This window comes from Podarcis melisellensis, assembly GCF_964234715.1.
Source record: "Podarcis melisellensis genome assembly, chromosome: 16".
In the NCBI taxonomy this organism is placed as follows: domain Eukaryota; kingdom Metazoa; phylum Chordata; class Lepidosauria; order Squamata; family Lacertidae; genus Podarcis; species Podarcis melisellensis.
In genome coordinates, this window is record NC_138533.1 from 28,796,014 (window position 1) to 28,867,327 (window position 71,314).

Here is a 71,314-nt window from a genome sequence, read left to right on the forward strand (position 1 = left end):
GCCTCTCCCTTTCAGGTACCTGATGTGCTCATCAGACCACACCTCTCCAGGCCACACCCCTCTTCCCAGGCCACACCCCTCACCAGATCTATTTTGGATCCTCCTTTGGTGGTTTGGCTGGTAGGAGTGGGTCCTTGATCTCTGCTCATTAGTCTCACTTATCAGGATGGAGGACTGAGAGGGGCGTGTCTGTGTGTTTGTAGAAACCAGCCCACTGTAGAAAGGTAAGATTGGCATTCATTGCTCCGCCCCCACCTTTTGCCTCCGGCCACGCCCACCCCTCACACCTGGCCCTCTGGGCATTGCCTAGAAGGGAATGTGGCCCCTGATCTGCAAAGGGCTCCCCACCTTTGCATGAGCTGAACTCGCGCTTTGAGAGCTGGGCTTTGCGATAGGAATGTTCTATGCAAATGAATGGAATCGCACGGGCAAACAGACAGGATCCATTACCTAACAATGACAGAGCAAGGTTCTCTGAGAGGCATAAGCAGTTCTTTGGCTTCCGTGTGAACATTTGAGGCAAGAGACTTCCTCACGTTGGCAAAACCCCTCGATGCTAGGTAGCCCGCTGGGCAGGATCCTCAACGAGGAATTTGGAGAGGTAAAGAAACCCCAGGCTCACTTCTTATAATCTGGGATTTTTCACCCTTAATGAACACTATTGTGAGTAGCAGTTTGTTTTTTTCAAAAAAGGCTGGCAGATCGAGTATGGGACGCACTCGGATATGGAAGGGTTTGGTTGTCATACATGCATTAGAACCGGGATTTTCCTATTCTGATTGCCTCAACTTTCAGAGTTTCTAGCCCTCATGAAACCAAGTGCAGTGGCACCAATCTGGAATACTGCTGCTACTGATATCTGACAATTTCGATATTTCACCTCCTGCTTAAAACTATTTGGTTCCACTGAGTGTTTTTATAGAATTGATTGAGCGTAGCTCAATTCGTTCTGTTTTTATGGCTATGTAATTTTACAACGTTTTAACGGTTTTGCTGCATGGCGTCGTGATGTTTTGAAAGTGCGGGCGGTTTATAAGTATTATATATTTATATCGAAATTAAACCCTCTGTCCCTTGCCAGATCCACATCTTCGCTCTTTTGCTACCAAACTCCGATATCATTCACACACCAAATATTTCCCCTCTATGAAAATGTTGATGAGCACTTTCCTTCCTAGACCTTTCATCAGGAATTCACTTTTGAATTCACTTTGTAAAATAATAGTAAAGGTAAAGGTAAAGGGACCCCTGACCGTTAGGTCCAGTCGTGACTCTGGGGTTGCGGCGCTCATCTCGCTTTATTGGCCAAGGGAGCCAGCGTACAGCTTCCGGGTCATGTGGCCAGCATGACTAAGCTGCTTCTGGTGAACCAGAGCAGCGCACGGAAACGCCATTTACCTTCCCGCTGGAGTGGTACCTATTTATCTACTTGCACTTTGACATGCTTTCGAACTGCTAAGTTGGCAGGAGCTGGGATAGAGCAATGGGAGCTCGCCCCGTTGCGGGGATTTGAACTGCCAACCTTCTGATCGGCAAGTCCTAGGCTCTGTGGTTTAACCCGCGTCCCGTAAAATAATAACAACACTCCTATTTTTGTGTGTCTGTTTGCGCAGGAAGAGGAGACAGAAGGTGTGAAAAGAAAGGAGAGGACAGCTGCTGTCCTTTCAGCACCATGGTGAGTCGTAGATATTCCGGCTATCTGGCAGATGATGAGAGCCTCAGGGGACCTCAGGTAAGGCCCAAAGAGAGACAGAAATGGGTTGCCCTTGGCCATCCCATTCGAGGAAGGGGAGTCACCCAAGCTGAGTCAGTGTAGTGGTTAGAGTGTTGGACTGTGACCTGGGAGACCAGGGTTCGAATCCCTACTCAGCCATAAAGCTGACCTAGGGCCAGTCACTGACTCTCAGCCTAACCTACCTCACAGGGTTGTTTTAGGGGTTAAATGAGGAAGGGGAGAACCGAATATGCCAGGCGCAATTAGCTTCATGGAGTAAAAAGTGGCATAATAAACGCAACAAGAAAAGTGCCCTCTGGTGCTGCCCTACTTTGACATTGGACTTGTCAGTCTTAGATGGCAGGAGGGGGTGGCAGCATTCAAAGTAGTGGGCAGCAGCAGAGCCAGCTGCCGTCCAGGATACCTCAAGGACTGCCTGATCCCTTATATTCCTGCCAAATCGTAGAGTTCTTCAGGGGAGTCACTGTTAGTGGTTCCCCATGGCTCTGATGCATGGCTCATAACCACTAGAAGCCACGAGTTGAGTATTGTGGGCCCGGTTTTAAGGAACCCGGTTTTATCTGAACATACCTGAATTTTGGGGACATGGGTGGCGCTGTGGGTTAAACCACAGAGCCTAGGACTTGCCGATCAGAATGTCGGCAGTTTGAATCCCCGCGACGGGGTGAGCTCCTGTTGCTGAGTCCCTGTTCCTGCCAACCTAGCAGTTCGAAAGCATGCCAAAGTGCAAGTAGATAAATAGGTACCGCTCCGGCAGGAAGGTAAACAGCGTTTCCGTGCACTGCTCTAGTTCACTGCTCTTAGTCATGCTGGCCACATGACCCGGAAGCTGTACGCTGGCTCCCTCGGCCAGTAAAGCGAGATGAGTGCCACAACCCCAGAGTCGGCCACAACTGGACCTAATGGTCAGGGGTCCCTTTACCCTTTACCTTTACCTGAATTTTGCAATGTGGTTCTCCAAAGAATATGCATCTATGAACGAGAAAACATGCACAGAATGCACACATTAGTGAAAATAACAGATGCATTAGATTTTAAGGAAATTGCTTACAAAAACATGTATATTAGTCAAAACTGAATGCAAGCCTGTGTTCATCAGGAGAAATTTGCACTCTGCTGATATATTTTCATGGGTTTTTTTAAAAAGGCAAATTGCTGCAGAAATGTGGAGAGCTGAAATTAAGATTGAAAAATGAGAAAACTAGGGAACCAAAATCGACAGATTTGTTGACCTCTTACTGGGGCTGAGCACCACTCAACTGTCAGTAGTGCTTGCTTCTGATGGCATTGGTTCAACTTGTAAATCCCATTGAGCTTCAACAAAAGGTCTTCAGCCAGCTGAAATGTAAACATTGGCTTGCAATTAAAAATTCAAATAATTGTAAAAGGAAGTGTTACCATTTAAATTGCTAGCATGAAGCAGGGACCCCCAGCAAAGGAAAGGAAAGCAGTGACTAGCCTCTACCTGCTTATTTCCTCACACTCTGACTAATCTGCCACAAATAAACTTGAAAGCCTTATTATCACCTCCTCCACTCACCAGAGCAGCCAATTACTCAGGCCAAACCTGTCATAATTCCTGCTCTGAAAAAAGTCCCAGAACTACACACCCCTGTGTTTTCCCCTCCACTATATCACTGCCTACATTGCTGGCGTTACGTGCATTTTTGATACAGTCCCAGTAACTTCAGACCCCTTTTCACCCTGGTTTTTCCTTGTCTACAGCTGAGACAAGGAGATCCCTCTGCCTGGAGGAACATCCTGAGGCCACCCTCCCGCTGTCAGTTCCGGGACCAGTTCACCGCCACCACAACTTCTGAGTTCAGAGCTTTCAGCCCAGACAAAGGGAAACGAAAGCAGCGCTCCAGCAGTCACGGCGAAAGCAGCCACCTTGCCAACGAATTCTCAGAGTTTGTGGATTTCTTAGCTGACGAGGAGGTCCTGGAAAGCCTTCAGAACATCGTCGAGGATGCCGTGCGGAAGCTGCGGCGAGTGACGACCGAGGATGGAGACCCGATATTTGATATCGAAGAAGAATCTGGCTCCAGCATGGACAGCAGGTCGTGGTCCTTCTCCTGCAGCTCGCAGTCTAGGTACCACACCACCTCGGCCACTTCCAGCTCTGAAGACGACTGGGAAGCATGTCTCACAAGCAGAAGGGAGCCTGGGCTCGAAGGAAAAATGTCCCTCCTGGATAAATATGCCGCCAGGCTCCCGAGGCTAGATGAGAGGCCCAGGGAGGGAGTTTCCGGAGGATTCCACGCAGAGGTATTTGGAGGACTTTCTTGACGGATCGGACCTCCCGCACCGCGCTGAGAGTTCCCCGCTCTGATCCAGCCAATGTAATCCATGCACGGAAATAAACTTCTGCACAAAATGTCTGGATCCGCTACAGAAAAGCCTGCTATGTGTGTGGGGGGAGGTGTTTATGGGTGTGGAAGTAGTTTACTATATCCAGCAATTCCATAATGCATGGAATAGTTAGGATGCATTGTTGCATCGCAGGACCCAGCAGTAGAAAGGGAGCCTTCTCTTTGCAGTTCTTTTCCAGCCACATGCCTAGTGGCCAACTCCATCCTCCTCCTCCTGGAGCCATGGCTTTGAGCCTTTTTCAGATCCCTGAACGCTCCTTTCATTTACTGAGTCAGGTTGCAGACAATATCCTGCACAGACGCTTCTGTTTTTCCCTTTGCAATCTCCTACTGTTCTCATAGCGGTGCAGGTTCTTAGCCTTCAAGGCACTGTGTGTTGTTCCTGGGGTGTGTGTGTGTGATGTGATTCTTTCAAAGCTAGTGACGGCATGGCAATTGGAAAGGTTCTCTATAAAACTTGAGTGTCGCAGGATCCTACTGGACAGTGCCTGTGACGCAGCTAATGACAGATAAAAATCGCAGTTGCACTCCAGGCTTGAATTATGTTGTGACCCTAATGCAGGGGTGGGGAACCTCTGGCCTGTGGGCCATACCTGGCCCATCAAATTGCCCAATTTTGCCTGTCAAGTTTTCTCCAAATCATGCTCACCTACCCATCAGCTGACATCACCGTTATTTAATCTTACATTGGCTGCACAATCAGGGACGAACAGGATCACGCAGCCTAGCTAGCAGGATTTACCGTATTTTTTGCTCTATAAGACTCACTTTTTTCCCTCCTAAAAAGTCAGGGGAAATGTGTCTGCGTCTTATGGAGTGAATGCAGGCTGCACAGCTATCCCAGAAGCCAGAACAGCAAGACGGATCGCTGCTTTCACTGTGCAGCGATCCCTCTTACTGTTCTGGCTTCTGAGATTCAGAATATTTTTTTTCTTGTTTCCCTCCTCCAAAAACTAGATGCGTCTTATGGCCTGGTGTGTCTTATAGAGCGAAAAATACAGTAATCCCCATTCATCAACTGATGAATGAAGATTAAAACCATTGAGTGTGTGGTGGGGTTGCAGTGGAGAGAAGCCACTTAAAAGAGAAGCCGCTTTAAGACATTCCCTGCACTTCCAACAGGAGCGCCTTAAAGCAGTTACCTTTGCAAGTGTCCCCATGTTCCCCATTTAAAGCACCAACGATAAGGGTTTAAAAGGAGAAGCATGGGCAAAGCCACGCGGGGGGGGGGGGTTAATTGGTGGATATCCCCCCTCCCAAAAAATAACTGTCAAGTCTGGCCCATGAGGCCAATCCTGATAATAATCTGTCCTGTGGACCCTAAAATGCCCCTCCCCGCTGCTCTAATGCTATAGAGCTCATCCTTCAGCAATGAATGAACAATGCCCACATCTGTGTTAAGGAATCCTTCCTCCTGCGGGAAGGTTCCTCGATTCTAATTCCATTGTGCAGGGACAGCGTATCAGGCATCCACAACTGGATGCATGGACTGAAAGAGGGGTACAGGCTCCTCCAGACGGGTGTTTTACTGTGAGTGTATTCTGCAACATATAACAATAACAGTGAATTAGTGGCATATTGATTCTGCTTCAGTTTGTTCCGCGATGTTTCCCAATGCCACTAGATCGTTGCTGTCCGGACGGGCTATAGCACAAGAAAAGTAGGACAAAAATAAACCAGAACATTTGTGCTATAAAACATTCCGGGATTTCAGCAGGGAGTTATGGGATGTGCACTGATTGAAAAGGGAGCAGTGTGACTCTCCCAAAACTTTTTGCAGGGGTGAATATGACCGAAAGCGGGAACACGTGTGAGATCCCTGATAATTCCGTGTGCACAAATCATCATGAATGCACAATAAAAAATGACATCTGGAGGGGCCCATGGAAGGGGAGGGTGAACAATAGTCATTCCACGGTGAGAATCACACTTTTCCAGAATGGTACCTATTGTGTGATCACTTATTAATGTCAGTGGCATAGCGTGGGGGGTGCAGGGGGGGGGCCGGCCGCACCGGGCGCAACATCTGGGGGTAACGGTTAGGGGGTGCAAATCCATGGGTTAGGGGGCGCAAATTACTTGCCTTGCCCCGGGTGCTGACAACCCACGCTACGCCACTGATTAATGTGCAGCAATTATCACAGGTCTCCTATAACAACCTTTCTTTACTTTCTTTCTTTTTACTATTCTGCTGTTTGTGGGAATGGTTTGATGTGATAAAAAAGGAAAATGAAAGAGTCAGGAAATAGCTCAGAGTACCCAAAGACACAGGAGAATGTAGAAATTGTTCAGAGAGTCATTCTGATTGATTGATTGATTGATTGATTGATTGATTGAACTGGGTTGCTAAATCTTTTGGTTTGTAGGGGTAGACCAGGGGTAGACAACCTGAGACCCTCCAGATGTTGCTGGACTCCCATCCGTCCCAGCCAGCATGGTCCATGGTCACGGATGATGGGAGTTGTAGTCCAGCAGCATTTGGCGGGCAAGAGGTTGCCTACCCTTGATTCAGGGACAAAAGTCTCCACTTAGGATGCAAATCCTAAGCGAGATGGGAACACTGGCCGTGCCTTTGGTAGCTCTGTGAAAGAGCACCTGCTTTCTATGCAGGAAGGTTCAACCCCTGCTGGGCAAGAACCCTGTCTGTAACCTGGAGAGCTGCTGCCAGCCAGTGTTTACAATAATGAGTTAAACAGGTCTGACTTTGCATGAAGCAGCTAAGAGAGAGGAAGAGCAAGTGTGCATTTGGGCATTGGTTGTCCAAAACCCCAGGGAGCTTCTGCCAGTCACTACTATACACCAGTGCTTTTCCATCTTGGGCCTTGAGATATTGTTGGACTAAAACACCCACCATCCCCAACCAGCTTAGGCAATGGGTAACAATTTAGTACAACAACATCTGGGAGCCTAAGGCTGGAGAGTGTTGGTGTGGATGCTAGATGCACCAATCGTTTGGTTCAGCGTAAGGTGGTTTTTTTACGTTCCTCCGTTGTCTGATCTGGGAGTTATGAAATGGTCTGTTCCCAGCTTCCACCTAGAATATCCAAACCGAACACATCCCCTTATTACTTGTTTTGATGCTGTTATAATATACTTTCTTTTCTCTTCCTTTACTTTCTCCTTTACTCGCTTGCAGACATTTTCAGAACGATCAGGCGACAGTTATTATTTCCGGCAAGAACACTTCCACATTTGGGCCAAACTGGCAGAGTCTTTCACTAGGCTACACCCACCGCACAGAGATTATTTTGCAAAGTTCAGGAAACAGATCCCAAAGCAGACGATGTCCGTAGAGTCCCTGCACAAGGAGATCACCAGTGTTCTGAAACGGCCCACGCCCAGCAGCATTCCCTTGTACTATCCAGGAAACGAACCTTTCTCAGCCTTAGATTTCTTGGAAGAAAACAAAATCCTCGCGGCTCTTCAATGCATAATAAACCAAGCGGTCCTCAAAGTCCTGGAGGTGACAATGGCGGATGGATTCTCCTTTGTGGGCACTTACGACGATCAAGGCCACCCTCTGCTGCCGTGGGGCTCTTCAATGGAGGAGAGCGAGGAAGGCGAGGGCGAAGAGGAGCTGAGGAGCGGCTCAGCCGACTCCGAGAGCGGAGAGGACACGTCAGAAGAGGGTGACTCCAAATCCGAAGAGGGGAAGGAGGGAGAGGGGGGAAAGAAGAAGAAGAAAAAGAAGAAGGGGAAGAAGAAGAAAGACAAGGGGAAGGAGAAGGAAAAGGAGAAGGAGAAGGACAAGGAGAGGGAGAAGAGGAAGAAAGCAAAGGGGGAATCCGTAACCCCATCCCCGGAAGAGAAGGGCAAGCCAAAATATACACCACCAGTCCTTCCAAAATCTAAGCGGAAATCTATGGGGCCTGAGGAAGCTCAGCGCAAACCCAAATACGTGCCGCCTCCGCTGCCAAAAACGAAGCCAAGGCCACCGCCAGAGGAGCCCCCACCCAAACCGAAATACGTTCCGCCCCCGCTTCCGAAACCAAGACAGAAAAAAGACTCTACTCAAGGAGTTGTTGAGTCCAAACAGGTACGTAAATTTCTAAAGAAAGGGAGGCTGCGGCCTACCTGGGGTGTATGAAAAGGGTCCTGCAGGCCTTACCCACTTATAGAGATGGGGGGAGGGAGAAGGTTTGAATCCGTCCACACTTAAATTTGCTTAATTTGCGCTTTCCAAAACAATATGTGAACTAAAACACAGCCATCCTTTGAAATTTGCACTTCTTCTGAATTTTGCAGTGCTGTTTTCCAGCCGAGCGATGTATTGAAAAATAAAGTGTGAATGAAAATGCAGGTGTTAGCAACAAGAATAATCAAAATGCTTTGGCAAAAATAACAGTATAGTACCTGTTTTTGCTAATAGATAGTTAAATCCAACCTGCTGGGGTGATTTGCTGATGGCTCGCTACTGTCAGTAGAGTAACTAATGTTAATTTACTCAACCATCCCTCTCTAGCATCTTTCCAGACAAGCAAGAAGCATTATCAGAGTTCAGGGATAATAACAATAACAATAACAGTAATGACAACAACAACAACAACACATGCAAATAATTTCTCTGTATGCCACTCATCTGACTGAGTTGCTTCGAACAATTAAAACATCAAACACAGTAAAGCATCATTATAAACTTTCCTATACAGGGCTGATTTCCAGTGTCTTCTAAAAGTTGTATAGTTATTTATCTCCTTGACTTCTGATGGGACGGTGTTCCACAGGGCAGGCGCCACTACCGAGAAGGCCCTCTGCCTGGTTCCCTGTAACCTCACTTCTCGCAATGAGGGAACCACCAGAAGGCCCTCGGTGCTGGACCTCAGGGCAGAATGATGGGGGTGGAGATGCTTCTTCAGGTATACTGGGCCAAGGTCGTTTAGGGCTTTAAAGGTCAGCACCAACACTTTGAATTGTGCTCAGAAATGTACTGGAATACATACTAGCCAGGAAAAAATGACCAAGAAGGGTGTAAAGCAGGGGTGGCCTAGGGCGACAGCCTAAGGGCCCCATCCAGTCCCTGGGCCCCATCCCTACAGTAAAATATGAGCCAAGCCTTACTTTATTATCCTTTTAAAAATTCTAAGCCTTATATCATATGGCAGAGGTTTTCGACCTTTTTGGTCCACGGCTCCCTTGACCAACTACATTTTTTCTGCAGCACCCCTGTGGGGCTGAGGAGCCCAGTTATGTCACCCCTCGACTGCAGAGCTGAGAGCCTCTCACCCTTTTTCGAACACCCTCCCTTGTGGAGTGTTCCCTCAGTCTCCTCTCTTCTCCCCTCACCTTGGGAATCCTCTGGGCTGCCGCCCCTGATCTCTGAGCTGCCCCCCTGCCCCAGAGAGAGATGCCCCCTCACACTGCCCCACAGGGGCCTGAGAGGCACCATTCACCTGGGGAGTTTGTAGCCAGGGCTGCGGCAACGAACAGCTGTGCAAACCTTTGGGTGGCAGAGATGTGAGAGGGCATCAGAGGTGAGGGAGGAAAGAGGGAAAGAGGCTATTATTACCAGTGGCACCCCTGACCATCATTCAGGGCACCCCAGGGTGCCACGGCACACTGGTTGAAAACCACTGTCCTATGGCATTGTTAGGGACCCGGGTGGCTCTGTGGGTTAAACCACAGAGCCTAGGACTTGCCGATCAGAAGGTTGGTGGTTCGAATCCCCATGACGGGGTGAGCTCCCGTTGCTCGGTCCCTGCTCCTGCCAACCGAGCAGTTCAAAAGCTCGTCAAAGTGCAAGTAGATAAATAGGTACCACTCCGGTGGGAAGGTAAACGGTGCTTCCGTGCGCTGCTCTGGTTCGCCAGAAGCGGCTTAGTCATGCTGGCCACATGACCCGGAAGCTGTACGCTGGCTCCCTCAGCCAATAAAGCGAGATGAGCGCTGCAACCCCAGAGTCGGCCACGACTGGACCTAATGGTCAGGGGTCCCTTTACCTTTATGGCATTGTTAAGTAACTCTTTCAACACTTTCTGTCTTCCCTTTCCACTGTTCCAAGCCTGTTGTCTCAAGGCGTATCATCAGCCCCAGTGACATCAAGCGTGCCCGCCTGCAAGGCAAGCCCCTCCCGAAGCAAGCCATCATTGATTTCCTGATTGAAAACGCAGCCAAGCTCATCTTGTACAAGTACAACTACGAAACCCTTCTTTCCGAGAAGCTGGGCTTCATCTCGGTTCCCGTAACCAAGGTCCTGCTGGAGATCATGTTCGGCTACAAGAGAGTGAAGGGCAGTGGGATACGGCTGTCGTCTCAAATCGACTGGTCAAAAGTCCACGACGAGATCTACGCACCGCGCAAACCGAGGCCCAAGACCCCGAAACAGAAAGACAAGAAGAAAGGTAAGAAAAAGAGGGTCCTGTGGGACCTGCAGAAAAAATCGGTGGAGAAGAAGAGCGTCCTGTTCAAATCTGACATGCCCACTGGCAAAGTCGTGGTGATGAAAAGCGCCGTGGAGAAGGAAGTGAAGTCCGGCATACTGCAAAAAATAGAGTCCAGTAGCCATCAAGAGGGTAGCCAAGAAACAGATATTTTTGATATAGTTGCTTTCGGAGAGGGCGAATCTGAGGAGTTATCTGTAGAGGGCGAAGGACTTCCAGACCAATTCGTATCAAGGAGATCTATCACTTCTGAAGACAGCAAAACCTTGCTTGAAGCTCCAGATTCTGAAGACCAGTCGCCACTCGATGTGACGCCAAAGGCATCGTCTTCTCAAAAATTAAACATAGACCCTGACGGGGCCAGAGGGTCAGGGACTGTTCTGCCTGAAGTAGGAGCTCCGAGTCAGAACTCTGGAGAACATTTGAAGAAACACTCGTCGTCTCGGAGGTCTAGCCTCAGCGAGGAAGGTAGCAAAACTCATCTGCCTAAAATCTAAAACTGGTATAATAGCAATAAAGCATATAGGTTTGTATACCCTCGTGGTTTTGTAATTTATATGTACTGTATATGCCCAACTACCGAATCTGTGGAAGGTCTCAGACAAGAAGTCAATTAGCTGATGAGAGAGAATAATATTTGCAGACTGTTATTTTACAACCTCTTTCAGCTTCCATTGTGGCGCATGATGGAAGTTATGCCCTACTGACATTTCAGAGCAGTTCAGAACCTAAAGCAGGGGAGGTTGACCCATTAAGGCAAATGAGACACTGCCCCATTTACCTCTGCCCTCATCCAAGCCCTAGCTGCCTGCCCTCTTACTTACAAGTAGTCCACTGGCCATGAGCTTCCTCCTCCTCAGTTTCAGTTTTGACCTTGTAGAACTCGGTAGGGAAGAGGATGGGGGTAAAACTAGAATGAGTTGGCCATGCTCCACCTGCTACTGGTCTGCCTGCTTTCTACTCTCTGCCAGTCCACCACCAAGCTGGAGATCAACAGATGCCAAATATTTTATACTTGCTTTAGGTAGAAATTCCATAAATGTCTGTAATTTATGTGCCTAAGGTTGAATCCAGCTCAGTGAGGCCTTACTGAAATAATGGACTCAAGTTGGTACTCAGCATGGGTTTCTTCCATATGTTGTTGGGCTATAACTCCCATAATTCCTAACCATTCATCATGCTGGCCGGGGCTGATGGGGTTTGTAGTCCAACAACATCTAGAGGGGACCACACTGGCTTCTCTGCTATAAAATGACCAAATGCAAAACCAAAGCAGACCCAACGTAGATAAAGCTGGCTTGGTTTTCAATTGCTTCGCTATGTTTTATGGGATAAAGTTGCTATTTAGGACATGGCTGAAATAGCACAATACCTTTATAGGGGACAGATTTAGTCCCATTTCATCGGTGTCCCTAAGCATACCCATTTACTGTATTTTTTGCTCTATAACTCACTTTTTCCCTCCTAAAAAGTAAGGGGAAATGTGTGTGCGTCTTATGGAGCGGATGCAGGCTGCGCAGCTATCCCAGAAGCCAGAACAGCAAGAGGGATTGTTACTTTCACTGCGCAGCGATCCCTCTTGTTGTTCTGGCTTCTGAGATTCAGAATTTTTTTTTCTTGTTTTCCTCCTCCAAAAACTAGGTGCATCTTGTGGTCTGGTGCGTCTTATAGAGTGAAACTTTATCCCTTATAATCAGGCATAGGCAAACTCGGCACTCCAGATTTTTTGGGACTACAACTCCCATCATCCCTAGCTAACAGGACCAGTGGTCAGGGATGATGGGAGTTGTAGTCCCAAAACATCTGGAGGGCAGAGTTTGCCTATGCCTGCTTATAATGAACTAACAGTCTCATACTTGGCGTTGCTTGGGAATTCCAAGAAACCAAAAGAGTGGTGCAGTTGTGAAAGCTTAAGTCCAGTATCTTGATTCAAAATGGTATCCAACTGTATCCAAACATAGACAGAAACTCACTCCTTGATCTCAGGAACAATCAAGCAAAATTTGGTTACCACATCTTAAGAGGTGTCCAAGTGCACGTTGACAGAACTTTCCAAAATGTATAGCTGATACAGAGGGCCCCGGGTTCAATGCTTGACTTCTCCAATACGAAGGCTTAGGTCATGGGCAGGCAAAATAAGGCCTGGGGGCGGGATCCAGCCCAATTGCCTTCTAAATCCGGCCTGCAGATGGTCCGGGAATCAGTGTGTTTTTACATTAATAGAATGTGTGCTTTTATTTAAAATGCATCTCTGAGTTATTTGTGGGGCATAGGAATTCATTCATTATTTTTTTTTCAAAATATAGTCTGGCCCCCCACAAGGTCTGAGGGACAGTGGACCGGCCCCCTGCTGAAAAACCCCTGTCTTAGGTTGACCAAGAGATGCAAAAGAACTCTACTCGAGAGCCACTGCCCATGTTCTTTATCTTTGGGCCCACAGATTTTGCTGGACTAAAACTCCCATCATCTCCAGTTGGCTCATCCAGCGGTCAGGGATGATGGGAGCTGTGGTCCCACACAGAGAGGACTGGGGAGGGGGGCATATTTGGCTTCTCTATCACTGCAAAAGTCAAAATTGTAGCAGCATAAAGGAACCCGGCTGCAAGGGATGCAACGTTTGATCTTTGAGCTGTTCTCTGAATGTCTTTATTTATCACTAAGCTCTGGCCTGCTGTGGTTCCACGAAAGCATCTTTTGCTTCAAGATTGCAAGAATTAGAAAGAGGAAACTAATATAATAAAATAATAAAAAGCTTGCTTTGAGCCAGCTATGTGTCTCTGCTCCTTCTTCCATCCAGCAGCATGGTCTGGAATGGAGCTCTCCATCTCAGTCTGTGGGTCTCCCAGTATATCCGCCACTGTGGGAAAGTGGCAATGAATTATCAGGGCAGTAAAGAAAAGACAGGCCAGATAATATTTCAACGCCAACCAAGTTCTTTGACAGCAGCTATTCTAAAGGCAATTACAACTTGTCGTTTTAGTTTTGCGTGTGTGTGTGTGTTGTTGTTGCTTTAAAAAATATGGCTGAAATGCATTGTTAAGAAGCACAACACAAACTGTACTAAAAACCTTGGGGGGTTAGTGACCTCCCAGAAAATAAACAGGTGCCAGCTAAAGCCCCATAGGATTGATTTTCTATGGCTAAGCTGGCATCCCGAGACATCTGTTTTGCCCTGTTTCAGAAAAACAGCATGAGCCATTGTCGGCCTTAACAGGAAGGAGCTGCCGTTTCTCATGAAATACAAATGCATTATGCGAAGTGTCAGCCTGCACCAGATTGCTTCCTTTCTTCCTTCCTCTCCTCACTCCCCCCCCCTCCATTCGGTTTTTTGCTTGGTCTTTCCAGGCGGTAAGGAAATCTACACGGTTAGTGCAAAAAGGACGCGCAGACTGACGCTCCCTCCTAGCATCCCAACCACCGATTTAAGTAATTCTTCTTCTTCGGAAAAGTGTGTCGTCCCCGGGAGAAAATACATGCTCCGACAAATTAATCTCAAAGCGCCAGAATATTTGGAAAGGAAACTGGTTAATCCCTCACTGAGAGGTGGCTCCTTCGTTCTCAGCTTGTGGGGGTGGGGGCTAGGAGAGGGCCTTCTCTGTGGCAGCCCCTAAGCTGTCAAACGCCTTCCCCACAGAGCTGTATTATACAGTTATCTGTGAATGCTGAAGAAGCACCTCTTTCCCTTGGTTTTTGCCGCTTGAGGTATATATTTTGACAACCACTTATTTCTGTGATGTAAGCTTTTTAAAACTGTTTTTGACATTGTGTTTTAATGGTGTAACCCACACTGGGAACTTAGAGTGAGAAGGGTTAATAATAATAATAATAATAATAATAATAATAATAATAATAATAATAATACTGCAAGGATTGGCTGGACCTCAGGCCTGGGGACGAAAGGGCTTAGCTGGCCTTTGAGATGTCTTGGAACTTTGAAGTGCCAGGCATAGCTCTAATGGCTTTAGCCCAAGCGTAGCAGAGTTTTCCTGCACAGCGAAGAAGCTAGTTGAGGTGGAATGACTAGTCAGCTAGACTCAGAATAACTATTTACAGGATTTATTAAAAGGAAAAATAAAAACAGCAGAGTTTCTGCATACAAAACAAAGCAAAAATAAATCCTTTCTTTCTTTCTCTCTCTCTTAACCATACACAGCACTCCTACTCCTAACACATCTAACACCAAACTGTACTAGCATTCCTAGATAACAGAGTTGAGTGCTGGTTGTTAACCAATCAGAGTAAGTAGTTTCTAGGTCAAGCAGACCTTGGCTTTCTGCCAAGAGTAAATTGACACTGCCTTGTGTGAAGCCAGAATCTGTAAGTTTTCATGAGAATCAATTAACAGAAACTGAACAAGATGCTCCTCAGACCCCATCCTCAGTCACAGCCCTCCTGGTTCACAGTCTCCTCACGTGTGTTTGCCTGGTTGGTATGTGTCCCTGAACTAATTTTAGTCTTCAGGTGCTCGGCCGGGACCTATAAAAAATAGCTTTTAATGTGCCTGCCCCTTTTCAAAGGGCTGATTTTGACTTATATAAAGCTTTAAACGGCACATGACCGCCATACCTCAAGGACCGCCAGTCTCCATATGAACCTACCCAGACCCTGAGACCATCCTCTGATGCCCTTCTTGTTGTGCCTCCTCCACAAGAAGTCCAGAGGGTGGCAACACGAGAAGGGGCCTTTTCTGCAGTGGCTCCCTATCTGTGGAATGCACTCCCCAGGGAGGCTCACCTGGTGCCTTCATTGTACACCTTTAGGTGCCAGGCAAAAACATTCCTCTTCAACTAGGCCTTTGGCTGATGGACATCCAACACCCTTTTAAAATGTGTTGGGGAGGAGGGGATTATTGGGTTGTTCTTGTTCTTATTTTTATTTTTGTATTTTGTATTTATTTTTATTATGTACCGGTATTTTATTTTTTATATTGTGATTTTATTATGTATTTTATTTTTTATATTGTGATTTTATTATGTATTTTATTTTTTATATTGTGATTTTATTATGTATTTTATTTTTTATATTGTGATTTTATTATGTATTTTATTTTTTATATTGTGATTTTATTATGTATTTTTATTTTTATTATATATTTTGTTTTTTATATTGTGATTTTATGTTGGGAACTGCCCTGAGACCTGTGGGTATAGGACGGTATACAAATTTAAGAAAGAATATTTTATTCCCCCATGGAACAGTATTGCTGTCGAGATAAAACGCGTGTGCATTGTCTGCACTTTCCGGAAGGAGCCGGAGATGCTTTTGTTCTGACAGGCTTTCCCAGGATAGATAAATGAGTTGTTATAGAAAAAATAGAGGGTTTGTCTTTTGCTGCCCAACTCCCCAAGGGCCTCAGTCCCCTAAGTCCATGATGAATAGTTGGAGGCAAGTTTCATAGAAAGCAAGGCAGATCTTTATTTTTCTCTTTATTATTCCCTCCCCTCCTAGCAAGGAGTTAAGAGAGACCCCAAACAATGGAGCGCAAACCCCTATAAAGACTTTGGAAATTGCGCACCCTGTAACCCAACACCCCCCCCAAAAAAACATTATACCTACATCACAGAAGGAGGTGATCTCCAGCAGAAATTTGAGAGTGTTGCTTCTCTCCTGTCTGCCAGGATACCTGATAATGCCTTACTTACGATAATTGCATTTTCTGGATAGATTTAATTCCTGAATCTCTTACAGATATTGATAGTTTGCTCAGCTTAACAGATACTTGCCAGACTGTATTTGCAGGGAGGTGTAAGCCCCTACAGTCCAAAGACAATTGGAAAGCTTTTCCCATTTCTTTCCTCCTTGCAGAGAAATATTTGAGGTCAATTTGGGACAGTCAAAATGGCTTGCTCTCCTGTACTATTTCAGACACATGGTTTATATACTTATGTGTGTCTGTTTGCCTTGTACATTTATGAACATTTATTCTATATTAGAGACCTTAGAATTCTTATAACAGGGTCTTCACCACATGTACCCACTTGTTAGGGTTTTAAGTCCTGCTTCAAATATATTCGTTGATGAAGGTGATGGGCTATATGGAATTGGCGGAAATGACCGGCAGGATTCGAGACCAGGGAGAAGAGTCAGTGGAGGAAGATTGGAAGAAATTTAAAGACTATTTACAGAGATATTGTAAAATTAAGGCATTTTAGAATAATGTTGGATTGGAACTAAGTGGTTTCTAGCTGTGATGGGTTAAAAGAATATGAAAAAATGGGTTTATATAAGTAAAAATCTAAGATTGTAATAATTTAAGAATAAGATCTGGGTAACAAAAAGAGGGAAAGAAATTGTTGAATTAATAATTTGATTTGGAATACAAAAAGGGGTGGTATGAGGAGGTCCGAGAAACAAGTAAATGAAAAATAAGGAGAAGGAAAGATTGTTTTTAACAATTTTTGTTGGATTTATTTTCTTTTTTCTGTTTTTTATTTTTTTGTAATGTAAAAATCTTAATAAAAATTATTATTAAAAAAAACAAATATATTCGTTGTTTGTGTGTGTTTAACTGTTGCTATTTATATGTAAATCGCCTTGAGGTGGTGGTTTAGAAGGCGATTAAATACATCAATGATAATAATGCCACCATACAAATATATAGCTAATAGTATGTAACATATGGGTCCCCAAAGGCAATGTTTGGAGGTCCCAGCTCTTAAAAGATTGACGATTACTGCTCAACAGTAATATTATTTTTTTAAGAAAAATATCACCCTGACAAGGCAGTTAAATAATTGCATGTAGGCTGTCCAATTTTTCAAAAATGCCTAAGTTTATAATGTAAAGCGCCTTTCCTCTCGGCGGAACACTTTTCTAAAGGAAAGGACATAAAATCTGAAACGGGCAAAGCGCCTTCTCTCAGACAGAAGAAGCGGGAAATGACTCCTCGACCTGCAGTTTGGGGCTGAATTGTTTGGGGGGAGGACGGGGCTCGAACCCGTGTCTCAGCGGAGTCAGCCCCTGAGAGAGCCAGCTGGCCGCCTCAGCATCTCGCCTTTCCTATTTCGCTTCGGCCCCGCCCCTTTCTCGGGAAGGAGGGGTGGGGTTGGGGGGGAAAGGCGAGGAGGGGGAGGCGCGTTCCTCCGCCACGCCGCAACACCCGATTGGCCGCTCCGCCGCCGCGCGCCAATGAGCATCTCCTTCGTCGCCTTCGCGAGCCGGCGGCAGGACGGGGGAGCGCGTGGGCGCCGTTGGCAGCCGCTGATTGGTCCGCGCCGGGCGCCCTGTGGCGGAAACGGTTCCTGAGGCGACAGTTCGCCGTTTACCTCAGCCGCCTCCGCCGCCGTCGCGGTGCTGAGGGACTCGGGGGGATGCGGCGACCGGGTGGTCGCGGCGGCTTCCGGCCCCTGGCTACCCGCTCCTGGCCGTTGTCGCCGCTCTCTCTGCTCCTCCTCGTGTGCGGCTGGGGCCTGGCGACGGGAGCCGAGGAGGGCGCTGTCACTTGCGGCTCGGTGCTGAAGCTGCTCAACACCCGGCACAACGTGCGGCTGCACTCGCACGAGGTCAAGTACGGATCCGGTGAGGAGACGACTCGGGCGGGCTTCGGGCGGGAGGCGAGCCGAGACAGAGGAAGGGAGGGCGGCGGCCGGAATCTGTTTCAGAGCGGGGAAAAGAGCCGCGCGGCTGCCGGGAGGAAATGAAACCCCTCTCGGCCCCAGGGGGAGGCTGTGGGGCGGGTTAGACACCCGAGGGCCCGTCAGAGCCCCGCTTCGTTTTCCCGGCTAGTGGTCTTCAGAGGAAGGCTGCCATTAGCAGTACAGTGGTACCTCGGGTTACATATGCTTCAGGTTACAGACCCACTAACCCAGAAATGATACCTCGGGTTAAGAACTTTGCTTCAGGATGAGAACAGAAATCGTCCTCTGGCGGCGCGGCGGCAGCAGGAGGCCCCCATTAGCTAAAGTGGTACCTCAGGTTAAGAACAGTTTCAGGTTAAGAACGGACCTCCGGAACGAATTAAGTACTTAACCCGAGGTACCACTGTACAGTGGTATCTCGGGTTAAGAACTTAATTCGTACCAGCGGTCCGTTCTTAACCTGAGGTACCACTTTAGCTAATAGGGCCTCCCGTTGCCACCACACTATTTCTGTTCTCATCCTGAAGCAAAGTTCTTAACCCGAGGTACTATTTCTGGGTTAGCGGAGTCTGTATCCTGAAGTGTCTGTAACCTGAGGTACCACTGTAATGGCATAGGTGCTGGGGGGCCCAGAGCACCAGTGCCGGATTTACGTATAAGCTAAACAAGCTATAGCTTAGGGTCCCGCTCTCTTGGGGGGCCCCAAAAAATTAAAAGGAAAAGAAAAACTTAATGTACATTTCCAAAATATAAGATAATAAAGAAAAACCTACATACAGCAATAGTGTTTTGTGTTGTGTAGGCTCCTATGATGTAAGTAATGGGCCCCGCCTGCTAGCCTACTCCCTAAAATATCACTGGTTTGCTCATTTCTATATAAAGGGTGCCTACATTCTGCATATTTTGTTATGTGCAAATGGCTTTAGATACCTATTAGGTCCATAAATTAGAATATAGCATATGTTCAACACAAAAAACAAACAGAAACAATTTGTTGTTGGCAAAGGACAGCTGGACATATAAAGGATCCCATTACCTTCAGTAGTTTAAGGCCTCATCAAACCTAAATCCGGCCCTGCTGAGCATCCACAAAATGAAGGGGCTGGGCACCCACAAATTTCAGGGCCAGGGCCATTCACGCTTCATGACACCCACAGCCCAGGGCACCCACAGCCAAGCTGGCACTCCTGAGTAGTGGTGGTGATAATGTTTTGTCCTCCTCATCAGCATAAACAGGTTCCCAGAGCATGGGCATAGGAGGTGCTCCCCCCATCATGTAAGTAAATAAAAATACCTATTTTTAGTAGAAATGCAATTTTGACTAAAAGTAGAAATTGCAGAAAGATTTTTATGGGTTTTTCTGAGCCCTTGGGGTCAAAAGAAAGCAGTTTAAAGCAGCTGACATTTCATTCTGAATCTGCTTGGCAGAGGATAATGACAGGTGGCTGTCCTGCACCCCCCAACATAAATCATGGCCATGTCCCAGAGCAACTTGGGAGATGCCCATGATAAAACAGCCCTCTCCCCTCAGGCTTTTACAGTCGGAAAATGAGTAAACCATAAGAAAAAAAGGCACCAGGAGGGAGGAGGAAAAAACATACCCCAGTGCGACAGGCCCTGAAAAGACTCCCAAAGTGGTTTAGGAGGTGTTGGTGATAAAACAGGCAGTGCCCACAGACTTCTCAGTGGCAAAAGGCAGAACCCCAAAAGGAAAAAGGGATCAAGAGGGAGGAGGAACCGAACGTGGCCTTGGTGTTTTACGAAAGAACAGGTATGGCAGGTATGCCCAGTCCCAAGGGTGTCTGAAGTGTAAAACAGACACAGGGAAACACGTCAGGGAAAGGAGAAATGGAGGCGTGGGGAGAAAATGTGGCCATTTCAATTATGCACACTTTGATTTGGTTACCACAATACAGGGGTAGCTAGTGTGGTGCCCTCCAGTTGCTGCTGGACTACAACTCCCATCAGCCCCAGCCAGGGTCACAGTTGTAGTCCAGCAGCACCTGGAGGGCACCATGTTGGCTACCCCTGTAGTAAGATATAGGGACATGGTGAATGAGGGAACGTTCATTATACAGGGAACAAGGGAAGGGAAGAAGGGGCCAGGTGAGGCAAGGGATAGAGGTGAGATTGGGAAGGTGGGTCCTGTTGTGTTCAAAATAGGTGTCTTAGGCAAAACAGAACAGGATGCCTTTTCTGCAGCGGGTGGCTGGTACCCATAGGGGCTGGTCAGGTGGAAGCCCAAAGAGTAGGCAGAACTAGAGCCAGTGAGAGGTAGAGTCATCTAATGCTAAACTACTTACACACTTTACCTTTAATGCACATTCATTACTGCATTTCAGAGGGTTGGACTAGATGACCCTTGTGGTCCCTTCCAATTCTACGATTCTCTGATTCACTCCCTCAAAGAATTCTGGGCACTGTAGTTTACCCCTCACCTAGATACAGTTCCCAGCACCCTTAACAAGTTACAGTTCCCAGGCTTCTTTGAGGGGAAATGATGTGCTTAGAATGTATCAGGGGCTTCTGGCAACTGCTGAAGTTTGCATGGTGAAAGTGTTAACCACTGAATACGTTTCTCCACCAGGAGCTTATTTGATCTTTTATAAAGAACATAAGAAGAGAGATCTGCTAGGTCAGACCTAAAGGTCTTAATAATCTGACATCCTGTTTCCTACGCTGCCCCCAGCCAGATACCTTTGCATGAAGCTTATCAACATGCAGGACAATAAAGTAATGGATATCTTCGCTGAGAGACTGCTTCTGAACAGGGAGCTTCAATTTTTGCCTATTATGGCTAATAGCAGCTTACTGACCTGCCTACAAGGAATATATATATATATGACATACAATATGAAGAGTCCCCCAGGTGTGGAGATGCATCATGTTCAGCATTCTGTTTTCAACAGTAGCCATACCCTGGTATAGATGTTTCTGTATTCTTTTCTAAATTTACATCCTGTATTATTACCAAAGCCTCAAGGGAGCTAGTTCCAGTACATACAAAAGTAAATAATAAAATATCTGTACATGGAAATGGAAATTATCTGTCATGGTTAATTGCTCCCTTTGGACATAGAAAGTTTAGAAAGATTAAATTTATTATTTTTATCCTGCTTTTCTGTCTGAGGACACAGAAGGCTGCACAAAAAACATAACTGAAGCATACACAACAATCATAAAAAGAAATAAATTGCAGCATATAAAAGTCAAATTCAAAATAGTAAGTTAAAATCCAAATAAAGCTTAATAATGGCAGGGGCGGAAACCTTGCAAACCAAAGGCATGCTGAAGCAAAAAGAGAAGGGGCCTCACAGATCTCTGTAGAAGAGGGGGGATGTTCTGCTTTTTTGTTTGTTTTTTGAAGAGAGCAGTGTTCTCAGGAAAGAAAGAACAAGCAGGTGGAGCAACCTCACTTGGCCCAGTTTTATGACAAAGTCTTATTACCTGCCTCTGTATCTGCACACAATGACTATATAGCAATTGTTTTGTTTATAGGAAGTGGTCAACAGTCAGTAACTGGAGTTGAAGTTTCTGATGATGCTAACAGCTATTGGCGGATCAGAGGCAAAACTGATGGGTCCTGCCAGCGAGGAACGCCTGTAAAGTGTGGGCAAACAGTACGCCTTACCCATGTTAATACAGGGAAAAACTTGCACACCCACCACTTCCCATCACCACTCTCCAATAATCAGGTAAAACCAGAGCTTGTCCTTCATACTTGTTTACTTATTTTAAGTGTCTCAAAAAATGTAAGCAAATAAAAATGGAGTTTACTCTTAAATTGAATTGGAAAGTTATGAAGGCATGGAATATCTATATATTTAGGAACAGATTAAAATATCAGTTGTGCTTTTCCATATGTAGTATACAATTTTATTATAAAGATATGCCATTCAATTCTATGCATGTTTACTCAGAAATAAGTCCCAATGCAGAATTGCATGTCTCTTGATATGTGTTATATCCTCCTCTACTTAATTTCTCTCTTAATGTAGAAGAGAATGTGATTTGCAGAGGGGTGGCCCAGATAACACTTCTTAAGTATGCAGAAAGTGGTTGCTGCTGTGGCTTAGGTTGTACTCATAGTGGTGGACTATTGGTAATATGCCCCCACCTTTTTGTTCTTATAGGAAGTTAGCGCCTTTGGTGATGATGGAGAAGGAGATGACTTAGATGTGTGGACAGTGCAATGCAGTGGGACATACTGGGAGCGAGACGATGCAGTACGTTTCAAGCACATAGGAACGGATGTGTTCCTTACAGTAACAGGCGAACAGTATGGCCATCCAATCAGGGGACAGCGGGAAGTCCATGGCATACATTCTCCTAATCATCACAACTACTGGAAGGCTATGGAAGGTGTTTTCATTAAGCCCAGCTTGGACTCTACAAAGCACGATGAGCTCTGAATGTGTGGTTGACATTTTATGTTTAGAGTCCACCAAAGTGTATGAGCTGGTTCCTCTCTTTAAACACCACCCTCATTTTCCAATATTGTTAAGACACTGGAATATATTTGCAGGTCAATGTTTTCATGAGTAACTGCACTTTTGGTGAATTCAGACTGGAAAGAAGTTAGATTTGTTGTTTGGGCCCCCATCTATTTTCAAAAGTCATTTCCTTTTTCTTATCTCATTCCTTCTTTCCCTTAACTAAGAAAATAGTCACTTGCTGTGTAAACAATCTAATCCAAAGTGCAATAAAACTTAAATTTTTGTAATTCTTTCACAAGTTTTGCGTAAACTCACTAAAAATATCTGTATGGAAACCTTGCTTTTAGCAACAACCAGAAGGTGTGGGGGTGTGCTATAATGTAAGTCTAGGAAGAGATAAAAAGTTTTGTAGATAAAATACTTTATAATCCTGCCAAAATTTCTGTAGTTCAGTCCTATTCTTTTTAGCTCCCATTATGCATCATTTGCATCATTTGCTGCTAGCGTTCATTTGTATCTCTTGGGAAATACGTAGTTGAGTATTTTGGAGTAAAGGAATTTTTTAAAAATAGTTACATTTCACTAGTGAAGGGAAGGGGAAATTTGCTATGTGGAAGACCATCCTAAGATGTACACTTCTTTGTACAACTTGGGTCAGTTTCATTTAACACCTGGTCCCTTTCCCCTCTCCATTTTGCATACTTAACATTAAACAGGAGCCTAGCTAAAGGAAAGCCAAATATACTTTATGAGCACGTACACAATCTGGAACCCAGTGACTTCCTTTTCACAAAGTTGCAATTACAACCTATTGCACAAAGTGATTGATATTTATATATATTGAAAAAGCCATATCCTTGCACAACTAGTCTTGATTCTAAATGGGTGGATCATTAGGTTACTCTGCCACCCCAACATTGCCCCCATTTTATATCTGAGCTGAGTCATGTGGCTGTACTGCACTCATACCCATTTTTCCCCCAGGAGGCACAAGTATCACTGGGTAGAATTGATGTTCTTAGGTTGTGCTCTTGACAAGGACAACAGAAGCTGTGATGGACAGCACCTGCATGAGCCTAGGTGGATGCTGAGATGAGCATCCCTTTTGGATAGGGTGGCCAGAGGCTGGAGGCCTTATTGAGAGCCAGCGCCTCACTTTCTGAAGGGCAGTGGATGACCATACTTATAGAGTGCAGTGCATATGTGTTCCATCAGAAGTTACCAAGTAAAATAGAAGCAGCTTTTGACCACTTGAGAGGCTGGGAGTGCTGATGGCATAGAACTCTAGGTTTATTATGCAGCATGAAAAAGTCAAAATGGGAACTCTTGTGTTCCTATGTCAGAAGGCAGAAGAGTTTTCCTTGCCCTGGATTTTTCCTAACTCTTGGTAGAGAGCAAGGTTGATGAAATGTTCTTGGCAATGCCAACATTTTTTCTTTTTTTGCCAGCACCATTCCAAAAATTTCTGAAAAGTCCCTCAATTCCTTTTTCACTACCATGTCGCTGGAAGAAACAGAAGCATTTTTACTTCCAGGATTGTCTTGCTAGTAGGCACTATCAAGCAAGTTATACAAGCCTGCCATGTGCGAGTGTTTTCTAGCCCCCCGCCCCAAATATGCTTCAACTAGCTAGGCCAATTGGGCCCATATCCCAGGAGGGCTTTCAGCTGGAAGGTCTGATTTCTGAGCTGGTTGACCTGCAGTAAAGGAGCACTGGGGTAACTTGATCTGTCAAAGGGGAAGGTCCAATGACGGGCACCAAGAGACAACAGAAAGGTAAGTCTCACCAACAGGTAGAGATCACAACCACCATCACTAGATTCCACAGGGAGGGGGACTGTAGATTGCTGTTACAGTGTTGGCTTTGTATATAGAAGATCCCAGGTTCAAATCCCTAGCATCACCAGTTAAAGAAGATCAGGTAGCAGATAATGGGAAAGACCTCCCTGTGGGATCCCACAGAGTCACTGCCAGTCAGAGTAGACAATACTAGGCTTGGTGGATAATTAAACCTGGTATAAAGTACTTTCCTGTAGGATTAGCAGTGGGCATTGCTCAAATCAGCCTTCTTTTTCCTTAGCAGAGGATGGGATTATCTTAAGGCTAGGTCTAGTTTTCCTTCCAAAGATACATACTCTCCCTATAGGTTATTTTTCTACCTTAACACAGACTTCTTAATACAACACTAATTGCATACAGCACCAGGGAATTTCACTCTTATTTTATTAGTGACATCATTTATCCCATTTCAGTGTGCTGTAGTATGGCCAGCAATAGCTAGGGATTTTCTGAGTTTCTGTTGCCCCTTCATGAACCTATAAAGAAATTTCTCCTGTAATAGCCTGTTGTAATCATTTTGCTTTTTTATTATTCTGAGATGGCTATGAACTGTTCTCTGTGTTCCCACTTAAGAAGGACCCAACTGCTTCCTGGCTCTCCAGACAACATTAGCTGCATTGGAGTGTTTCATGGACTCATAACTTCCAGGTCAGTAGCCAGTATGCTGAATCAAGTCACTTGGAATTGAAGTTATGGCCTTAATGCTGATTTATATAAATTTTAAGCCATTCATTGCTGACTTAAAAGTAAAGTGCTGGTCAACTGATGAAAACGTCTTTAATCAATTGACAGCCACACCAGATACCAATTGCTACAATTTTAAACCACATTGTACAGTGGTACCTCGCAAGACGAAATTAATTCGTTCTGCGAGTTTTTTCGTCTTGCGAATTTTTTGTCTTGCGAAGCACAGATTCAAAAACCTCAAAAAAATCTTCAAAAACCTCAAAAAAGGCTACCACACCGCGTGCTATGAGTTGCTCCTCGAAGTCAAGTCGCAACTGCACCTCTTCAAGCAATGCACCCTGGGTATTAACGGTTTTAAGAAAAAGGAAACAAACTTGCAAGACGTCTTGCGAAGCAAGCCCATAGGGAAATTCGTCTTGCGAAGCAACTCAAAAACCGAAAAACTCTTTCGTCTTGAGAGTTTTTCGTCTTACGAGGCATTCATCTTGCGAGGTACCACTGTACTGAAATGTGTTGCCTTGCTTCATCTACTATAGATTTGGAAGGTCTTGTTTACTTTGCAATTTGGACTCGTCTTAGGATATCATAACTAAATTTGACCTGATGGTTCTTGTGATAGAGGAGCAGTTTGCATCTCCGGAGGCTGTTTTGAATCAAGATGGTAGACTGAACCTTTCAAAATTGCACTGAATTTTTTGGTTTCTTAGAATTCTCCAGTGACACTGAGCAAAAGGCTGTTGTCCTCTATATGAATTCCCAATAATTTATCTGTATACCTGTTTCAGTTGCTTCCTTGAAAGAAGACTGTACTGCCCTTCTACCTTGATATGAATGGACTTGCACCACTGCCTCTAAGTGGTTCTGCAATGGTAGTATATAATACGTTCTGCATATTGATACTTCAGTTAACTCCTTTTCTGCCAGGATTCCCTGTATTTGCCTTTTGATCTTGTAGAAATGGCCAAAGGCTTTGTTGCTAGAGAAAGTAGATATTGGTTTACAAAGGCACTCCAAATAATACCAACTGATTGATCTCTTAATACACACCATTGTTTTAATGAACACTCTAATCAGTTATAATCACATTTAAAAATAATCATCTCAATCTAACATGAGGGAGAAGTGTGTGTGTGTGAGAGAGAGAGAGGGGGGGGCTTTTATTTCCAGCTAGGGCCAGTGGTTGTTATGCATTGCCAGTTGCCTGCAACTAGTTGGATATCCATTTCGCCCTGATCCAAATGAAAATACATGAGAAGCAGCTGGGACTGCATACGCAGAAGCAACTGAACAGTTAGTCAGCATTAGGGATGTGGAAGAAGTTTCTCCTACTCCAGTCATCTATTCAAAATGAGTTTTGGAAAAATATATCTATATAACGTTCCCTTGCCTGCAATGATGCTGCTGGCTTGGCCTCATTGCTGGCTGTGTTACCTCAGCAGAAAGTGCTCCTGTCCTTCAGCAATGAAATCAACAGCTGCAGCCGCAGGCGGGAGCACGTTTAACAGCTGGACTGCAGAGCTCTTTACAGCGGCAGCAGCGTCTTGCTTGGTGTCTGGTTTACTGGGCTGGCGCGTTTGCTGAAGATTTTTGGTCTGGTTCCTTGCTAGCAGCTGCTGAATTAGCCAGCAAATGCTGTCAGGTGTAAAGTCTTCCAAGGTTTCCCGACTGATGCTCTTATAAAAGTCTTGTCTAGTTCTTACCATTCACCCTCTCCTATACCGTGAGCTATGAGCATCATGTGTCCCCCACACCCCACCCCAGTATTTTTATTACATAACCCTCAAGTGTCCCGGTTTTCCTGGGACAGTCCCGGAATTACAGAAGCCACCTCGGTTTCCGATTTGATTCCAGAATGTCTCAGTTTTCCTTTTTCCTTCCCTCCACATCTTGGAGAACAATTAAAAGTGGTGTGTGTGTGTGTATAGGTGCAAAAAGAGTCGTATTTATACTGAAAATAAAATACCTGCACCAAATGAAGGTAATGATGAAGCTGGCATGTGAAGCCATTCCTATAATGTTGAAGGAAAAGGTCAACCGATCCGCTTTAAATTCTTTAATTGCAATGCTTTAGCGGCCAGCCATGTATTAGGAAACACACAGAGTGTTTATTCCTTTATTGTAGATTTTTTTTATTTATTCCTTTATTGTAGATGTCTACAGTGGTACCTCGGGTTAAGTACTTAATTCGTTCCGGAGGTCTGTTCTTAACCTGAAACTGTTCTTAACCTAAAGCACCATTTTACCTAATGGGGTCTTCCGCTGCTGCCATGCCGCCGCTACGCGATTTCTGTTCTCATCCTGAAGCAAAGTTCTTAACCCGAGGTACTATTTCTGGGTTAGGGGAGTCTGTAACCTGAAGCGTCTGTAATCTGAAGCGTCTGTAACCCGAGGTACCACTGTACTCATAAGTAAGTCTCACTGTATTCGATTGAGCTTGGTTTCAGGTACAGTGGTGCCTCGCAAGACGAAATTAATTCGTTCCGCAAGTCTTTTCGTCTTGCAAGTTTTTCGTCTTGCGAAGCACGGTTTCCCATAGGAATGCATTAAAAATCAATTAATGCGTTCCTATGGAAACCGCCTTCAGACCAGGTCCGGGGACAGTGTCTCCCAACCTCTTCTGAAGGCCGGTGGGGGGCGAAAGTCTTTGCTTCCCCCGCCTGCCTTCCCGGGAGAGCGGAGAAGCAGCGCTGCCTTCCCGCTCTCCCGGGAAGGCAGGCAGAGTCCAGGACCTCTTCCGAAGGCGGGCGGGGGGCAAAAGTCTTTGCTCCTCCCCGCCTGCCTTCAAAAGCCGTCCGGGCGCTTTTAAATCACCCCGGACAGTCCGAAGCGTCGCAAAAACCGAAAAACCCTTTCGTCTTGTGGGGCATTCGTCTTGCGGGGCACCACTGTAACTGGGTAAAGACTGTGCAGCCTTACACTGCAATCTTAAGCATTTTTGCTCATAAATAAGTCTCATTGAGTTCAATAGGATTTACTCTCTGGTGTGTTCCTGATAAATCTCTGTTTCCATCATTATTATTATATCCCACCTTTCTCTTCGACTTAACGCAGCTTAGAGCCAAAATTTTACTTCATTCCATTCATCTTTTGAAGGTGTTGTACAAGATCCCATCCCTCACACATTATTTCTTTACAACAATCTTGCAAGGTAGGTTAGGGGAAGAGGTTGTAATTGGCTCAAGATGACAGATATAGATGTGTACATGAAGTCTGTGTGTTCGGTGAGATCAAACACAGGAGAAGCTTCCTGATGGAGAATAGGATATCCCTATTTTCATTTGAAAAATGTTGGCAGGTATGTTATTATATCACTTTATAATCCAGTCATAAGAATCGTAAGATGAGCCTGCTGAATCAGGCTAATGATGGTGGTGAAGGAGAATATAATAGGGGATTTCTTTCACCAATGCCAGCATTGGTTGTGACACGCACATAATGTAGTTTCAGCCTTACAGGGTTACACCAAAGTTCAGTAACTACTAGATTTCATATTTCAAAAAACGGTGAAACGTCTGTTGTTGTGATCGCAACAGCACCGGTTCCGTCTCACAATCTGCCTTGCATCTTGAGTGACTAATATGATTTTGTCGGCAAAACTCCTGCATTCCATCTTTAGATGGTTACAAACAGCAGATTTTAGGAGCAGCTCTGTGCCCAATGAAGAGTTTTGGAGATTTTGGAAGCTTCCTGGCAATTTATTACCTGCCCTTCAGGGCAGGTTGCAACAATTAAAACACAACAATGTTAATGAGCCAAGGCTAACTGCAGAATTAATTTATTTTGTAAACTGTGCCAGCCTTTAAGCAATTAATCAGGGATGCTTTTTTAAATAAAAAGGCATCTAAATTTATTAATTGGTCAACACTCTTTAAAAATTTTAAAATTATTTTAAATATATGTACTTACTAAGCCTGAAGGTTACAGGCACTATCTTAGAAAAGGCTTCCAGGAGGTCCTATTTCTTCTATTACACCATCTAAAAAAAAAGTTTGTTTTTTTCATCCTTTTAAACTAGGGGTGGGGAACCTGAAGTCTGCTCACCACAGAACGCCGGGCAGCAACTCTCTAAAACCTCAAGCCAAAGTTTTTCCTAGCTTTGCCCAGATTCAAAGCTCCCAGCCCTTCTGCTGTATGGGAAGCCAGTCTTCAGAACAGATGCCTGCATTTCCCTGCCCACCCTCTGTAATTTCAATGTCGAAAACTGACGTTTGATGCCATTTTGGTTCTCTTCTCCTACCTATCTCACCTTTGTAACATACATGCAAGAGACAGAGGTGACCACAACATGACAGCGTTGGGAACACAACTGCCCTAACATTTGCTTAGGGGTGGGTGCTATTTTCATTAATATTTGTGGTTTTATGCAAACCTCACAAGGATATGCATTTTTGAATGCATCGCTTGGCTGGAGAACTTCATTGCACAATTCGGAGAAGTGCAAACCTCAGAGGATGGCTATGTTTCTCTCTGTGTATTATTCAACAAGTACAAATTAGGCAGGTATGCCTTTAAATGTAAACTGGATAAAATTTCTCCCGTACCCCTAGGCTTGCTTAGCATCACTTGTGAAAAAGGACTCTGGGAATTAAGCAAATAGCATTTTTTTCTGTTGTTTCTTAAATTGCCATGCAATGTGGATACCAATTAATTGGTCATGATGCACATCTGAATAACAAATTCTTTTCTGCTTTGACTTTCTGATACTCACATCAATACCTGGAAACCAAGTGTTTGATTCAGTGTTAGAAAGTGAGATATGAAAGCCAGGAGCTAAATGGAACCTTAAACCTAGGTTATGGGCACAACAACGGAATGTCTAGGCATGCTTATTTTTTCTAACGAGAATACAAAGCTGAAAATGAATGAACTGCAGCTAAAATATTATGTTCATTTTTCACATGGTCTAGTCCAGGGGTAGGCAACCTAATGTTCGTGGGCCGGATGTGGCCCAATCGCCTTCTCAATCCGGACCGTGGATGGTCTGGGAATCAGCGTGTTTTTACATGAGTAGAATGTGTCCTTTTATTTAAAATGCATCTCTGGGTTATTTGTGGGGCATAGGAAACCGTTCATTCCCCCTCCCCCATATAGTCCGGCCCACCACATGGTCTAAGGGACGCTGGACCAGCCCACGGCTGAAAAAGGTTGCTGACCCCTGGTCTAGACCTTCCCCTGCCCACTCCCCTAATATTCTTAAGAGGGTCTCTTCTCCAGTCTTCAAAGAGTAGCTGGAAGTGGGGAGGCAGAAAAAGGTCCTTCTTTCCTTCCACTCTAGTTTTAATTTGAAATCTTAGGCGCAGTACTGCGCCCAGAGCTCAGAAACTGCTTGTGCTAATGAAATTCCCCGTCGCAAAATGCACCTAGAACAATGGGAGTTTCGAACACTGGTTTGATTCTACTTCAGGCAAAAATGTAGCTTGTGACGGAAGCTCCATGCAGTTTCCACCATGGCCACTAGTTGGCGCTGCTCTATTTCCTTTATGCCTCGCCTGGCGTGTGAGTGATCTGACATAATTGCCTGCCTCCGTGAACCATGAAATGCTCGCTTGTGTTGCTATGTGCGGGACATTCATGAGAATGTTGCAGGTTTGGCAACACCCGCCTGCACTTCAGCCGTGCTCACTTGGACCGCTCGCAAATTTATACATGGGCAGGGTGGGAACGGCCTCGTCGCGGCATCCACTTCCTTTTCTCGGCTTTTGCCAAAGGCACCAAGGCTCTCAAAATGCATTTGGCTGCCTCTCTCTCGTCACCTCGCAACTGCCAGAAGTCGTAGCCAAACGCAGCTGTTTAAAAGCGGAGTTCAAAATGTTGGGAGCCCGCCATTCAAATCATGCATCAGGCCTTTTCCTAGAACTAGTCCCAACCAAAACAAGAAGCCTGCAGCCAAAACCTAGAGTAGTCTGGTTTGCTGAAAAGTCATTTCATTTGAATCCTCTGCCAGTGCTTGTACATTAGACGGACGAGGCTGTAATCAAATATACGCTGCCTTGGAAGGGAGCCCCATGGAAGTCAACGTGGCTTCTGAGTTAAATACACACAGGAACAGACCACAAAAGATTTGGAGTTTTAATTGAGTCTAGTTTATTTATATATCCTTGCAATTACTACACTCGCAGTGGGCTCACGACTGATAAAAGCCTACAGCAGTTCTTTAAGTTCCTCACCAAACTTTTTACAAATCAATGAGTCGTCAGCACTAACAGGCACAGAACAGACCGCCTGAGGAATTAATACAACACTCGGTTCCTAATAATGCATTGCGCAAACACAAACCAAACAGCAACCCCACAGCATTCAAAATCGAAAACTGCAACTCATTTCTGCAACCTTGGGGGGGTGGGGGGGAGAATCACTAGCGGAAGTGTAGATAAGTTGTGCGTGTTAACAGGTGCAACAAAGACATTTTAACACACAGTTTAGAAGCTCCTAGAGAAATGCAATCCTTAGAAGCAAGAACCAACAATCACCAAATAAAAAATGCACAAGGCAGAACAAGAGCATAAGCTTTTTTTATTTTAAAAAAACAACAAACTCGCCAGAGCTGTCAGATATATATTTATTTATTTGAAATAGTAATAATTCTAGCAGAAGGGAAACATTAATTTGTGTGCGTGTGTGTTCTCACATGAAGTTTTATAAGGTATGGTAAAAAGGTAAAGGGAAGGACAGCTAAGTCCAGTCAAAGGTGACTATGGGGTGCTCATCTCACTTCAGGCCGAGGGAGCTGGCGTTTTTCCAGAAACAACTTTTCTGGGTCATATGGCCAGCAGGACTAAACAGCTTCTGGTGCAACGGGACACTGTGACGGAAACCAGAGTGCACGGAAACGCCATTTACCTTCCCGCTGCAGCGGTACCTATTTATCTACTTGCACTGGTGTGCTTTCAAACTGCCAGGTTGGCAGGAGCTGGGACAGAGCAACAGGAGCTCACTCCGTTGTGGGGATTCGAACCACCGACCTTCCAATCGGGTAAGCCCAAGAGGCTCCGTGGTTTAGACCACAGCGCCACCTGCGTCCCTGTTATAGGTATGGTATGATTTTTCAAAAACATCGCCATGCCTGCCACAGGTGCACCACCTTTTAATAGACATAATGCAAGAGGAGGGGAAAGGGACGGCATGGGAACAAATGGGCAAACAAACTCAAAGTTGCTGCTCTGTTTATGATGTTGCTGCTCCTATGACAAACAGCAAGAATGAAAGCAAAAGGTGCAGAGGCCATGTTCAGTGCGTGGGTTTAAGATTTACTAGGGTCTCTTCAATTTTTGTCCCCATACCATGGAACACTCTTTAACAGGATGTTTCCCTGGCTTTAGGCCTTGATGTGTAAGATAATAGCCTTGTAGGACTGAGCCAAAAGTCCAGTAGCCCAACAGCAAGTTTCCCACAGAGCTAGTCAAATGCCCTCAGAAAATTAACAGTCACGGCTCCACATGGCTTTTGCTGTTTAGATCAGTTGCCCAACAGCTGATATCCAGTGGCATGCTGACCCTCTGATCTTGGGATTCGGTCTGGTCATCATTAAGGAGGGAAGGATCTGTCTTTTTGGAGTCTCCTCACTTTCCAGTCTTCAGTCCTGTTCTCCATCGTTCCTTAGCATATATATTTTTTTTAAATTCCCTTGAAAATCCTTCAGTATTTTACTGCAAATTTATCCAAACAGGCACATTTTTTTTTTGTATGCAGTTTTAACTAACATACACATTGTTGCAAGAAACGCATACTCCAGCAAATGCATTTTTGTATGTTATTTTCATTAATATATTCATTTTTATGCACACTTCCCCAAGCATACACTTCCCCAAGTTTTGTAAAGATCAGCTAGAGAACTGCATACCAAAGTGTGGCTGTTTCAGTTCTCATATGGTTTCAGAAAGTGCAAACTTGAAAAATTCAGCTTCAAATGTGAACTAAATTGAATTTCTACCCCATCTCTTGTCATCACAGCTAATAACTATTGATTGATCCACCTGCCTCCATGAATGTGCCTGATCCCCCTTTGAAGCCATCTAAGAGGCCCATTACTGCATTTTAAGGTGTCCTTGTGCTTTCCTGAGGGTATAATCCTCTTTGAAATGCTGTTCTAGTGTGGTTTAAAGATAGAGACCCCTAAGAAGAGAGACCCTTGAAACTGCTCATCAGTGGCACCTGGGCACCTGCCTGAGCTGACACAATGGCCGCCAGGGGACAACCTTCCCAATATGGTGAGAGGTGTTATTTTTCTATGTGAATTGTAATAATTACTGTATTTTCCGTGTATAAGACAGTATTTTTTCCTTAGAAAGAATAGTGAAAAATTGCGGGTCTTATACAGATAGCATAGTGGGGACGGGCGATTGGTGGCAGCAGCCAGCAGGAGATTGGCATCAGCGATTGGGTGTGTGAGTGGTTGCTGTGTCAAGGCTTGTGTCAGCAGCAAGGCATGCAAAGGTCTGTGTTTTCGTCGAGTGAGCAGGCGGGCTTTTGGCGGTGTGCGTGCAGAGCGTACGATTTTCTATGCAGGCTTTAGAGAGATCGATGGCAGTGACCCCCCCCCCAAAAAGCTCAACAACTCTCTGGGCATTTCACCCCCAAATAATAATAATAATAATAATAATTTATTATTTATACTCCGCCCATCTGGCTGAGTTTCCCGAGCCACTCTGGGTGGCTTCCAATCAAGTGTTAAAAACAATACAGCATTAAATATTAAAAACTTCCCTAAACAGGGCTGCCTTCAGATGTCTTTTAAAGATAGGATAGCTGCTTATTTCCTTCGCATCTGAAGGGAGGGCGTTCCACAGGGCGGGCGCCACTACCAAGAAGGCCCTCTGTCTGGTTCCCTGTAACATCACTTCTCGCAATGAGGGAACCGCCAGAAGGCCCTCGGCGCTGGACCTCAGTGCTGAACAATGGGATGGAGACACTCCTTCAGGTATACAGGTATGAGACCGTTTAGGGCTTTAAAGGTCAGCACCAACACTTTGAATTGTGCTCAGAAACGTACTGGGAGCCAATATAGGTCTTTCAGGACCGGTGTTATGTGGTCTCAGCGGCCACTCCCAGTCACCAGTCTAGCTGCCGCATTCTGGATTAATTGCAGTTTCCGGGTCACCTTCGAAGGTAACCCCATGTAGAGCGCATTGCAGTAGTCCAAGCAGGAGATAACTAGAGCATGCACCACTCTGGAGAGACAGTCCGCAGGAAGGTAGGGTCTCAGCCTGCGTACCAGGTGGAGCTGGTAAACAGCTGCCCTGGACACAGAATTGACCTGCGCCTCCATGGACAGCTGTGAGTCCAAAATGACTCCCAGGCTGCGCACCTGGTCCTTCAGGGGCACAGTTACCCCATTCAGGACCAGGGAGTCCCCCACACCCGCCCACCCCTGTCCCCCAAAAACAGTACTTCTGTCTTGTCAGGATTCAACCTCAATGTGTTTTTGTTGTGGTCCCCCAAAATAGGTGTCATCTTATATGTGTTATACACATGTTTAACATGGGAAAATATAGTATTTCTAGAGTTGCAGCTGTACATTGGCATGTGTTCCTTTTATTCGTTCACTTTATTTAAAAAAAATTATACAGCGGCACCTCAGTTTTCGAACGCGCCTCGGAACTCAAACAGGAAACGAGGCTTCCATTTTGAGTTTTCCGTACTGAGGCTAGCGCTTTGAGGCTTCCACTTTCGGTTTTTGAACGTTTCGGAACTCAAACAGACTTCCAGAATGGATTACGTTCAAAAACTGAGGTACCACTGTATATACCGCTTGATTGCAGGAGGGAACCCAAAACGGTTTACAAGAAATATAAAAATGATCAATAAAATAAAAGTTAAAAACAATTGGAAGCATTTCCAAATAATTAAAATGAACATCAAAATGAGATGAGAACACATCAGCATCTACATGTCTCAAAACAATGTTTTAAGCAGACGCTGAAGAGTACTTTGAAGGCTTGATGCCAATGTACCCACTTTTTATTTATTTTATTTTTTTGCAGGGAGGGATGCATACATATCTTGTGGCCGTGGATTTCTTAAATTCATACCTACTGCGTGAGGTTAAAGTGTCTAAATATTTCTCGGTTCTGCATCTAGGCATTGGGAATCGGAAGCCTCCGTTTCCTGAGCAGACGAAGATCGAACCTGCCTCCGCGCTCAGCTGTTGATTGCATTAGATAACATTGGCTTTGCTGCTTTCCATGGATTGTGCCTTGCTTCTTGGCTAATTAGATACTTGTGAAACAGCGTAAAAATGTGGTAAATAAGCGAAATCTATTGGGTGAGGGTGGGGAGAGATACTGTACACAGACATTACGTTTCTGCTTCATTAGAGATTTCATGGCAATGTGATCCAGATAAATGGTCTGTGTGCACAGCTATATCTAAAGTAACGCTGCAGGCTATATTTATCCCTCGAAGTGCTAAATATAGTGGCAATTAGCCAAGCTCTCAAGACCCTGCAACAGAGCCCTCCCATCCACACTCACTTTCCCCCAAGGAGCCACAACCAAAAGGCCCATCTGCTACGCAGAAGCCACGGGTGCCCAGAGGCACACGCAACCCCCAACTGAACTCAAGTTATGGGGCTTTGAGCTCATCCTGGGAGCCGCCAGCTTGGCTAATGTCCCATGTTTGTCAGCCAGCTGCAGTTGCTCAGCAGGAAAAGGAAAATTGTGCTTCACCTCCCCCGATACATTCCCCCCCCCATTTAGTTGTTTTATTACGTAAAAAAATAAATATGCCACTTGATTGCAAAACAGCGACAACCAGCTCTCAAACTAGTTTACCAAAACAATGACATTATCAGTAATGCCAGTTGAAAACAAATATTTCTAAACGTTCCAGAATAATACGTCAACAATAAGCTTAAAAACCAGATTAAAACGCCTCTCAACATTCCACATGTCTGGATAGGCTTGCCCCCAAAAAATGATATTAGCAGATGCCGCTAAAGAGTAGAGTGAAGGCATCTGCTTGGTGTCAACAGGTAGGGAGTTCCAAAGTGTAAGTTCTGCCCCACTGAAAGATCGGTCTCTTGCAAATGCCGAATGGGTATTAATGCGGCACCTGTAACAGCACCAGTTCTGCATATTGAAGCAATCAAGTGGGCATATTTGGGGCAAGGTGGTCTTATAGGTAAAGGTAAAGGGACCCCTGACCATTAGGTCCATTCGTGGCTGACTCTGGGGTTGCTGCGCTCATCTCGCTTTATTGGCCGAGGGAGCCGGCGTACAGCTTCTGGGTCATGTGGCCAGCATGACTGAGCCGCCTCTGGCGAATCAGAGCAGCGCACGGAAACACCGTTTACCTTCCCGCCGGAGTGGTACCTATTTATCTACTTGCACTTTGACGTGCTTTCGAACTGCTAGGTTGGCAGGAGCAGGGACCAAGCAATGAGAGCTCACCCCGTCACAGGGATTCGAACCGCTGACCTTCTGATCGGCAAGCCCTAGACTCTGTGGGTTAACCCAGTTTGCTCTCTCTGTATCTAGAGCTTCTGGGGCTGAGTGTCCTCCCCACATAAGAGCAGCAGTAGTAGCTCATTTGGCAGAGCACGAGATTCTTAATCTCAAGGTCATGGGTTCAAGTCCTGCGTTGGGCAAAAGATTCCTAAATTGGAGGGCGGGGTTGGACTAGATGACACTCATGGTCCTTTCCAGCTCTGCGATTCAATGATCCTGGGAAACCTGCCACAGACCCACCTGGTTGGACCATCAGAAGCTACATTATGTGAAGTCAAGGGCCTTGGTCTAGCAGGCTCAGTGGCGGTTGGTGTCCATTGGGGCTGGTGTTGCAGAAAGGGAGGGAGACCAACAGTAGGTGGCGCTAGAGCCCACGAGAGGAGGAGACAACTCATTCTAGCTTTGGCCCTGCCCATCCTGTTCCTCAATGAGCTCTAGAAGGTCAACAGTGAGATGAAGGAGGGGGAAGCTGACAGGCAGTGCCCGCCCCCTGCCAGACTGGTTTCAGGAAGGCTGGGGGGCGGGGCTGGCTGAGAACAGACAGGTTGGTCTGGCAGTGCCCCAGAAGCTCTAATGGGCTATCCTCCACTGCAACCAACATTGTATACACCAGGGATCAGTGCACGCTGGACATTCTATCTATCCTGTACATTTCCAAGCACATTTCAAAGTGTTGGTGCTGACCTTTAAAGCCCTAAACGGCCTCGGTCCAGTATATCTGAAGGAGCGTCTCCACCCCATCGTTCTGCCCGGACACTGAGGTCCAGCTCCGAGGGAATTCTGGTGGTTCCCCCACTGCAAGAAGCCAAGTTACAGGGAACAAGGCAGAGGGCCTTCTCGGTAGTGGCACCTGCCCTGTGGAACGCCCTCCCACCAGATGTCAAAGAGAACAACAACTACCAGACTTTTAGAAGACATCTGAAGGCAGCCCTGTTTAGGGAAGCTTTTAATGTTTGATGCATTACTGTATTTTAATATTTTATTGGAAGCTGCCCAGAGTTGCTGGGGAAGCCCAGCCAGATGGGCAGGGTATAAATAAATTATTATTATTATTATTATTATTATTATTATTATTATTATTATTATTATTATCATTGCCTGGGCACACCCCCTTCTCAGGCCACACCCCTTCCCCCAGCCCTGCTTCCCATCCACCCTGCATGCTTCTGCCTGGAATGTGGGAATGTGCCCTTCTGCTGTGATAATGCGTCTTGTTTCTATGAACAGTAAGGTGGGTGCAGAAACCATTGACTTTGAATGTAGGTGTACAGCAACTTCATGTACAAATGGAAGAATAGAACCTGCTGATCCACCATTTCTGCCTCTGACCCCACCCACCTGGAAGGTTCCCCTGTTACAGGAATGTGGCTGAAAAAGTTTCCCCATCCCACTCTACACTGGGTGGCAGCAGCTCTCCAAGGTTTCTGGCAGGACCAGGAGTCTTGCCCAGCCCTAGCCAGAGAGATGCCTGGATCAAACCAGAGACCGTCTAAATGCAAAGCGAATGCTGTACCGCTGAGTGATGGCCCCTTCCCTTGTAAGAAAAGCCTCCTTAGACTAAGACAGACCATTGGTCCGTTTAGTTCAGCATCCCTTACACACTAAGGCCATATCCACACCATACATTTAAAGCACTATGATAACACTTTAAACCAGTGGTCCTCGAACTTTTTTCTACGGGCCGCACTTTTAGAATAAAAATGTGCTTGCACGCCGTTTTTTTTTATTGATAAGAAATACATTGGCAAGCAAAAATGAAACAAGAGGCAGCGCTTGGTTTATAACACAGAACACAACTGCTCTATATCCAGAAAGTATAAAGCAATACTGCAAAAACACGAACGTGAATCATTCCCAAAATATAAACAAATCTTCTTCAGCACCGTATTTGAATAGCGACTCTGGATCACAACTAGGATTGTTCTCAGTGTCACTTGATGCTTTTGCTCTCATTTTGAAGAGATATCCATCCATATTCTGCAAATAAAATTATTTTTATCCTATCCTACACTGAAACGTTTAAATGTTTCTTTGGTTATCCTCACCCTTTCAAGAACCACTGCTTTCAACCGTCATGGCTTCCCCCAAAGAATTCTGGGAGCTGTAGTTTGTTAAGGGTACTGAAAGTTGCTGGGAGACCCCATTCCCCTGGCAGAGCTACAAGTCACAGAGTTCCCAGTGAAGAGGAATTGACTGTTAATCCAACGTGAGAGTTGTAACTTTGCCTGGGGAAAAGGGACCTCCTAGCAACTCTCAAACTACAGCTCCCAATATTTGCTGGAGGAAGGCAAGTGGTATGATACTGCTTTAAATCTATGGTGCGAACATGACCTAAGTAGCAGTACCGTATTTTTCGCACCATAGGACGCACTTTTTCCCCTCCAAAAATGAAGGGGAAATGTGTGTGCGTCCTATGGTGCGAATGCAGGCTTTCGCTGAAGCCTGGAGAGTGAGAGGGGTCGGTGCGCACCAACCCCTCATGCTCTCCAGGCTTCGCACAGCTCTCCGCAAGCAGTGGGAGCCCAGCGCTGGGCTCCCGCTGCTTGCGGAGAGGTGCCTGCATGCCGAAGCCTGGGCACGCTGAGCTCAGCGCGTCCAGGCTTCGCGGACCTCTCCGCAAGCAGCGGGAGCGTTCCCGCTGCTTGCGGAGAGGTGCCTGCATGCCGAAGCCTGGGCGCGCTGAGCTCAGCGCGTCCAGGCTTCGCGGACCTCTCCGCAAGCAGCGGGAGCGTTCCCGCTGCTTGCGGAGAGGTGCCTGCATGCCGAAGCCTGGGCGCGCTGAGCTCAGCGCGTCCAGGCTTCGCGGACCTCTCCGCAAGCAGTGGGAGCGCTCCCGCTGCTTGCGGAGAGCTGCCTGTTTGAGGGCTGGGGTCGGGGGAAGCTCTAGCTTCCCCCGCCCCAGCCCCACACCTGGGGGGAAAATAATTTCCCCCCTTTATTTCCCCCCCAAAAAACTGGGTGCGCCCTATGGTCCGGTGCGCCCTATGGTGCGAAAAATACGGTAACTGCCAGGGCCGGATTTAGATTTGATGAAGCCCTAAGCTACTGAAGGTAATGGGGCCCTTTATATGTCCAGCTGTCCTTTGTCAACAAATTGTCACTGTTTTTTGTTTTGAATATCTGCTATCTGGTAATTTACGAACCTAATAGGTATCTATAGCCATTTGCACATAACAAAATATGTATTTTATCAAAGTAATTGTTGAATTGAAATACAATTAAGCATATTAATAGTGAAATAATTATTAAGCCCTAACTGTATTTATGTAGGTTTTATTTTATATGTTTTTGATCTTATATTTCGGAAATGTACATCCAGTTTTTTCCCCCCTTTAATTTTTTTTGGGGGGCCCAAGAGAGTGGGGCCCTAAGTTATAGCTTGTTTAGCTTATACGTAAATCCGGCACTGGTAACTGTTCAGGGTTTCAGTCTTTTCCTGACCTAGCTGGGGATGCTGGGGATTGAACCCGGGACCTTTTTGAATGCAAAGCAGATGCTCAGCCACTGAACTGCAGCCCAGGCTCTAACCCAGGGGTCAGCAAACTTTTTCAGCAGGGGGCCGGTCCACTGTCCCTCAGACCTTGTGTGGGGCCGGACTATATTTTGAAAAAAAAAAAATGAAGCTATTCTTATGCCGCAAAATAACCCATAGATGCATTTTAAATAAAAGCACACATTCTACTAATGTAAAAACACGATGATTCCTGGACTGTCCGCAGGCTGGATTGAGAAGGCGATTGGGCCGGATCTGGCCCCCTGACCTTAGTTTGCCTATCCCTGCTCTAACCGGTCGAAGGAGATCGAATGATCTTTCTCCCTCTCCCACCTCAGCTCTCTCGCAGATAATATCCCCGCACAAACTGGTTGCCGCAGAGGTCCTGCAGCCCGCTCCCTCCTTCTCCTATGCCTGATTAGCACTTCCTTTGTCAGGGCCTGCCAGGCTATATCCTGTCTTCCTCCTCCCATGCTGAGCTAACTCCATGGGAGTTCTGCGCTAGGGGATCAATGGCAGGATGTAAAAAAAACCTGGAAGTTAGCAAAGCGGGCTTCCTGCTGGGAGACAGCCAATAAAAAATGGCTGCCTGCCTGTGTCTGTAGGTGCTCTGTGCGTGCGAGGCAAAGTGCGTAAGAGACACGCAGGCACAAAGAGGAACTTAGGCCCGGTGTCTCAATGTTCTTTCCTGACAGTTTGTGGGTCCATCCAAACTTGCCCACGAAATCCACCTTTCATGTAATCCATTTGTCCCGATGGCCCACAACCGAGCAGCTTATATTTGGATGTGATTTTCCACATCCATTCTCCCACAAAGAAAACTCTGAGAGACAGTCCTGCTTTTTAAAACGGGGGATCCAAGCATCCCATCCACTCCAACAGGCCTCAGATAATTTAAGAGTCAAAGACCCGGTGAAAAAGAAATAGGTTTTGCCTGCGGCTTAAAGCTATGTTATGATGGAACCAGGAAAGCCTTCCCAGAGAGGGCATTCCACAAGCGAGGAGCCAGCACTCAAAAAGCCCTGCTCTCATGTTGCCATGACGATCACAAGGTCCAGGCCAGTTCGTATGCAGAGAGGCATTCTTTGGTGTACTGTATTGGGATCCTGACCTGCATAAGCCTTTATAAGTATAGTGGTACCTTGGGTTAAGAACTTAATTCATTCTGGAGGTCCGTTCTTAACCTGAAACTGTTTTTAACCTAAAGTACCACTTTAGCTAATGGGACCTCCCACTGCTGCTGCACCACTACTGCACAATTTCTGTTCTCATCCTGAAGCAAAGTTCTTAACCCAAGGTACTATTTCTGGATTAGTGGAGTCTCTAACCTGAAACGTCTGTAACCCGAGGCACCACTGTAGTTCATATTACTTCGGCAGTCATGGTTTGCCCCCGAGTCCTGGGACCCGCAGTTTACTTCTTAACAGTGCTACAGTTCCCAGCACCCTTGAACTACAGTTCCCAGGTTACTTGGGGAAGTCGTGTGCTTTAAAAGTGCTTCAAACGTATGGCTGAACAAAAGCACTCCTGGTCCGTGGGAATACTTTGAAACATTCTGTTGTGGATCCCACTAGTAAACATGTTTTCCTGTAATTAGAAAGGATCCTTTTAATCAGTGCAGAATGCAGCTACTAAACCCTAAATGGTGTTATGTAACCAACTGCAATGCTTAAATGGCTTCTGTCCAAGCAAAAAAGTTTTTCAGTTCAGTTTCCTTGTCTTTGTGCTCTCTTAAGCCCAGACACTTGTGGCTGAGTCTTTTTTTTTTTTCTTGTCTGCCGTTCTGATGGTTGAGTTTCGAAGGTCACATCCAGCACACCCACCCACACGCACACCGATGTAATCCTAGAAGCTGGATCTACAGGGGTATTATCATAATTTTCTATGCTTCCCCAAGTGGTAGCAGATGCATTAATGACATTCAGAAGTGACCCGTTGAAGACTAAATGGAGCTCAGAGCATCACTTGTAAAAACATCCAGAGACTTGCCTGCCGACAGAGTTCACTCCCGCACCCCAGGCATGAGGCCAGATCAATCGATGCAAACGGGAAGGAGTTTGGCAGACTCCTTGATTTCTAGGAATGAGAAACCAACACCACCAGCCTGAAGTGAAAGCTAGGCTGTAACTACACCAGGTCCCAGGGAGATTGCTCGACAAAAGCGATCCGGGAAGCAGGTCTAGCTCTCCAAGCTTCTGCATTCACAAGAGAATCGTAGGATTGAATGAAAGCAAACTTTAAAATTACGTTATTATCTGGGTGATATGCAAGATGCTTTTCCTATGATCATTCCTGCTGCGGCTGAGCTTGCAGGAATAAATTCACCATTGATTGGCACCATGTGGCCATCAAGCCAGTGTGCTGCAGTGGTTAGAGGGTCAGATTCGGATCTGGGAGGCCCGGGTTTAAATTGCCATGAAGTTAACTAGGTGACCCTGAGCCAGTCAATGCCTCTCAGCCTAATCTACCTCGCAAGGTTGTTGTGGGCATTAAACAAGGAGGAGAACTATATGTTGGTACTGACCTTTAAAGCCCTAAATGGCCTCAGCCCAGTATACCTGAAGGAGCGTCTCCACCCCCACCGTTCAGCCTGGACACTGAGGCCCAGCACCAAGGGCCTTCTGGCAGTTCCCTCACTGCAAGAAGTGAAGTTACAGGGAACCAGGCAGAGGGCCTTCTTGGTGGTGGCGCCCGCCCTGTGGAGCGCCCTCCCACCAGATGTCAAGGAGATAAGCAACTATCTGACTTCTAGAAGACATCTGAAGGCAGCCCTGCGGGGGGGGGGGCAAATGCAGAAGGGGCACTGATACAATCTATGTGTCCTTCTCAAAAGCATTATCTTCAAAACAATGATTCTTGCATGGAATATCTGCAGTGCTTGTGAGAACGACAGCCTAGGAAGGAGAAACAATTGGGCCTTCTGAGTCTGGTGAGACAGATGTTACAGGAAAATAAGGGCAGAACAACAGAATCCTGACCTTCAAGGGAGCCCCCGAGTCCAGTCTGAATGAAGCAAGGGCAGAAGGTCTGGAGGGCCTAGTGGCTACAGACTAAGAGGCAATGTGGGAAGTGCCTTTAGGTTCACAAGTGTGGTGTAGTGGTTAGAACATGAGACCTCTCACAGCACCATTAACAAGGGACACTTCCAGGAATCTTTGGGGGAAGCCATGACTGTTTAAAGCCGTATGCTCATCACCTTATCGTTGCACGTTCCTATGCCCCTTGTGAGCAAAGCCATGGGGAGCATCATGCTCCCAGCAGGGTCACCCAAGGCGGTAAGGTTAAAGGGGAGGAGCCTGACCAAGAGCGGTCCAAGACGTCCTCAACGGCAGAAGAGGCAGAAGATAATAAGTGGCGTGTCACAATGGCTGCGAAGGCGGGTGAAGGCTGCAGCAGATAAGAATATACCGATCGTCGTGATACTCATGCCATCGAGATAGAGTCTTACTGTGGACACTGTGCGTTGGTCAGCGTGCACTGATCGACACAGAAATTCACGCGCAGGAATCTTCCAAAAACCCATGCCAAACCGACTCACTGTTCAGACCGTGTTCATGGAAGACAATCTTACTCGGCTACGAGTGATCGCCAAAGAAAGAAGAAGCAGCTGTAGATGGGAGCCGTGTTTTAGGCTGGCTTTACTGAGAATTGTGTGCCTAATTACCACTATTGTTCTGTAGACTGACAACCCTGAGTGCGCTTTCGTAGAGCTTTTCTGTTTTTACTGGAGGTACGACAGATCCGTATAGTTAAAGCTATGGTTTTCCCAGTAGTGATGTATTGGAGTGAGAGCTGGACCATAAAGAAGGCTGATTGCCGAAGAACTGATGGTTTTGAATTATGGTGCTGGAGGAGACTCTTGAGAGTCCCATGGACTGCAAGAAGATCAAACCTATCCATTCTTAAGGAAATCAGCCCTGAGTGCTCACTGGAAGGACAGATCCTGAAGCTGAGACTCCAATAGTTTGGCCACCTCATGAGAAGAGAAGACTCTCTGGAAAAGACCCTGATGTTGGGAAAGATGGAGGGCACAAGGAGAAGAGGACGACAGAGGACGAGATGGTTGGATAGTGTTCTTGAAGCTACCAACATGAGTTTGACCAAACTGTGGGAGGCAATGGAAGACAGGAGTGCCTGGCGTGCTCTGGTCCAGGGGGTCACGAAGAGTCAGACACAACTAAATGACTAAACGACAACAACAACACCACAGATTGAACTGGGAACCTTCTGCATGCAAAGCACAGAAACATGAGACGGGCTTGATGGATCAGCATCCAGGCCTCACATTGGCCAAGCAGATGCCTGCAGAAAACCTGTAAGCAGGACCTGAATGCAAGGGCTATTAGACCTAATAGCAGGACCTGTTGATGGCATTTTACCATTGTAGTGGAGAGTGTATTAACTTATGGTCTGTGTGTGTGGTTTGGGAGCTGCACGGCCAGGGAAAAACCAATGCTGTCCAGGGTTGTAAAGACTGTGGAGAGAATAATTGGGTGCACTCTTCCCACCTTTGATCAAATCTATGCTTCTGCAAAGCAGTTTCCCCAATTTTGAATGTTATTTTCACAAATATCTGCATTTCTGTACACCTTTTACCCTAGAGCATATTGCTGGGCTGGATAACTGAATTCAATGCGGAATTTCAAAGTAGGGGCTGTGTTTCAGTCTGCGCACTGTTCCAGAAAGTGCTAGTTCGGAGGGGTTCGCCTTTAAAGGCAAACTGAATCGAATTTATCCCCCGTCCTTATTGTCAAAGACAACACAGCAAGCAGATCGTTCTGAATCACCTCCAAGACTGGCTCTCTAAAAAAATCTGGACCACTGAATCCTCACCAGCTTTGTGGGGGTTTGGGTTAATTTGCACAAAAGCCACCAACCAACCCCCCCCTAAAAAAAAGTTCTTGGGTTCCCCAGTGCTGCAGATCCTTCAGCCTGCTCAACTTTCCAAGAAAGCAACTGCAATTGAACTGTGTCTGACGTAACAGATACGTCCACACATGCCCATTCCACTTTCCCTTTCTTCCCTGATTTCCTCCCCCCAACCCCCCACATTGATCCTCTGAAACACCCAGCATTGATCGCAAAGCACTTTTTGACTTCTCAACTATTTATGAAGATCACAACATGCGTCCCAAAAATGAAATAAAAACCGTGCCTTCCTTTTAACACCATAAGGGCTGGTCTGGGTGGGGTCAGGGGGAGTGGAGCTTTTAATTGTGGGTTTAGGAGTGGGGGGGACAAAACCCCTCCTCCTCTTTCTCCCCAGAGTGTGAGAGGGGCTCAGCGACCCACCAAAGTGGAAGTAATCGCTCTTTTGCTCTTCCTCCTCCCCTCCTTACATTTGTCCTTTCCTGTTTCATTCAGGGATTGACAAACGGTTAAAGAGCATCAGCCCCCCCTCTCTTTGCCCCCCACCCTTTTCACCTCCCCTTCCCCCTTGATTGACTGGGGACCTCCTGGGACACCCGGAGGAAAGAGGCCTCGGGGTCGTGACCCCCAGCTTCTTCAAAGGCCCTGCCGCTACCAGCAGCTGTCGCGGCTCCCACTGCCCAGAGCCACAGAAGGTTAGCAAAGAGAAATCAAAGCGGCGAGGCCTAGGCGGCTCTCGATCTCGCTCCCTCGCACACACCAGACCCAGCTCGTTCCAGCCGGATCTGACACGTGGGGAAGCCCAGGTCTCTCCGGCGAGGAAAATGGAAAGGGGGAGGGGGGAACGTGCAGAGAAAGGAGCTTCCTGGGAAGGGGGAGAAAGCAAAACGGGCGCCCACCCAGCCCCACGTTGCTCCAGCGGCCATTTTGTCAATGGCCAACTCTTCTCTTCCTGCAGCATCTCTCGACCGCTTCGCCTTCTGCCACATGCGAATGTCGTTAACACAGAGAGGAAAGAGCGCTGCTTTCGCATTTTTCATAGGGATGAGCGAACGGGTCAATCTCAGTTTCGCTTTCTCTCAGTTTCTCCCATAATTTCAAGTGCTGGGGGGTAGGGGAATTCACTTTGGACATGCGGAGCTAAACGATGCGAGTCAACAACAACAACAATATTTATTACGGCCGTAGGCCCATACCGGTAAAAACAACACATAAATAACACGTGGGGGGGGGGAAACAGCCGCTAAAACACCACTATAACAATAAAATACTATAAGATAGAATGGCATACCTTGCCTTAGTTAGCTTATAGTGCTCCTTGGCGTCGCTTTTGGGTAAGGACAGCGACCAGGAACCTAGCCACTTTCAGGGTCGTATGAGTATCCTTATCCTGCAAGATTTGGGCAAGGTGGAATTTTGGTGGGGTACCCTCTAGTTTCTGTATAATTGATCGAGTATAATTGATCGAGTACCCTCTAGTTTCTGTATAATAAATGCGAGTCATTTCTTTCGATTATAGGCAACAGAAAACAAAGGCTGTAAACAGAAAATCAGTACTACGCATTAAAAGAGATTGAATATTTACGTCAAATTGAAGGTTCTGAATCCGGTGCGTAAGATGCATTGTGTTTCGAACAAACGCAATATGAATCCTGAAATACGGTTCGTAGGAAGAGGGTGGGGAGTAATCTATGTTCCCATTTATATTTACTTTTCTAATACAGCTTGGTATGAAAATTATATATATATATATTTCAGTTCTCCACATTTTGTTATCCGTTTGCAGAGTTTTTCCCTTAAGAAAAGAGAAAATTCGCCAGCATTTGAGCATGGATTTCTCCTGATAAGACATATTTTTATATGACAACTTGCCTTATATACATTTCGTTTTTGCAAAATGATTTCCTCTAATATATTTTTGCCCTTTTCACCAATATATGCATTTTTATGCACACTTTACCCTACCATATGCGGGTTTTTCCACATTATGCGGCTGGAGAAGTGCACTGCAAAATTCAGAGAAGTGGAAATTTGAAAGGATGGCTGCCTTTCGGTTCACACATTGTTTTGGAAGTGTGAATTGACACCATTTGGAATCTGGATGCATTGACAGAAGTTGGATTTAACTCTCGAGTCCCTGCTTGGAGGAGCACGATTAACACCCCAGATGTAATCACAGTGAGACACTGTGTTTCGGAAAACAAGGAAGCTAAGTTTATTAAGGGAAATACATTCTGGATAGGAAAGTTCCTAGTTCCAGGTAACAAAGGTGGAGACACAAAGAGCCATGCTTGGTCTTCATTCTTAGTGGGAGAGAGAGAGAGACAAAAGGGAAATACAGTGGTACCTTGGGTTAAGTACTTAATTTGTTCTGGAGGTCCGTTCTTAACCTGAAACTGTTCTTAACCTGAAGCACCACTTTAGCTAATGGGGCCTCCTGCTGCCGCCGCACCGCCAGAGCAGAATTTCTGTTCTCATCCTGAAGCAAAGTTCTTAACCCGAGGTCCTATTTCTGGGTTAGCAGAGTCTGTAACCTGAAGCGTATGTAACCCGAGGTACCACTGTATGTTTCCTCCCTCAAGGAGGGATGAAGAAGAAGGGATGAACAGGAAATGAGGTCAGCAACAATACTCTTATCAGTCTAGCTTCAGGTCAGCATTTGTTAGGTCAGAAAGACAGCCTAGGGAGTTTGAAGGCTCATTTCTCAACACAGTTGTACTTTGGAAGTCAAATTGAATCCGTTCTGGAAGTCTGTTTGACTTCCAAAACGTTCGGAAACCAAAGCACAGCTTCTGATTGGCTGCAGGAAGCTCCTGCAGCCAATCAGAATCTGTGGAAGCCCCATTGGACATTCGGGTCCCAAAGAACGTTCACAAACTGAATGTTTGGGATCCAGGGTACAACTATACATACTTTCTCCCTATGCAAACCCACAAGCTGTCAATACAAGCTGAGTTGCACCCCAACATTTCTAACACCCCTTCTTAATCAAGCTTCAGTTCACGCAATTAATCTTGTTTCACAATTTCTGGTGTTGGACCTTGCCCAAAGCTTTGGTCAATGCGTCAGCAGCTATCTCTTTCACTTCTAGAAGCTCCTTGTCCTGCGTATCTCTTTAGGACGTGGAACTTCATGTTGTTGTGCATCATGCTTGAATTTCATTCCCTCTGTTTATGCGAATCGTACGCAGGCTTGATATCTTCAAGCATCCCGATAGGCTCCAACTCAGGTATGCCTAAGTCTTGTAGACATCTGTATAACCATCTCATCTAACAACATGCCTCAGCAAAAGAAACATACACCACTTCTGTGGAAGACAGTGCCTGTTTCTTGCTTGTGGCCTGCCCAGCAGATAACTGACCCTCCGTAACGAAAACAGGTTTCCACTGGTTGACTTGTAATCTACAACGTATCTGACCAAACAGCACCTGCATATTCCAGAAGCTTGGGATCTGCAGTAGCCGATACTTGAATGGCACTGTGAACCTAAAGCTATCCTGCCAACTCTTTTACCTGCTTCTCATTCTTTCTGGGTTGGTGGGCTGGTTTTCCTGCAATGGTATTACATTTCTACTGCTGTCGTCTTCTCCACACTTTTGAGACTATCCTTTAGCAACTACAGTGGTTCCTCGGGTTAAGTACTTAATTCGTTCCATAGGTCCATACTTAACCTGAAACTGTTCTTAACCTGAAGCACCACTTTAGCTAATGGGGCCTCCTGCTGCTGCCGCGCCGCCAGAGCACAATTTCTGTTCTCATCCTGAAGCAAAGTTCTTAACCCGAGGTACTATTTCTGGGTTAGCGGAGTCTGTAACCTGATGCGTATGTAACCTGAAGCGTATGTAACCCAAGGTACCACTGTAGTCTTGTACCTCTGAATCTTGCCTTCAATGTCAAGCTTCTTCTTGAAGATCCATGAGACATCTTAGTGTTCTCCCTTGCGGTAACTCAGGTCAGTACCCAGGTCTTGTACTTCTGAAGCGTATTCAACTTTCCTTTGGGTGCTTTCTTCCAGTGGCGTAGCGTGGGGGGTGCAGGGGGGGCTGGCCGCACCGGGCGCAACATCTGGGGGGGCGCGCTTGCACTCGCAGCTCTCTGCCCCTACCTGGCTCACTCACTCTCTCTCACTACAGTGCTGGCTGTGCGAATCCGATCCGAGCCGCCGGGTCGCCGCCCACTGTGGAGGGGGGGTGCCAGGCGTGCGGTGCGGGTTAGGAGGCGCAAATCCATGGGTTAGGGGGCGCAAATTACTTGCCTTGCCCCGGGTGCTGACAACCCACGCTACGCCACTGCTTTCTTCCACTTGTAAGCCTCTACTTTGGGTAGGGTTTCAACTTCTTCCCCTAGTGTTGGCTCAGGAATAATCTCTTACAAGGCAGGGCAGTCTCACTTCTGTTTGCACCAGTATTACAAACAGATATGAAAGCTAGGAGCTGAATGGCACCTTAAATCAAGTCTAGGCACACTTTTTTTATAACGAGAATACAAAGCTGGAAATGAATGAACTGCAGCTAAAATATTATGTTTATTTTTTCACATGGTCTAGTCCTTCTCTTACCCACCCCCTAATATTCTCAAGAGCAGGGGTTGGCAAAATGTTTTAGCCACAGCCTGGTCTACTGTCCGTCAGACCTTGTGGCAGGCTGCAGAAGCAGCACCGGGGGTTGGGGGGCTGGAAGAAGAGGCGAGGGGGGTAAGTAGACCTCCTCCCAACCCCCCAATCCCAGCCGCTGCGCTTACCTTCCCTGGGGCTGCGGCGGCGGAGGGAAGATGAGCGGTATGAATGGGCTGGCTCCGGAGAGGGGCTGCTTAAAATGGTGCTCAGCCAGCTCAGCCCAGCGCCCTTCCTCCTCTAGGCAGGGCAGGGAGAAGCCAGGAGGAGGGAGGGAGGAGGCACCGCCACAGTGTGTGTGTGGGGGGAATGGAATGGCGCAGGGGGGGAAATGGTGCAGCCCAAACGAACAGAATCCCCACGCAGATCCACGGATAGTCCGCAGGCTGGATCCTGAAGGCAATTGGGTCTGATCCAGCTCCTGGGCCTTAGTTTGCTGACCCCTGCTCAAGAGGGTCTCTTCTGCAGTCTTCAAAGACTAGGTGGAAGTGGGGAGGCAGAAAAAGGTTCTCCTTTCCTTCCACTCTGCGGTTTTAATCTGGAATCTTAGGCGCAGCACTGCGCCCAGAGCTTAGAAACTGCTCAAGATAATGGAATTCCATGTTGGAACAATGGGAGTTTCGAACACTGGTTTTCACAGTCTGAGCATATGGGTGTGGGCTCCATTGCCCCTTCTGGTGGTGTGGCTTTATCTGTTTCTGCACCCCCCCCCCTTGCTCAAATTTCTCTCTCTCTGGGGAGTATCCCACAAACGTTTCTAATTGTGTTGCATTGTCCAGTTTGGACCTCTTCTGCTCTGGCATGTGGATGTTGTAGACCAGGGGTCAGCAAACTTTTTCAGCAGGGTCTACTGTCCCTCAGACCTTGTGGGGGGGTGGACTATATTTTTTGGGGGGGGGATGAATGAATTCCTATGCCCCACAAATAACCCAAAGATGCATTTTAAATAAAAGCACACATTCTACTCATGTAAAAACACGAGGCAGGCCCCACAAATAACCCAGAGATGCATTTTAAATCAAAGAGCACATTCTACTCATGTAAAAACACGCTGATTCCCGGACTGTAGCGGGCAGGATTGCGAAGGCGATTGGGCCGGATCCGGCCCCCGGGCCTTAGTTTGCCTACCCATGTTGTAAACCATTGACCCAAACACTCTAAGATGAGCTATACTGATTATCTGCTCACACAATAAAGTTCATATGGCGTCTTGTCTGTCATTCCCATCAGTAGATGGTTCTATAGGTAGGCAAGTGTAACTCCGTTCATCCCTAACATCTTGTGGGTCCTCCTGTGCATCCCCACTGCAAACAACTCATCATTTCCAGCAGTGTGCAGGTCTTGTGTTCTGCTGTCGCCTTGCAAGGTGCTGTGATCTGGCTCCTTGTTTAGGCAGGAACTGCTGTGTTACTCCAGACACTTCCCATTGTCTGAACGTAGCATCCGTGGCTTTCTTTGGAATTTGTTGCTCCCTACATACCACGCGGGTGGCGCTGTGGGTAAAACCTCAGCGCCTAGGACTTGCCGATCGCATGGTCGGCGGTTCGAATCCCTGCGGCGGGGTGAGCTCCCGTCTTTTGGTCCCAGCTCCTGCCCACCTAGCAGTTTGAAAGCACCCCTAAGTGCAAGTAGATAAATAGGTACCGCTTTATAGTGGGAAGGTAAACGGCGTTTCCGTGTGCTGCACTGGTGCCGGTTCGCCAGAGCAGCTTCGTCACGCTGTCCACGTGACCCGGAAGTGTCTCCAGACAGCGCTGGCCCCTGGCCTCTTAAGTGAGATGGGCGCGCAACCCTAGAGTCGGACACAACTGGCCCGTACGGGCTGGGGTACCTTTACCTTTATATACTATATACTGCTTCAGTTTTTCAAGCCCTTGGCTTTTCCCTCTCAGTAGATACATCACAGGGTGTACCTTGAGTAATAATCGAGAAAGATGAAACAGGGTGTGCTGCCTTGGCCTTAAGTCTTATTCCGAGCTTCCCTATCTATCATCTGTTGCTGCCATTTAAAAACTGCTCTCTCATGGAGGAAATGATTTGATTCCAAACTTTTATCCTGCCGCTCCTTAAATACAAACAAAAGTTTTGAAAGGATCGTGGCACTGAGCTCAGAAAACCAGCAAGCTTCCCGTCTTCATTTAACTACAGTCATACCTCTTGTTACATTTGCTTCAGGTTAAATCTTTTCAGGTTGTGTCCCGCGGCGAACCGGAAGTACCGGAAAGGGTTACGTCTGGGGTTCGCCACTCGCGCATTTGCAGATGCTGAAAATGACGTCACGCGCATGCGCAGAAGCGGCGAATCACGACCCACACAGACACGGGTTCCGTTCTGCTCATGTTGCGAACGGAGCTCTGGAACGAATCCCGGTCTTCCTTGTTTAGAACTTAGGAGCAGTTCTAGAGAGTCTCCTTTTGATTTAAGGTTCAAGGAGACTATGCTACAGAAGCATTACAGTGGTACCTCAGGTTAAGAACTTAATTCGTTCTGGAGGTCCATACTTAACCTGAAGCACCACTTTAGCTAATGGGGCCTCCAGCTGCCGCCGCGCCGCTGGAGCACGATTTCTGTTCTCATCCTGAAGCAAAGTTCTTAACCTGAAGCACTATTTCTGGGTTAGCGGAGTCTGTAACCTGAGGCGTATGTAACCTGAGGTACCACTGTACTTGACCTCTGTCTTTTTCCTTGTACGCTATTTTTAGATTCCCCCCCCACACACACCCGTTTAGCTGGCTCAGAACGTTACAACAACCTAAGAAGAACATGGTGGATCAGGCCAATGGCCCCTCTACTCCAGCATCCTGATCACACAGTGGCCCAACAGATGACACAAGCAGGACATGAGCACCAGAGAACTTTCCCCGCCTGTTCCCAGCAATCTCCCCCAATTGTGGAGGCAGAGCGTAGCCAACACGGCTGGTGGCTACTGATCGTCTCCTCTATGAATTTGTCCAAACTCTCACAAAAGGAACTTGTGAATCACTCACCGAAGACACAATCAGGTCTCTCGCTTTCTGATCAGCTTCCCTCCAGACATTCCAGCCTGCCAGATCCTCGTCTCCCATAGGACAATCCTCTGTAATTACTACAAAGGGCAGCTCTTGTCCCATCCGAGTTTCCATCTGAACGTACCATATCGAGTAATTTCCTTTTGTTAACTGGGTTATCAGCTGCTTCAACTCAGCCATTTCCCCGCTCTTCCTTATCTCTCTCTCTCAAAAGCTTAGTCTCTGGCTTCTTTTGAGAAGGTGTTCCACACTCCAGATTCAGACTGTCAGCTTTGTGTTTTGGGCTAACATAACCTGGATGGCGTTTGGAGTTTAAATGTACCAACAGGATTTGAACTTAACTTCGAATCACAGCTCTCCGAGGGGCATACTTTACTTTTAGATGTAATCACACCGTCATGCGAAGTTTGGGAAGATAAGCTAAGTTTATTAAAGGAAGTGCATTGTTCATAGGAAAGTTCCTAGTTGCAGGGCTCGGTCTTTGTTCTCAGAATGAGAGGCAAAGAGAAGATGACTTCTCTCCTAAGGTGGGATGAAGGAAAGAGGAGCAGGAAATAAAGATAGCAACGCTTAAGAGTTAGCAGTCCAGCATTGGAACGAAGATCAGCACGGTTTAGGTCAGAATGAGTGTCTAGGAAGCTTGGAGGTTCTTCTCTCTATATTTACTTTCTCCCCGTACAAACCCACAAGCCTGATGGGTCAATGGTCTTGACCATGGGTAGGCAAACTAAGGCCCAAACTAAGGCTGAATCAGGCCCAATAGCCTTCCGAATCCAGCCTGCAGACGGTCCGGGAATCAGCGTGTTTTTACATGAGCAGAATGTGTCCTTTTATTTAAAACGCATCTCTGGATTATTTGTGCGGCATAGGAATTCGTTCATTAATTTTTCCCAAAATATAGTCCGGCCCCCCACAAGGTCTGAGGGACAGTGGACTGAAAAAGTTTGCTGACCCCTGTTCTAAAACCATGTTTTTGAAGTGAAGGCCCTCGGCGCTGGTCCTCAGTTTCCAGGCTGAACAATGGGGGTGGAGATGCTCCTTCAGGTATACTGGACCGAGGCCATTTAGGGCTTTAAAGGTCAGCACCAACACTTTGAATGGTGCTCGGAAACGTACTGGGAGCCAATGTTATGTGGTCTTGGCGGCTACTCCCAGTCACCAGTCTAGCTGCCGTATTCGAGATTAATTGCAGTTTCCAAGTCACTTTCAAAGGTACCCCATGTAGAGCGCATTGCAGTAGTCTAAGCGGGAGATAACTAGAGCACGCACCACTCTGTTGAGACGGTCTGCAGGCAGGTAGGGTCTCAGCCTGCGTACCAGTGCTGGTTAGGGTTGGGCTGGTTTTAAGAAGCCTGACATGGTGAGGTGGGGTGCTGGCTAAAGGCAGGCTGAGGCTGGTGGGGCACTGCCTCACTTTGTCTCCTGGACCAGCCCTCCTGGGAAGCAGAGAGTAAGACTAGAGGGGCAGTTTTCCCAGTAGACGATCTGCACTGAAGCCTACTTGACTCGTATATAAATGGCCTGAAGTGAGGGGTGAGCAGGGAGGTGTGCAAGCTAGCAAATGACTCAGGACTGACTCAGTGTAAGTCAGCTTCCTATGTTCAGCGAAGAAAAGCAGGTTCAAAAAGCACAAATGTAAAAAAAAACCAGGCCCCTGACTCAACAAGAAACAATTCACTTCACTCTTCTTATAAACACCCACCTCATGGCAGACCATTCTCTCGTGAATGTTTTGTCCCCACTAACAGCTAACTTGTTGTTGAGTGACGGTCGCCGCTTAGCCAAAATGGCATTATCCACATAAGAGAGAGAGAGAGCTATCGGCCAGCATGGTGAAGCCCAGAGGTTACACATGTCCCACAAACCTCTAATAATTCTACGGCGAATAAAAGTGACCCCCCCACAAACCAGCGAGGACTGAATTAATACAGTGGTACCTCGGGTTACATGCGCTTCAGGTTACAGACTCCACTAACTCAGAAATAGTACTTCGGGTTAAGAACTTTGCTTCAGGATGAGAACAGAAATTGTGCTCCGGCGGCACGGCAGAAGCAGGAGGCCCCATTAGCTAAAATGGTGCTTCAGGTTAAGAACAGTTTCAGGTTAAGAGCGGACCTGCGGAATGAATTAAGTACTTAACCTGAGGTACCACTGTAATGGGGTGCTAACTGTTGGGGGAGGGCAGAGAACCCAGAAAAACTCTCTGTGTGTGTGTACGCATGCGCACACGGAATGGAGTTCCTTGAAAAGGGACACGGCTAACTGGCTGGCATCCTGAACAGGCACACCCCACGCTGCAAAATTTTGCTGCAGGTCCCATGTGTTGCTCCTAATTCATCCTTCCAAAGACTTCTCCCAGTGCTTTCTCATACCTCCATTCCAGTCATTCATCCATATTGTGCTACATAACCACAAATCGTTTCCACTTCTAAATTACTAAACCCAACACTGGTGAGTATGTTGGGGAAGGGTAGAATCCACAGCACCATTCGGTCCTTTTCTATTGCCATATTAATTAACCACGAAGCAGATTTGCATAAAAGGGGACCACCGCCACATTTTAACCCCCTTCAGGCAAAACTCAGCCAATGTTGGGTCACTTTGAAGTTCACCTTATTTTGATGGCATTTAAAGCCGTATCACACACCACTTTAAACCATAGCTGGCAAGCGTCCCTTATTTGGCGGGACAGTCCCTTATCCCAGCGCCATGTCCCGCTGCTGTCCCTTATTGATGATGTCCCTTAAATAAGCTACTGAAGGTAATGGGGCCCTTTCTATGTCCCGCTGTCCTTTGTCAACAACAAATTGTTGCTGTTTTTTGTGTTGAATATATGCTAGATGGTAATTTATGGACCTAATAGGTATCTAAAGCCATTTGCACGCAACAAAATATGTATTTTATCAAAGTAATTGTTGATCCCTTATTTTGGCTGCTGATCCCTTATTTTCGAGGCTGCTGGTACCTTATTTTCAAATCTGTAAGTTGACAGCTATGCTTTAAACAGTCATGGCGTTCCACCACCCCCCACCCCAAAATCCTGGGAACTGGAATTTCGTCATAGTTGCTGAAAGTTGTGAGGAATCCCGTTCCCCTCAGAGAGCGACAATTGTCAGAGTTCCCTGGAAAGAGGGGTTGACAGTTATAAACCACTCTGATAACTGCATATTTATTTGGGAAAGTGGGAGGGGGGAGTCTCTACGATGATATGATACGATAGCACAGATGGAGCCAAAGTCTCTTGCACTGAAATCAATGGGATTTACAAGCGCTCAGCTAGACCAGACCATGCCCTACAAATTTATTGGAATACAGGCAAACTCCCCACTTGCACATGACTGCTGACGAGTGTGCTGTTTTTGGTACCACAAGTAGGCATGGTGGGGTGGGGAGATCAGGGTTCGGGGCGGGCTAATATGTGTTCTTCTGAACACAACCCCTGCATAAATCGGGAGTTCCCTGTATCCCTGTTTCTCATCCAAATGACTTTGACGTAACGGCCTCCTAAAAAAAAAGAGAGAATTCAGAAAGGAAAAAAAGGGAACCTCCGCATTAAATAAGCCCATATAAAACCCAAATCTCCACTTTAAAAAACAGAACACAGGGCAACGTGCCTTTATTGAGAAATCATTTCATACAGTCTCATAAATGCTTCTGGTTCAAATGCTGCAAGCTCTCTTCTCCACACACCTTGCCCAACCTACAGAAATAGATTTCCTTTCTCCGTCGAATGAGAATTGATGGCTCCAGAAATGTGTCCTAGAGATGGACATGTGTCTCACATCCACCACCCCGCACCTCGGACATTCCTTGTGCCCACCTGTACAGTGGTACCTTGGTTCTCAAACACCTTGGTACTCAAACAACTTGGAACCCAAACACTGCAAACCTGGAAGTAAGTGTTCCGGTTTGCAACTTTTTTTCGGAAGCCAAACATGCTCCATTTTGAGTTCCACACTTTTGTTTTGAGTGTTACGCTGAGGTTTGTCTGTTTTTGCTATTTACTTTGCATTTTTGTGGCTTTTTTATTTTGTTTTTGTGATGGTGTGGAATCCAGTTCAGCTATTGATTGATTGATTGATTGATTGAGTGAGTGACTACAGTACATTATTGCTTTCATTTTATGGATCAACTGTCTTGTTAGATAGTAAAATTCATGCTAAATTGCTGTTTTAGGGGTTGTTTTTAAAAGTCTGGAACGGATTAATCCATTTTGCATTGATTTCTATGGGAAAGCTCGCCTTGGTTTTGGAATGCTTTGGTTTTGGAATGGATTAAGTTTGAGAACCAAGGTATAGCCCTTACTCTCTGTCTCTTATTAGCCCCCCACCCCGCCCCACACCTTCAGACACTGCAGTGGCTTTCTCCCAAGCTGAGCTGGTCAAACATGTTTTGCATGCAGGAGGTTGCAGGTTCGATCCCTAGCGTCGCCAGCTTTTTAAAAAGGAAGAAGAATCAGGGTGCCAGTGGCAGGAAAGTCTCTTCTCTCGAGAAACCTTGAGAGAGCTGTTGCCAGTCAAGAGTAGACAATACTGGGGTAGATCCGGAATATGGCAGATTCCTACATCCATAGAAAAGCTGCTCACAGAAAACAAGCGGTTGGGGGGCCCTCTTCTCCCTACAACATGGTGGGACTCTCACAGCGCAGTCCTAACCATGCTGGCTCCATCCTACCAAATTCAGTGGGGTTCGCCCCCAGGTTAAGCAGGATTCGAACTGCAGCCTTAACTCTTCCATTGTTGTCATTAAGTAAATCATAGCAAGCAACTGGGGTGCTGTAGAGCAGGGCTTGGGACCTTTCGCTGCTCCACGTGGCCACTGGTCAGGGATGATGGGACTTGGAGTATAGCAGCGTCTGAAGGGCACTGGGTTCACCATCATTTCTTTCCAGGGCAGGCGCTATCAAAGGCTGTGTACATTTAAAGCACACACAGCCCCCAAGCATACTGGGAATTGTAGTTTGTCAAGGGCGCTGGGAACTGTAGTTCAGCGAGGAGTAAAGCTTCATTATCCAGGAATTTTGGGTGTTGGGTTTTTTTGTTTTGGAGGGGGGAATATTCATTTCATTTCGTTTATTTATTTTATTTCCATTTTACTTATCAAATTTCTATACCGCTCTTAATCTGTAGATCTTAGGGAGGTTCGCAACATAATGTATGGAGTGTACACAGGCAAAAACTTTGTTCCATTCTATTAATTCCTTGCTGAAACAATACAAACATTTACAGTGGGTGCCGTTGAGTCTATTACCTGCACCTGTGAAATAAAAGCCTCTCGGATTTGCGTTGAAGTCAGCAGACGAAGAATACAAAACTCTGGCCCCTTCAGCCTCGTTGGTTGCCAACCACTGGGGTAGTGGAATAATAATAATAATAATAATAATAATAATAATAATAATAATAATAATTTATACCCCGCCCATCTGGGGTCAAACTACTGTCTCCATAGGACTAGCCGACCTCCCAGCCACAACTCACCTGGTCCCAAGAAACCGCCGAAGGTTACCAAATGCTGAGATGACGTTTTCAGAGGGGGGAGAGGGAGAGAGGGTGGGCTTGGCCAGGGAAAAACGATCCTAAATGGTCCAACCCAAGTTGACCCCCCCTGCCCAATGCAGCTCTTCAGGGGTGGCTGACGCCCTTTCATTATTGCACTGCTAGCTGTAACTTTGGACAGTAGTGCAACAGGGAAAGAGTAGCAGACTGCCCCATTGGAAACTTTTGGGGTCCCCCCGTACCTCCTAAGCCCCCCATGCTCTGACACACCCACCCACACCCACAAAACGAATGTGCACATGAGTCAGAGAGGGCTTTTCAAAGCAGCCCTCGAATCTTCCCACCCCGTTTGCGGAAAAGCGAAACCTCGGTTATGTGCGTTGGGCCGACAGTTAATTCTGCCTCCCTCCTCCCCGAATGTATAAAAACATCCCAGGAATCCAACACGACCTGCTGTGTTTACAATATATTATCGTAGCCTTTGGGGGGCTGCCAGCAGAGAAACGGGGTGGGGTGGGGTGAGGGGGTCCGCCCATGTCCAAGTGCCCAGGGAACACCACCTTTCCTCATCAGAGCGCAGGAGCTATTTAATGGCTCAAAGGCCTTGCTGTCGGCAGCAGACCACGCCGGGCCAGAGATACAGATGGCCCCGGCTTCGTTGTGGGGGGGGGGAGAGACGAGGCTCCGAAAGGGCTGCTATTGTCCCTGGGCCCGCCTCACAGCGCTGGTTGTTGCAGTGAATTGATGAGCGTGCTCTCTTTCTCCCCCCCCCACCAATTCCCACCCCCCCTTTCACCACCTTTCCCCCTTTCCGGGCCTGGTGTTTTACTCTGTTGTTCTAATCCGGTCTGAAGTCCGCTCCCGCCCCACTTTGCCCTTTCCCCCCTTCTGCTCCGGGCCTCAAAAGGTCCCTCGAAGAGAGAGAGCGAAAGCAGAGAGACCACCTGAAAAACAGGGAGGCCACCCACCCAGACCCTTTCAGGCCCTCTGTCAATCCCACCCCCATCCCCGCTTCTCCTGTGACTGATAATTTACAAAGGAGTGGGGGGGGGATAAGGGATTTAACACCCTTCCACCGTTTTTTCTCTCCACATACCTTCGTATTGAGCTGGGGTGGAGTGGGGTGGAAGAGAGAAAGAGACTTTTTTATTGATCAGATAGAGCCCTTGTCCCCTTGGCTTAGGAAATCCATTCAGCCAGGCTTCCCAAAACCGAATCCGGCTGCCTTTCAACAGGCGTTTGTGATCACTTTGCAGGTTATTGTTATTTTTAAATACTTTTCAGTAAAGCAGGATTGCAGAGCTATATAATGCCTCTGGGTCTATTACTGGGCGAAATGTCATTTGCTGATCAGGTGAAATTAGCCGTGGGAAAGGAGTAATACGCTATCAATCTTTGGATCGATGTTTCTACCCTGCTTTTTTCTGGCCCTAATAGTAAATCAGACATCCCGGCTTGTCGCGGTTTACTGTGTACAAGCAGTAGGTTGCCCGACCCGTCTTTTAATAGGTGGAAATGCAACTGGTTTAAAAGCACCAAACAAAAGATTTGACAGGCAACCTGCATTGGCACACTGCTTGTTCACAATAAACCGCGGCAAGCCAGAAAGTCTTTGGCAAATGCAGCCGGTGTAAAAGTACCAAAGGATAAACCCGACTTTCTGGCCTGTTGCAGTTTACTGTAAAGAAACAACATGCCGATGCAGGTTGCCTGATCAACCCCAACTTCGTTCTGCTTCTGACCAGGGCAGGAGGAAGGGGGTGCTGTGGGGGCAGGCTGCCCTGGGAGTAACAACTGAGGGGGTGACAAAATGCCAGGTGGCACTCACCGCGCGGCCTACAGCGCGCCCAAGCCACGCGTCTCTCCTGGGAGTGACATGGTGGCTTGGGTGCCTGCAGGTTCTGCCCCAAACGGTCCACCCGCTGCCTCGCCCCCTGTAGGGCAGCTGAGTGGGAGGAGGCAGGCATGTACGTCGCCCCAGGCGCCAATCGGTTTGCTCCGCTGCTGCCTCTGACCACAGCGGGATAAAACAAAGCAGAAAGAAACTTTAGCTTCCTGTTATGTTTGAATCAGGGATCATCCCACAGTCAGCAAACCAGCAACAAACCATGCTTTAAGGTTGGTTAGTGCCTGTGACTTGTTAGGTAAAGGTAAAGGGACCCCTGACCATTAGGTCCAGTCGTGACCGACTCTGGGGTTGCGGCGATCATCTCGCTTTATGGGCCGAGGGAGCCGGCGTACAGCTTCCGCATCATGTGGCCAGCATGACTAAGCCGCTTCTGGAGAACCAGAGCAGCGCACGGAAACGCCGTTTACCTTCCCGCCAGAGCAGTACCTATTTATCTACTTGCACTTTGACGTGCTTGGTAGACAGGAGCAGGGACCGAGCAATGGGAGCTCACCCCGTCGTGGGGATTCGAACCACCGACCTTCTGATCAGCAAGTCCTAGGCTCTGTGGTTTAACCCACAGCTCCACCCGCGTCCCACAAGACTTGTTAGGGGGCAACAATTCAAGATCCCTGTTTCTGACGTGACGGGAAGCTGAGGGTGGGCATTTGGTTCAGTTTGCACCTACCGCATTCACACTTCCTGAAGCAATATACAAACCAAAAGAAAAATTTCAAATTTCCACTTCTCTGAATTTTGCTGTGGACTTCTCCAACCAAATAATGTGTTCAAAAATATTTCGTTTGTGTGTGTGTGTGTATGTGCATAAAGCCTATTATTAGTGACATTATGCATGCTAATTAAAAAAATATGATGCATAACTAGGCATACTATAATAATAAGCTTTATATTAAGGGAAATTGCTTGCAGAAGTGTCTATATTAGTCAAAAGTACATTAAAAATGTTACTTTAGGAGAAATTTGCACTGAAACGCTAATGGATTTTCACAAGGACTTTAAAAATGGTTAATTATAACCACAGACTGCTGAGGAAATGTGGAGAAAGGAATTTAATACTGAAGATATGAAAAACTGAAATCGACAGATTTGTCAAAAGCTTTTTGGTCTGGCAAGGACCAAAGGGGGAGGGATCAGGCAGAATTCATCATCAAGCTGCTAGTCCACAGTAAACCACAATGAGCCAGAAAACCTGGGTTATTGATACAAGCAAACAATGGTCTTCTTATTCCCAGCCCTCTTTCAATATCTCAAGTTCAATGCACTCGTAACTTGTGAAGTCTTAGTGGACTCAGTAGCAAATCTTTCTGAGTAATGATGCTTAATATCTGGTTGCGCAGGATCTAGCCTATTTTAAAAAATGAAGATGAGGCAGTTTCTTCTCTTAAGTCTGCCACAAACCCCGGAACAAAAATCTGTCTAGGAGAAGAACACAATGTTATGCAACGTCAAATAATATATTACCGCCCCCTTCCAGATCGCAAGAACTGTTTGTCTTCGTTTAACCAACCTGCCCCTTTTCTGCTTTTGTTTCTGGTTCAATTTCTACTTATTTATTTATTCCTTCCCTCGAAGAGTGCCCCCCCAAGGAAAAGACCCTATAAGCAATATTGCACTACTAGGACCCAACACAGAAGCAGAGGCAATATTGATAGGGTCTTACCCTCAAGGTTCTCAAATGGGACGTAACTTCCTGCATCGGGTGACTTGAGTAGTTTCGTAACGTATCTGTAAGCGTTGCAGTTGCACAGGGGGGAAAATGTTAGAAGACCAACCATCAGAAGTACAAGGCAATCTCTCCCTTGCTTTTACCAATCTAGTCAATAACATTCTCTCATTAGCAGGGCTTTTTGCCTCCTACTCCCTCATCGCAACCACCCTGCAAAGAAGGCTACAAACTTTCCCAGCTTAAGGGGAGGAAACCGAGGCAAATAGGCCAAAATGACCCAAAATGTATGTTTGTGGCTCAGCAGAAATTACATCCCATTTCTCCTAAACCAGAGGTTAAAACTGCAACTTTACACTCGCTTATATATATCCAGTAACAATCATTTCTAAGCAAGCAAGCATGGATCAAGCTCCTGGGCCATTTTCAGACACGACACCAAAAGGGCTTTTTGAAAGGTTTCTGCACCCAGACGGCCAATACAAAACTTGTTATACAGATGATCGCTTTGAAACAGCCCACTTTATCCCAGACTCACAACATTCATGCATGTATACAAATAGCGTGAGATGCCCCAAAGGTCCAAATATCCTGAAATGTGAGCTCAAACAGAATGTTTCTAGGAGTGCTTCAGTCGGTCATCATTCCATCTAACAGCAAATTTGGGTGGCAGTGCTGATTGTTTTGGAAGTGAGGTGGCCCACCCCAAAAGCAGGAAATTGTTTTTACATACCCAGAGGACACCCTAGGTATTGAGAAGTTTGTAAATGAAAACTTTTTTAAAGGCCTGCGAGTTCCCTAACTTACAGAATGCAGAGGGCACCGGGATGAGAAAATAATAGAATAATTCATCTTGTCTACAAAATGAAGCTTCCTGGTATTTATATACAGTCGTATCTTGGTTTTCAAACAGCTTAGTTCCCAAATGTTTTGGCTCCTGAACGTCGCAAACCTGGAAGTGACTGTTCTGGTTTGTGAGGTATTTTTGGAAGCTGAATATCCGTCGGGGCTTCCAATTGGCTGCAGGAGCTTCCTGCAGCCAATCAGAAGCAGCGATTTGGTTTTCGAACGTTTTGGAAGTCAAACGGACTTCTGGAACGGACTCCATTCGACTTCCGAGGTACGACTCCTATTAGCAAAGAGCAGCTGTACTGGGAGCTCAGATTGAATCGATAGGTTCCAGCGGTTCTGGAGTTTCAGTTCCAGGGATGGGGAACCTGTTTTTCCCCAGATGTGGCCAGACTCCATCTCCCTCAGCCAGCATGGCCAATGGTCAGGAATGAAAGGACTCCACTAGTAAAGGAAGGACTCATCTGAGAAACCACCTCCTTCTCTCCAGACCCTTCTGGGTGTTGAGAGCAGTAGGAGTCCCTCTTGGCTGTTCCACCTCCCTCAGAAGTTCAGGGGTGGCTCAGGAGAAAGCATTCTGTGTGGCAGCCCTTAAATTGTGCAATTTGCACACACACACACCCACCCAGATTTTTGGCAAATGCAGACACCTCTCTTTACCTCAGCCTTTGACACTTGAGACACATGTTTTCAGGTCCCACCCTATTCCTGTACCCGGGATCTGGTTCAACTGTTGTTAATTCCCAATTTTAAATTGCTGTAACTTGACCTGGGACCAGCTAATGAAGGGCAAGTAATTAATTTAATTCACAATAGTCATCATCATAATACTGTTGAGAGTTGCAAGCCAGAAATATACTAGGAGGTGGAACAGGTTTCCTACCCCTGAGGTATAAAACTGCCGGGGGTGAGGGAAATCGTATAAATGGAAGGGCCCTCTGTGCAATATACCTAAAAACTAGAAAAAAGCATGCTCCCCTACCACAGAATTATTCCCCACCCCTCTTCTGCAGCTTGATGCTGACCATCAATTCATCGATTTAATTTATTGACCGACTGGAAAATCCTATATGCAGAAGCTCTCATTTCCTAGCAGAGAAGTGCAGCCAAATTCACACAACGTAAACTGGTCTCGGGAGCAGACTAGATGCGATGTTAGGGCTGGTGTCCCAGATTTAAAAACCAAGCAAATGAACATAAGAAGGCGGTGTTGTTGTTGTTATTTCAAACATAAATAGCCAGCGAAAGGGTGGGGGCTGAGCCATATTGCGCCAATCATTCGAGGGAGACGGGGGAAGGTTTCTCAAGCCGAGGGCTGCGTTATCCCAAACTAAATTGACTTTGCTGCGTTCTAAAATTGGGTCAGGTCGTGCCAAAAGTGGGTGGAGCCAAGCAGAAACACGAGTTGCACACCTAGGCTCCATCTGCACTATGCATTTGAAGAGGTATCGTGCCTCTTTAAAACTGTAACGGCTTCTCCCAAAGAATGCTGGGAAGCGTAGTTTGCCAACGTTGCCAAGAACTGTATAGGGCCTCGCGCAAACACACCCCACCATTGCACGCCCAATTGGATTTATGATCCCAATGAGAAATTTCATTCCTATTTGCAAGTACAGTGGTACCTCGGGTTACATACGCTTCAGGTTACAGACTCCGCTAACCCAGAAATATTACCTCAGGTTAAGAACTTTGCTTTAGGAGGAGAACAGAAATCGTGCTCCGGCGGCATGGCAGCAGCGGGAGGCCCCATTAGCTAAAGTGGTGCTGCAGGTTAAGAACAGTTTCAGGTTAAGAACAGACCTCCGGAATGAATTAAGTACTTAGCCCGAGGTACTACTGTAAGATTTCCGATCGGGGGTCAAAAGACTGGTGTTCCCCTTCCCCCTGTCATGCAATGGTCGGATCCTGCCAAACACCCTAGCTGCAGCTGCCCCAGGTGGCTATTTATGTTTTTTAAAATCCTGCCCGCGTGGCGTAACCACATGACTCAACACCATGATCTAGGGTAGCCCCAAGTTTCCATTTTGGGGGTGACTGCTCCAAGGTAGTACTTATCCTGCAACAAACCTGCATGCCCATTGCCCCACCAAGTTGACCAAAACTCACCAGTATAGTGACCCACCAAGACCTCAATAAACTTCCTGTTCTTCCTGCCTGTAAAAAATAAATAAATCAGAACATAGGAAGCAGCCATATATACCAGGTCAGACTCTTTCTCCACATAGCCCATGGATGGGAGAACATCTGTGGCCCTCCAGATGTCACGCGACTACAACTCCCATCAGCCCCAGGCAGCATGGCCAGTGGTCATGATGGGAGTTGTAGTCCCTCAGCAGCTGGAGGCTCATAGCTCCCCCACTGCTGGTCTCTTCTTATGGCATCTCAGTTCTCCAGGGTTTTGAACTGAGGTCCTTTCCATCTCCTGTCATCTGATACTGTTTATACAGGCTGGGAATGCCACAGGGCCTTCTATATGCAGGCCCCTGGGCTCTGTTTGGCTGGCTGGATTGTGAATTGTCCTGGTGTGCCCCTACGACACATCCTAGGGAAAGTCCGTAGCTTAGTGGTAGAGCACCTGTTTTGCAGGTGAAAGCTCCTCAGCATCTGCAGGTAGATCTGGGGGAAGAGTCCTGCATGATACCTTGGAGAAGTCATTGCTAGTCAGTGAAGGCAGTAGTGGGGGAGATGGACTGTTGGTCTGAATTGGTCAGCTTACTAGGTCTCTCACACAGCTGCTTCTTAATTACCGTATTTTTTTGCTCTATAAGACTCACTTTTCCCTCCTAGAAAGTAAGGGGAAATGTGTGTGCGTCTTATGGAGCGAATGCAGGCTGCGCTGCTATCCCAGAAGTCAGAACAGCAAGAGGCATTGCTGCTTTCACTGCGCAGCGATCCCTCTTGCTGTTCTGGCTTCTGAGATTCAGAATATATTTTTTTCTTGTTTTCCTCCTCCAAAAACTAGGTGCGTCTTGTGGTCTGGTGCATCTTATAGAGCAAAAAATACGGTAATTAGCTAGATCTTCTCAGGCATCCCAATAACATTTTAAGCATTACGAGTTATTGGAGGGATCAAAGATTCAAACAATGACAGAGAAATTTAATATATTACTTTAAGAACAGAAGAAGAGCCTGTTGGATCCATCTAGTAGTAGTAGCAGCAGCAATAATAATAATAATAATAATAATTAATAATAAATAATAATAATAATAATAATAATAATAATAATAATAATAATAATTTATTATTTATACCCCACCCATCTGGCTGGGTTTCCCCAGCCACTCTGGGCAGCTTCCAACAAAACACTAAAATACAATAACCTATTAAACATTAAAAGCTTCCCTAAACAGGGCTGCCTTCAGGTGTCTTCTAAAAGTTTGGTAAGTTATTTTTCTCTTTGACATCTGATGGGAGGGCATTCCACAAGGCGGGTGCCACTACTGAGAAGGCCCTCTGCCTGGTTCCGTAATCTCATTTCTTGCAGTGAGGGAACCGCCAGAAGGCCCTCGGCACTTCAGTGTCCGGGCTGAACAATGGAGGTGGAGACACTCCTTCAGGTATACAGAACCGAGGCTGTTTAGGGCTTTAAAGCTCAGCACCAACACTTTGAATTGTGCTCGGAAACGTACTGGGAGCCAGTGTAGGTCTTTCAAGACCGGTGTTACGTGGTCTCAGCGGCCGCTCTGAGTCACCAGTCTCTAGTCTTGTTCTCACAATGGCCAACCAGATGCCTTTAGGGTACCTGCCAGCAGGATTCGCACACAAGAGCACCCTCCTCTCCTGTGTTTTCCAGAAACTAGTCTTCGGAAGCATTTACTGCCTCCCACTGCGGAGGCAGAGAATAGCCATCCTGGCCTAGTGCCCACCGATAGCCCTCTCCCTTCATGAAATTATCTAATCCCCTTTTTAAAGCCATCCAGGTTGGTGGCCGCCAATGCCTCCTTTCCTTTGGCAGTGAGTTCCATAGTTTAGCTATGTGCTGCACGGAACCTTCAGGGTTGTTTGAGGTGGGCACAGTGTCTGGGTCCAATGATATTTCGATATGCAAATAGTGTGTCTTCATTTTGTGAAACACTGGAGTGGAATGCCATTGCTAGGTCGATATTGGTCAGTCTTCCCCAAACTGGCGACCTTCAGATGTTTCGGACTACAGTTCCCATCAGCCCCATATAACATCCATTTGAGGAAGGCTGTTTTTGATTAAATGAGCATGCAAGCTTGCAAATGAAATGTACGCATCAGGAAGTTGGAAATTTGGTTTAAGAACAATTCATTAAAGGTTGGCATTTTTTTCTTGGCAATTTACATCAGTCCAACCATTTATATTACATAAACTTCATGGTATAGTATCGGGATTGAGGGTGCTGGTTGTCTGACTTTTCTCCCCCTGTTTAATCACTCTGACCTCCTACATGTGATTTGCTCAATGAGCTTTTTAAGTTTTGATCTTTCCCAGTCTGCATCTGTACTGGAAGTTGTTTTCACAATGTTGTTATTGTTCTATCACTTATATGCTGTCCTGGGTTGCTTTGGGAGGATGTGCAGAATATAAAATTTAATTAAGCATTCTCATCATCTATAGGAACTGGTGTTCAGTTTTTTTATTTTAGTTTTCAACAGAAGCACTAGCATGTTCAGAAGGTAAAAGGTAAAAAGTAAAGGACCCCTGAGCGGTTAAGTCCAGTCAAAGGCGACTCTGGGGTTACGGTACTCATCTCGCTTTCAGGCCGAGGGAACCGGCGTTTGTCCACAGACAGCTTTCCGGATCATGTGGCAGGACTGAACCACTTCTGGTGCAGTGGAACACTGTGACGGAAGCCAGAGCACACAGAAACACCATTTACCTTCCCGCTGCAGTGGTACCTATTTATCTACTTGCACTGGTGTGCTTTCGAACTGCTAGGTTGGCAGGAGCTGAGACAGAGCAACCAGAGCTCACTCCGTTGTGCGGATTCGAACTGCCGACCTTCCAATCAGCCAGCCCAAGAGGCTCAGTGGTTTAGACCACAGCACCCCGCACGTCCCTACAGCATGTTCAGAGGAGTATTCAGCTTGGTGTTTTACATGTAAAGTTCCCAGCATTCAATCCCTGGCATCTCCAGGAGGCCATAGGAAAAGACTCCAGTGCAAATCCATGGAGAAGCACTCTGGGTCAGTGTAAACTATCCCTAGCCAAGCTGGTACCCCCAACTGCAGAATTCTCCCTCCTTCAACTGTTCTTCTCTGATCACTTTTAAAGGGTTATCTTGCTTCAATCCACCTTATATCATTGCCTCTCATTTTTGTTATTTTGTTATTAGCAGCATTGATTTATTCTATTTTACGTTTGGCATATATTTAATATTTATGCCTGCTGTACACTGTTCCTGGTGCCTGCCTGGATGAAGGGTGGGTTTAGAATTAACAAATAAATGAAATGTATTTGGGGGGTTGTTTCTTCTAGAATGCTATAACCTTTGCTTAACATAATATAAAAGTCAACTACCCTGTACAATCCTATACTTGTCAAGAAATGTATTCTCATTTACCTGGCTTCTGAGTTGACACGTGTGGAATTGCTCTGCTGATACATACCACTTTTCTACAAATCAATAGGAACAATACTCAGAATGAATGAAACTTGGGTGCAAAACATTCATATAATAGTTCCAGTAATTCTTCCAACATGCCTGTACCGCAGGCCAGTGAGATTTCGACTAGAAAACTGGCAGATCACACACACAGCCTCATCTTATCTTTACATGTTTGAAATTTATTTCTAGAGTCCTGGCAAGGTAGATATGCCTGGAGCTAGGATAAAGGGACTTTCCTCAAGGCTACCCTGAGGGAAGTTAGTTCAGTTGGCATCTGAAATAGGTCCGCTGGTAGAGCATGAGACTCTTAATCTCAGAGTCATAGGTTTGAGTCCCATGTTGGGCAAAAGATTCCTGCATTGCAGGGGGTTGGACTAGATGACCGACGTGGTCCCTTCCAGTTCTACAATTCTATAATTCTCAACCCAAGCCCAGTAGTGTACTCTGCTGCAAGCCAACAGAGAAGCATCAGTTCAGAGCTGGCCTGGGGAAGATGGGAGTTGTGATCCAAAACATTTAGAGAACAGGGAAGGATGGCAGAGACAGCTGCTCTTGTTGTTTTAGAAACAAGTGTGCTTTAAAAGGTAAAGGGACCCCTGACTGTTAGGTCCAGTCGTGACCGACTCTGGGGTTGCAGTGCTCATCTCCCTTTATTGGCCGAGGGAACCGGCGTACAGCTTCCAGGTCATGTGGCCAGCATGACTAAGCCGCTTCTGGAGAACCAGAGCAGCGCATGGAAACGCCGTTTACCTTCCGGCCAGAGCGGTACCTATTTATCTACTTGCACTTTGACGTGCTTTCGAACTGCTAGGTTGGCAGGAGCTGGGACCAAGCAACGGGAGCTCACCCCATTGCGGGGATTATGCAGCCGCATATTCCTGCATTCCGGGGTGGGTTGGACTAGATGATCCCTGGGACCCCTTCCAAAGCTACAGTCCTATTCTGGCAAGCATACTTTCCTCACTTTTAAATTGCATGAAAGTATGTGTTGCAGCAAATGTTGTAAGACTGATTCCCTCCTGTGAGAGATTAATGGCAGAAAAAGGCCTCCTCTAAGATTGTCCCCATCATCGGCCATTTTACAAGTGCTTTATAAAAATATAAACAAAACAGAAAAGAAATAAAGACACTTAGAAATCATAATCATACAATAAACCAGTGCTTGGAATGAACTAATTCGGATAAACTAGCTCATGAAAACAATTCCAAAATCTCTGAATTTCACCTGAAAGTAGTTTCTATGATTTCCAGGTGAACTGAATATGAATAAAGTTTCTTTCACAGTGGAATTTTGGGCGACTTTTAATTCAATTCATACACACACCCCGTGTTCGACTGCGGCCATTGCATGTATCATTTTATCTATCTGAAATGTGATGCAGCGGTTTAAGCTTAAAGATCATAATTGTTGGGGAAAGTAAATAAAATCATTTTTTCACATTGCATCGTGTGTGTTTTTGTTTTGATGTTTTCTTAGTCTTACTCAAGCTGAGCAGCTTGTAAAATTTTGAAGACTGGGGAAGTAAAGCAGAGGTCCACATGAACAAAATGTGAACTGAACTGGAACGGAATTAAGTTTCTTTTTTGGAGGTGGCAACTTGGAACTGGAACTAATTCCTATTTCGAAGGGGTGAACTCGAACTATTGGAACTAAATGAACTTCCCAAGCACTACAGTAAACAAGTAAACCAGCACAACATTCAAAAGCACCACATTTTTAAAAAATGAAAACCATAATAAATCACATCAGTGCACAACTGATTACTAGACACAACTATAAATTAACTAACCAGGGGCAGCAAGAATATTATTGGCACAAAAATGGAAGCAAGAAGAATTACCGACGAAAGAAGAATGGAGGATGAAATTAATGGACTATGCAGAACTAGATAAACTAACAGGAAGGATTCGAAATCTGCGGGACCAGAAATTCACAGAAGACTGCTGTAAATTTACAGATTATTTGAAAAGTAATTGTGATGATCAGACTACGTTTGTAGGTTTGCAAGAAGTTAGAAAAGGATGGTTAAGATAATTAAAGGCAATATGAATTTAAGAAATGCATAAGAAATGGTTAAAACGGTGGATCATCAGAGGTGCTGATGGAAGTCCAAAAAAAGATTGTATAAGTGGTGAAGTTTTGTGGCATGTATTATAATTTATATGTTAAAATTAATAAAAATTATTATAAAAAAATAAATTAATTAACTAACCAGGAATGGAAACTTGTTACCCTGCTGATGCTGTCAGACTCCCATCAGCCCTAGTCAGCATAGCGCAATGGTCAGGAATGATGGGAGTTGTAGTCTAACCATATCTGGAAGGCCATGAGATCCCCATCCTTGCATTAAACCACTGGCAAAGGATAGTTTCAAGAACTTTTTATCAGTTCTGAAAACTTGTGTGCAAAGATTTTTCCTGGGGAAGTTTGTTCTGAAAGGTAAGACCATTTCCCCGTTCGTTAGTAAATTTAAGAAACAGCCTCACAGTTTTCCTTTGTATGTTTGCAAGTGCATTTTTCATCCACAATCCTCTCCAAGCTTTCCTTACCCACTGCCATGTGGAAGAAGCTTTATCGTAGCTCCAATATTTTGCTGACAACATAGTTGATTTTTGTACTTAATTTTTTTTAATGAACTTTCCCACCAGTGTTATCTGATTAATTGGGATGCCTTCCTTTTAGCCAGTTTAAATGTTTGTTTTTTATTCATTCTTCTAATTTAGTGGTCTCCAGAGTGGGGGTAACTCACTCTGGAAGGCAGTGAGATTAAGCGGGGCGGGGGGGTTGCTAAGGAGTGGGGGGGGGGCGCTGGAGGTGTCAATAACCATCAGACTTTGAAAAGATGGTATCGCTGATTCCAATTCTTCAATTTGTTTTACTAATTAAGCTGGATAGTTTTCACACTGGGTTTCGAATAAATATGCAAGTAACTCTTCCCGTTTCAAACTTTATGGTGCTATAATCTTCCTTCGTGGGCCACGCAAACCACAATTTCAAATAATGCTTTTTATAGGGGAGGGTGGGGGGAAATGGGGACCACTTTATGGAAACTAGGGGACAGTAGCCCGAAAAAGTTTGGGAACTACAGTGGTCCCTCAGGTTAAGTACTTAATTCATTCCGGAGGTCCGTACTTAACCTGAAACTGTTCTTAACCTGAAGCACCACTTTAGCTAATGGGGCCTCCTGCTGCTGCCATGCTGCCGGAGCAGGATTTCTGTTCTCATCCTGAAGCAAAGTTCTTAACCTGAAGCACTGATTACTTAATCAAAGCTTGCAGCCCGTAGCAGCCAATGGATTTCAAATACAGTGGTACCTCGGGTTATAGACACTTCAGGTTACAGACTCCACTAACCCAGAAATAGTACCTCGGGTTA

The 71,314-nt window shown here is 46.1% G+C and overlaps 2 protein-coding genes across 4 annotated transcripts; both read left to right on the top strand.

Moving 5' to 3' along the window:
* Nucleotides 1–462: 462 nt before the first annotated feature.
* On the top strand, nt 463–11,017 carry CCDC116 (coiled-coil domain containing 116). Of its 3 annotated transcripts, XM_081893318.1 has the most exons (6): nt 511–597; nt 630–663; nt 1,614–1,732; nt 3,461–4,003; nt 7,244–8,143; nt 10,106–11,017. In XM_081893318.1, the coding sequence occupies exons 3-6, from the start codon at nt 1,673–1,675 to the stop codon at nt 10,979–10,981; spliced, it is 2,379 nt and encodes a 792-aa protein (XP_081749444.1). In that variant the 5' UTR covers nt 511–597; nt 630–663; nt 1,614–1,672; the 3' UTR covers nt 10,982–11,017. The 3 variants fall into 3 exon arrangements, with proteins under 3 accessions (XP_081749443.1, XP_081749445.1, XP_081749444.1); XM_081893317.1 differs by lacking the exon at nt 1,614–1,732 and having other exon boundaries at nt 463–597; XM_081893319.1 differs by having other exon boundaries at nt 492–663.
* A 6,668-nt stretch (nt 11,018–17,685) lies between these two features.
* On the top strand, nt 17,686–22,784 carry SDF2L1 (stromal cell derived factor 2 like 1). Its single transcript, XM_081893514.1, has 3 exons — nt 17,686–18,002; nt 21,560–21,756; nt 22,195–22,784. Exons 1-3 carry the CDS (start codon nt 17,795–17,797, stop codon nt 22,471–22,473), a joined length of 684 nt encoding a protein of 227 aa, XP_081749640.1. The 5' UTR covers nt 17,686–17,794; the 3' UTR covers nt 22,474–22,784.
* The last annotated feature ends 48,530 nt before the right edge of the window (nt 22,785–71,314 follow it).

Coding starts and splice junctions, on each gene's coding strand:
- CCDC116 (XM_081893317.1), top strand. CDS start 554: ATGCTAGGTAGCCCGCTGGGCAGGATCCTCAACGAGGAATTTGG. Junction 598..629: donor ATCCTCAACGAGGAATTTGG/AGAGGTAAAGAA, acceptor CTCACTTCTTAT/AATCTGGGATTTTTCACCCT. Junction 4,004..7,243: donor CCGGAGGATTCCACGCAGAG/GTATTTGGAGGA, acceptor ACTCGCTTGCAG/ACATTTTCAGAACGATCAGG.
- SDF2L1 (XM_081893514.1), top strand. CDS start 17,795: ATGCGGCGACCGGGTGGTCGCGGCGGCTTCCGGCCCCTGGCTACCCGC. Junction 18,003..21,559: donor CGAGGTCAAGTACGGATCCG/GTGAGGAGACGA, acceptor TTTTGTTTATAG/GAAGTGGTCAACAGTCAGTA. Junction 21,757..22,194: donor CACCACTCTCCAATAATCAG/GTAAAACCAGAG, acceptor TTGTTCTTATAG/GAAGTTAGCGCCTTTGGTGA.